Here is a 72,089-nt window from a genome sequence, read left to right as displayed (position 1 = left end):
CACAGCAAGGGAAACAGTCAACAAATCTAAGAGGCAACCCACAGAATGGGAGAAGATATTTGCACCCCAATGTTTATAGCAGCAATGTCCACAATAGCCAAACTGTGGAAGGAGCCAAGATGCCCATCAACAGATCAATGGATAAAGAAGACATGGTTCATATATGCAATGGAACATTACTCAGCCATCGGAAAGGATGAATACCTGCCATTTGCGTCGACATGGATGGAACTGGAGGGGTTATGCTAAGTGAAATAAGTTGAGCAGAGAAAGACAATTATTGTATGGTTTCACTCATATGTGGAATATAAAGAATAGCACAGAGGACTATAGGGGAAGGGAAGGAAAACTGAATGAGAAGAAATCATAGAGGGAGACAAACCATAAGAGGCTCTAGACTCAGGGAAACAAATTGAAGGTTACAGAAGGGAAGGGGGTGGGCGAATGTGGTATCTGAATGATGGGTATTAAGGACGGCACATGATGTGATGAGCACTGCATGTTATACACAGCTAGTGAATTGTTGAACACTACATCAGAAACTAATGATTTACTTTATGTTGGCTAATTGAAAATAATAATAATAATAATAATAATTAATAATAATAATAATAATAAAAAGATAAATAAGATAAACTGTGAGTGGAGGGATCGTCCATAAGCCATCTACCAGCAAGTAATCTATCACGGAGTGCAGAATCGGAACTTTTAGAAGTCTGCCCCTATGAGGGACATCTTTGCTTTAAAGAGGCTCAGGTGGCAAAGCAGGGTGGAATCCTAGGTTGGACAGTGTGGTCTCATAATCCCTGGGGTCACGGAAGGAACGGGGGTGCCTGAGTGCGGCAGATTTCTCAAGCTTTGGAGCAGGGAAGCAGGCCAAATGCAGCAAACCTTGGAATGGGCTCTCCGCTCAGTGTTGCCATAAACCATGAACTGCGGCAGGATCGGATGACCGATCCACGTAGGGGCCCTGCAAGCAGCAGAACCTCGGTGAGACCCCTTTCCTTTCCCTGGGTGGATTGGTGCAGGTGCGCCGTGCAGGAGTCTGCAGTTTGGCGCACACAAAGTGAATGAGTGCATTACCCTGAGGGTGCATTGAAGAGTAGGGGGGAGGCGATTGTTCAGCTCCAGGGCTGGAGATCAGGGCACCACATTTTTATTTGTTCTTCCTTCCTATAAAGTGGTGTGGGAAGCCTTCAAACAGAAGCCATATAGAGCAACCAGAAGCAGCTTACACTGATCTTGGGCCCCTGGCCAGGGAGATGCATCTCCTCCCAGGGAAAGAAAACCTGAGAATCTGTACAACAGGCCCCTCCCCCAGAAGACCGGCAGGAACACAGGCTAATACTAAGTTTACGGATAACACAGAAATGAAAAATTCCTGCACTAGAGGACAGTGTATATAAAATTCAAGTTTTTTTTCCCATGATTCTTTAGCCTTTCAGCTTAAAATTATCTTTTGTTTTCTTTTTAATTATTTAAATTCATTTAGCCAACTTAAGGTACATCATTAGTTTCAGATGCAGTGTTCAATAATTTCTAAGTTGTGTATAACACCGAGTGCTCATCATATCACATGCCCTCCATCCTCCACCCAACTCCCCTCCAGCAACCCTCAGTTTGTTTCCTTTATATAAGAGTATCTCATGGTTTTTCTCCCTCTCTGATTTTTTCCATTCTGTTTTCCCTCCCTTCCCTTATGATCCTCTACCCTGTTTCTTATAATCCATTTATGAGTGAAACTATATGATAATTGTCTTTCTCTGCTTGACTTATTTCATTCAGCGTAATACCCTACAGTTTCATCCATGTCGAAGTAAATGGTAAGTATTCATCCTTTCTGATGGTTGAGTATATTCCATTGTACATATATACCACATCTTCATCCAACCATCTGTTGATGGTCATCTTGTCTTCTTCCACAGTTTGGCTATTGTGGACATTGCCTAATAAACATTGGGGTGCATGTGGCCCTTGTTTTCACTACACCTGTATCTTTGTCATAAATACCTTGTAGTGCAATGTACTTGAGAAACAAATAATCAAATCAAAAACTGGGCAGAAGATATGAACAGACACTTTTCCATTGAAGACATACAAATGGCTAACAGACACATGAAAAAATGTTCAAAATCATTAGCCATCAGGGAAATTCAAATCAAAACCACATTGAGATACCACCTTATACCAGTTAGAATGGCAAAAATTGACAAGGCAGGAAACAACAAATGTTGGAGAGGATATGGAGAAAGGGGATCCCTCTTACACTGTTGGTGGGAATGCAAGTCGGTACAGCCATTCTGGAAAACAGTGTGGAGGTCCCTTAAAAAGTTAAAAATTGAGCTACCCTATGATCCAGCCATTGCACTACTGGGTTTTTACCCCAAAGATAAAGATGTAGTGAAGAGAAGGGCCATATGCACCCCAATGTTCATAGCAGCATTGTCCACAATAGCTAAATTGTGGAAGAAGCCGAGATGCCCTTCAACAGATGATTGGATTAAGAAAATGTGGTCCACATATTCAATGGAATATTACTCAGCCATTGGAAAGAATGATTACCCAACATTTGCAGCAACATGGACGGGACTGAAAGAGATGATGCTAAGTGAAATTAGTCAAGCAGAGAAAGACAATTATCATATGGCTTCACTCATTTATGGAACAAAAGAAATAGCAGGAAGATCAGTAGGAGAAGGAAGTTAAGAATGAAGGGGGGATAAACAGAAGGCGGAATGAACCATGAGAGAATATGGACTCTGGGAAACAAACTGAAGGCTTCAAAGGGGAGGGGGGAGGGGATTGGGATAGGCCAGTGATGGGTATTAAGGAGGGCACATATTGCATAGAGCACTGGGTATTATATGCAAATAATGAATCATGGAACACTACATCAAAAATTAAGGATATACTGTATGGTGACTAACATAACATAATAAAAAAATTATTAAAAATAAATAAATAAATAAATAAATAAATAAAGGATGCTCTTTAACCTCTATGTGTTTGAGTTTCTTTCAAATTTCCTGTTGTGATTGAGTTCAAGTTTCAAAGCATTGTGGTCTGAAAATATACAGAGCATAATTCCAATCTTTTGGTGTTGACTGAGACATGATTTGTGACCCAGTATGTTATCTACTCTGGAAAATACTCTAGAAGAATGTGTATTCTGTTGCTTTAGGATGAAATGCTCTTCATATATCTGTGATGTCCATCTGGTCCCTTTTGTCATTCAAAGATCTTGTTTCCTTGCTGTTTGTCTCCTTAGATGATCTGTCCATGGCTGTGAGACTGGTGTTGAAATCCCCTACTATTATTGTATTATTATCCATTTGTTTCTGTATTTTTGTTATTAATTGTGTTATATAATTGGCTGCTCCCAAATTCGGATCATAAATATTTATAATTTTTAGATCTTTTTTGGATAGACCCTTCAAGTATGATATAGAATTTCTCTTAATGCCTTACTACAGTTTTTGGTTTAAAATCTAATTTTAGGGACTGGACATTTCTAACAAGTTTCCAGGGGGTGTTAATGCTGCAGGTCATGCTCTGTGGGGCACAGTTTGAGAGCTACTCTGTGTTCCTGTGTTTGAGTCATAAGTAGGTGTTTTCAGTCTTCTCCATCAGGAATCTTCTGTGTTTGTAATTTTGAAAGAAACTTTTTCACATAATTCTATAGGTGTTGAAAATTTATCTGTTCAAGTCTTTCATATAAGCACTCTAGAGTGACATCAAATAATTTATATTTGAAAATGACTTTGTAATAAGCAGAATAAGGGCTTCCAATAGATGTCCACATCCTAATTCAAAAACTTTTGAAAATGTTTGTTTACAGAGCTAGGAGAAATCAGCCACTAGGTGGGAAAATCTGCTAATCACTGATCTTAATATAATAAGAAGAAAAGGTTAGCTTAGATTATCGAGATGGGACTAGTGTAATCACACTGGTCCCGTAAATGTGGAAGAGCGAGGACAAAGAATTGGAATCAGAGACATTTTCAGATTCTGTACTGTGAGCTTTGAAGATGGGTGAGGGCCATGAGACAAGAAAGGCAAGTATTTACTGAAAAGTGAAGTAGGAAAGGGAGTGAATTCTCCTCTGGAGTGTCCAGAAGGATTGCGGCCCTGCAGACCTCTTAATTATAGTCCAATGAGACCCTTTTCAGGCTTTTGCCCTTCTAGAAACATAGGATAAATCTTTGTTTTAAGATAAGCCACTCATATCAGGAGTGGCTTGTTATATCAGGAATCAAATATAGACATTTGTTCAGAAAAATATTGCTTGTAGGAATGGAGTTTGAGCCTTTCAACTCATTCAGTGAACTTCCCTTGGGTAAAGGCGTTTGGTATTGAAATCCCACCTTAAATGGAAAGAGAAAATCCGTTTCAGTTTGGAGATATTCTGCCCCATTAACTTGACACTGATTTCCACTGCATAAATGTAAATGTGGTTTTGACTCTGAGGCCTTTGAAGATTTGAGATAAAATTATAATTCCTTATTAAAATTAAGGTCACCCAGTCTATTTTAATGTTTGTGTCCAAATTTTACTTTCTTTCTATTTTATATTAATTCAAATGTTTATTCGTTTGATATGCATCCTCTTCAAATTTCACGTTTTCTTTCAACAAAATAGATGAGAACCAAATAAGTCTCTGTGTGTCTGCATAAAAGTGTGAGGAAGTGTTTATCTGAGAGAAAGATGTGTACAAATGTACACACATATACATTCTCACACTCCTATCCTTGAGTGTTTCCTTTGGTCACAAAAAAATGTGTCTACATTATTATTTCTTTTATTTTTTTTAAAGATTTTATTTATTTATTCGACAGAGATAGATACAGCCAGCGAGAGAGGGAACACAAGCAGGGGGAGTGGAAGAGGAAGAAGCAGGCTCATAGCAGAAGAGCCTGATGTGGGGCTCGATCCCATAACGCGGGGATCACACTCTGAGCTGAAGACAGACGCTTAACCGCTATGCCACCCAGGCACTCCTACATTATTATTTCTGATGATTATAATAAAGACAGACTTCACTAGGGTTACCTCCAGATAACAAAGAGAGGTTGGAAGGACATCTCTCTTTGCACAAAAGCCATGATCGGAATCACATGCCTGGATAGGAATTCAATCTCTGTAATGAGTTATCCTTTGACCTGGAGGATATATGTGGATGGTATATGATGGATGATATTGATATTGTTCAATCATTGCCCATTTCCTGGTTATGACAACACTTAGAAAAAGAGAAGATATTTCATTTAGAGCAGAGAAAAGAGTCCTATTTCTATGCAGCAGAAAGAGGAAGATGATTCAGTAAAACACCATAAACGTGCCAACCAATTCTTCACCCCAACAGGGAAAACCCAACATTTCTTTTTTTTTTTTTTGAAGATTTTATTTATTTATTCGACAGAGAGAGAGACAGCCAGCGAGCGAGAGAGAGAACACAAGCAGGGGGAGTGGGAGAGGAAGAAGCAGGCTCATAGCGGAGGAGCCTGATGTGGGGCTCAATCCCATAACGCCGGGATCACGCCCTGAGCCGAAGGCAGACGTTTAACTGCTGTGCCACCCAGGCGCCCCGAAAACCCAACATTTCTACATGGACATCAAACTCCACATTCAAAGAGTAAATGGACAGCATAAAATGAAATATTTTGTTCTGTAATACAAAGCATAATTTCAATTTATCTTTATCATGTTTAAGATCTTCCCTGGCTTGGGGCATATGAAGTAAATCTACTTATTCTAATATAAATTTCTTTATAGACTCCGCTTGGAAACATGTTCATGGTAATCATTGAGCCAATCACTGTGGTAGGCATGGTGGATACAGCCGCACAGGAGAACATGATCATAATCAGGAGAATGGAGTCAGTGACTAACAACAGGACCAACTTAAAGATAGTCTGCACTGTCAGGATGAGCAGTGGAGACAGTGATGTACAATGTACTGATATACATAAAAGGGAAAAACTGGGGTCTCATAGGTTCCCTTATTATAAAATTTAATAAATGGCATTGGTTAGCAACCTACTTTTTTTCTGTATGAATAATATTACTCATGACTATCCTTTTAGTTAAATAAGAGAAAATTACTTGGGATGATATATGTTGACTGTGTAGGAATTATTCTCAAGAAATCAATGGTATGCCATGACATAAATGGGAATTCCAAATGGTTTTTATCCAAGGCGGGAAAAACTTTTAAAAGGTAGGAAATGGACAAAGAGGAAAACTGTGTATCAGACAAAGCAGAAGATAAATAAAGTGTGTTACTTAAGTGTATAGAGAAGTTGAAGTCAAACAAATGAAAACACCAGAAAATAAATAGAAGGAGCAGATTCTACTTCCACAACCTGATCGAAGAATGGCAATTCTTGGTTCTGAGGCTCTGACCCTGCAATCATGTGCACTTCTTCAGCCCAGGACAATGGGCCCTTACATCACTGGAACCCCAGTGATTCTTTTCAGAGCCCTCTTTATGTCTCTGTTCCTCAGGCTGTAGATGAAGGGGTTCAGCATGGGGGTGACCACCGTGTACATCACCGAGGCCACTGCACTTGTGTGGGAGCTCTGGGGAGCAGCAGAGCTAAGGTACACTCCTAGGCTGGTACAATAAAATAAGGAGACAACCGAGAGGTGAGATGCACAGGTGGAAAATGCTTTGTACTTCCCTTCAGCTGATGAGATCCCACGTACAGAGGAAACTATCTTAAAGTAAGAGTAAAAGACCCCAGCCAGGGGAGCACCAGCCAGCAGCACAGTTGCAAAATACATCATCGTGTCATTAACAAAAGTGTCAGAACAGGCAAGTTGTATTATCTGATTGAGTTCACAGAAAAAATGGGGGATTTCCAAGACTGTACAGAAGGACAGCCGCAACACCATTAAGCTCTGTAACAAAGAATTGAGAGCACTAACGATCCAGGACATCAGAACCAGCAGTCCACAGAGTTGGGGGTTCATGATGACTGTGTAGTGCAGGGGGTGACAGATGGCCATGAAGCGGTCATAGGCCATTACAGATAGGATAAAATCATCCAACACAGCACAGAGTAGGAAAAAATACATCTGCGTGATGCAGCCTGCATAGGTTATGACTTTGCTCTGAGTCTGGATGTTCCACAGCATCTTGGGGATGGTGGTGGAGGTGAAACAGATGTCTACAAAGGACAGGTTGGCCAGGAAGAAGTACATGGGGGTGTGGAGGTGGGAGTCAGAGCTGACGGCCAGGATGAGGAGCAGGTTTCCAAACACAGTGATCAGGTACATGGAGAGGAAAACCCCAAATATAAGGGGCTGCAGTTCTGGGTCCTCTGAAAATCCCAGAAGAAGAAACCCTGAAATTCCTGAATCATTTCCTGGTTCCATGTGGTAGAGGAGACTACAAGGAAGGAAAAAATAACAAAATAATTTTCAGTCAAATGAGCTTTATTTATTTACTTATTACCCTTTATTTTTTTCATTTTTAAAGTTTTTATTGAATTCCAATTAACTACTCTACAGTTTAATATTAGTTTCAGGTCTATAATTTAGTAGTTCAACACTTCCATACATCACCTGGTGCTTATCCCAACAGCTGCCCTTCTTCCTCTCCATCACGTGTATCGCCATCTCCTCCACTGATTTACTCTCTGGTAACCAGTAGTATGTTCTCTAGAGTTAAACGTCTATGTCTTGGTTTGCCTCTCTCTCTCTCTTTTTTCCCCTATGATCATTTGTTTTGTTTCTTAAATTCCACATATGACTGAAATCATATGGTATTCATCTTTCTGTGACTGACTTATTTTGCTTAGCCTAGTACATTCTAGCTCCGTCCATGTTGTTGCAAATGGCAGGAGTTCATTCTTTTTTGTGACTGAGTAATACACTTTCTTTATGCATTCATCAGACAATGGACCCTTGGTATATTTCCATAGTTTGGTTATTGTAAATACTGCTGCTAAACATTGCAGTGCATATATCCCTTTGAATCAGCACTTTTGTATTCACTGGGAAGGTACCTAGCAGTGTAATTGCTTTATCATAGGGCAGTTCTATTTTTAACTTTTTTTTTAAAACCTGTTGTTTCCTGTTTTGTCTATTTTAGCCATTCTTACTGGTGTGAGGTGATATCTCATTGAGTTTTGGTGTGTATTTTCCTGATGATGAGTGATATTGAGGGTCTTTTCATGTGTGTGTTAGCCATCTGTATGTCTTCTTTGGAAAAGTGTCTATTATTTGTTCTGCACATTTCTTAACTGGATTATTTGTTTTTTGGGCATTGAGTTTAATTATACTTATAGAAACTAACCCTTTATCAGATATGTCATTTGCAAATATCATCTATTCTGTAGGTTGTCCTACTAAGCATTTATCCAAAGGATAAGAAAATACTAATTCAAAGTGGAAACATGCACCCGATGTGTATGGCAGCATTATCAACAATAGCCAAACTTTGGAGAGATCCCAAATGTCCATCCATCGATGAATGGATAAAGAAGCCTGCAGTATATATATATACACAATGGAATATTGCTCAGCCATCATAAGGAATAAAAGCATGCCATTTCCAATGACCTGGATGGAACTAGGGTGTGTTATGCTAAGTGAAATGTCAGTTAGAGAAAGACAATTAACATGATTACACTCATGTGTGATATTTAAGAAACAAAACAAATGAACAAATTCTGTGAGAAAAAGAGAGGCAAACCAGAAAACAGACTCTTAACTATAGAGAATAAACTAAGGGTTGCTGGAGAGCAGGTAGGTGGGGGGTGGGTGAAATGATGATGGGGCTTAAGGAGGGCAGTTGTGGTGATGAGCACCAGGTGATGTATGGAAGTGTTGAATCACTGAATTCTATACCTGAAACTAATATTGCACTGTATGTTAACTAACTGGAATTAAAATAAAAACTTGGAGAAAAAATTAGAAAAGTCTATACAATCCAATGATGGAAAAAGGATATATATGTATATATATTCAAAAAATATATATATATATATTCAAAAAACTATTTTGAATGATTTTAAATGCAAAACATATATATGCAAATATTTATACATGATGTATAAACATATATGTAAATATATATATATATATGTAATGTAAATATATTTATATCAAATACCATGTCATACAGTGACGGGTGCTTTGAAGGAAAAAAATGGTGGTATATAAAGGAGTGGATGGGAGCGTTCTAAGTTTTAATAGGAGTTCAGGAACACCTGCCAAGAAGGTGACATTTTAACAGAGGCTTCCAGAAAGACTGAGCAGGAGGCAGGAGGATATCTGGGGGAGGGGTGTGCCCTGCAGGGAAAGCAGAGCAAAGGCCCTGCAGAAGGCACTTACTGCAGATCTGCAGATCTCAACATGCAGTCAGTGCGGTGAGGGAATGAGCAAGAGCAAGAGAGATGAGAGGTGGTGGCAGAGAACGTTGAGGACCCAGGGGACTTTCCTGCCACTGATGGGACTTCAAGACACAGGGAGTCCCTCCTTCACATGGTGTTCTTTGCATCTTATTAATTGTGTTCCAAGGTGTTCTGTGAATAGAGATGGATCCCTTCCTTATCTCCATTTGTTGGTGAACATTCTGGCATTTAAGGGTCACATATTGGACAACATGAACTCAGGTGCCATTGCCCTGAGGACTGCTCATGCCCCACAACACACACACAGACACACACAGACACACACACACACACAGACACACACACACACAGTGCACTCTGGCCTCCTGGTACCGCATCACTACCATGCTTTTCTCCCCCCCCCAGCCACAATAATTTTGAAAAAATGATATAAGGCAGTCAACATCAAATTATTTTTATCCTGAAGAGTGTGTAAATAGTATTTAAATTCTAGCTAGTAAGCCTCCCAAGGACATGGAAACTTGGGGCTCCAATTTAATACAATCATCTTGTGTCCTGTATTTATAGAAACATAGAAAGCAGTGCCAAAACACAGAGGAAAGAATGGACACAGGGGGTAAAGTAGATCTAATAAGCTCAGGGGGTTCCTGAGAGACTGTGATGAGAAGAAAGCTTCCCTGGTTCTGGCAACATTCCAGCACCAGTCCACAAGCCCTGATGCCCAGAATAATTATCAAAACAGAAAAGTAACAATGTATCTAAATGAGAAAGGAGTGGTATTTTTATGATGTCAAGACATTTTTTTAATTGCATATCCCTCTAGAAAATTGTGCAAAGGGAATAAACCTACAATTTACAACAGAAAATACACAATGTAGAACATTAGAAGGGACTTTTTCTAAGACAAAATAATAAAAAAAATATTTTGAATGATTTTAAATGCAAAACTTTTGAAATCAGACAACCAGGTTTTGAATGTCAGATCTACCACATATACAATCTTTGAACTTGGGAGAGACAAGCAATCCCTTCCAAATGTGAATATCCTACTCAGATAGTGGGGATAGCAGCATCCACCCTTCTAGGGTGGCAGACAGCCTTCCTCAGTATATGTAAAAAGTTTACTATATAGTTCCTTCCTGTGCGTAAATAAGTGATTATCACCGGTGAAGAGATTTGGCTGAGTTTTTCCTTCTACCTCACAAATGTCTCCATCCTTTCCACATCTCTTGGTAATGAAGTATTACAAAGTAAAGGTAGTTAGCTTACCCCTTTTTGCATATGAAATACTATTTTTTAATGTAAATACTAGGAGTGAGAGAAAATGCTGAGAAATGTATGTCTCAAAAACTGCTCTTGCAAGGGACTGGCTGCCTGCATGGTTCTGGGGCTTTCTATAAATACAGAACACACGCAAAAACACCACATCTGAAAAAGTTCATAACTCACATCTCCAAGCCAAATACTCTGTTTTCCTGCTCCCCTTAGCTGCAAGCTCCTTGGATATGTTCTTATTTCACTGGAACCACTTTAGGTCCCCAACCCTTCCTCTGTCACATCCAACTGGACTTCCATTCCCACCACCTATTGTCAACAATGATATCTGTATGGCTGAGTCCAATGGACACTTTGCTTTTCAACATGTCATATAAATTAATTTTAAATGAGTCTACCTAGTCTCAGGTGACCTCAGGTAAAAGTTCTCAGATTCCATTCTCTCTGATCCTTTCCTGAAATACCTGCTGAGCTCTCAGACTCCCCTGGATGGGGTCTATAAGATAAGTGTCTCCACGTCAAGGTCCAAAATCTTCCCTGGATGGTTGATGATGGAGACCGAAGCTCTGTTCCCAGACAGGACAGCAGGAAGCAGTGAAGCATGGGTCCCTCTGCCAGACTTAGGAACACAAAATAACAACCATGTCCCGGCCAGTCCAAGGATCCATGTGCTGACGTTCTACAGCAGAGGAGATATTTACAGCTCCCTGTGTCTGCTCACTAGGTGCTGTTTCCATTGTTACTCCCACCTCAGAGCACTCCATTCCCAGTGGGCACTTGTCTGTTCAGAAAGTGAAAATTTCCTGCTGAGACTCTGTTCCTGGGAGACCAGATTAGAAGTCAGGTGAAGCCGGATATATATACACATTCTCCTGAACTTGCCTGCCTTCCAGAGGTCTGACCTCCTTGCATTTTACCTTCACCTTGAAATGATATTGAATCTTTTTAGTTGAGGGTTTACTTTACCATTTATGGCTTTGGGGTGATGTTTATAAATAAGCCATGTGATCCTCTTCATGTGTGATTTTTATTGGAAATTATAAGTACTTACCCTGGAGTCTGAAATAAATTCTGTGTTTGATTCATCAAAGTGAAGGCCCCTAAGTTGGTATCAAATATACCTCTGAAAAAGACTTTGTAGGCAGAATAATGTCCACAAAATATTTGCACATCTTAGTCAACAAGATCTTTGGATATGTCTTGTGTCATGGCAAGGGAGTATTAAGGTTACAAATCATACTAATATCGTTAGACAGTTGACCCTATGATAAAGTTATTCTGATTTTCCAGGTGGGCTCAATGGATCTCAAGGGTCCTCCAAATGTGGAAGAAGGAGGCAGAAGACTTAGAGTCAGAAAGAGATTTTGAGATGCCCTGTTGATGGCTTTGAAGATACAGGGAGGGCATATGGAGTCAGAGAGTACAGGTAGTTCTAAAGCTGGAATAGGCAAGAAAACCTATTCTCCCCCAGACCTCTAGAATGAACTCTTTTCTGGAGGTAGTCATTTTAGGTCAAGGAGACCTATTTCAGACTTCTGACTTCCAGAACTATCAGAAAATAAATTGATGTTGGGGATATCACGTTGCCTAATTTCAAGCTATATTACAAAGCTGTGATCACTAAGACAGCATGGTACCGGCATAAAAACAGACACATAGAAAATGGAACAGGACAGAGAGGCCAGATATAGACCCTCAACTCTATGGTCAACTCATCTTCCACAAAGCAGGAAAAAACATCCAATGGAGAAAAGCCAGTCTCTTCAATAAATGGTGCTGGGAAAATAGGACAGCTATATACAGAAGAATGAAACTTGACCAGTCTCTCACACCATACACAAAGGTAAACTCCCATTGGATGAAAGACCTCAATGTGAGACAGGAATCCATCAAAATCCTAGAAGAGAACATAGGCAAAAACCTCTTTGACATCGGCCACAGCAACTTCTTTCATGACACATCTCCAAGGCAAGGGAAACAAATGTTAAAATGAACTTTTGGGACTTCATCAAGATAAAAAGCTTCTGCACAGCAAAGGATACCACCAACAAAATTAAAAGGCAACCTACAGAATGGAAGAAGAGATCTGCAAATGATACTACAGATAAAGGGCTAGTATCCAAGATCTATAAAGAACTTCTCAAACTCAACACCCAAAAAACAAATAATCAAGTCAAAAAATGGGCAGAAGACATGAAAAGACACTTTTCCAATGAAAACATACAAATGGCTAACAGACACATGAAAAAATGCTCAACATCATTAGTCATCAGGGAAATTCAAATCAAAACTGCATTGAGATACCACCTTATACCAGTTAGAATGGCAAAAATTGACAAGGCAAAAAACAACAAATGTTGGAGAGGATGCGGAGAAAGGGGAACCCTCTTACACTGTTGGTGGCAATGAAAGGTGATACATCTACTCTGGTAAACAGTGTGGAGGTTCCTCAAAACTTTAAATATACAGCTACCTTCCCACCTGGCAATTATCCTACTAGGTATTTATCCCAAAGTTATAAATGCGGTGATCTGAAGTGACACCTGCACCCCAATGTTCATAGCAACAATGTCCATAATAGCCAAACTGTGGAAGGAGCTGAGATGTCCATCAATAGATGAATGGATAAAGATGTGGTATATATGTACAATGGAATATTATTCTGCCATCAGAAAGAATGAATACTTACCATTTATATCGACAGGATGGAACTGGAGTGTATTATGCTGAGCGATGTAATTCAATCAGAGAAAGATAATTATCATATGGTTTCACTCATATGTGGAATATAAAAAATAGCACAGAGGAAAAACTGAATAGGCAGCCGTCAGAGAGAGAGAGAAAAACCATGAGAGACTCCTAACTGTAGGGAAAAAAAGTGAGGGTTGATGGTGCAGAGGTGGGCAGAGGGATGGGTTAACTGGGTGATGGGCATTAAGGAAGGCACATGATGTGATGAGCACTGGCTGTTATATGCAACTGTAAATTATCAAACAATACATATGAAACTAATGATGTATTATATATTGATTAATTGAATTTAAATAAAAATTTTTAAAGGATAAAAATGAAGTATAATTGACATACAATGTTACATTTGTTTCAGGTATACATCATACTGAATCAACACACAACTCTTTATGTTATGCTGTGCTCACCACAAGTGTCAAACTATATACTTAAAATAGGGAGAGTCTATTATATATAATTATACTTCAGTGTTATAGTTGAATGGAAAAAGTCTAATGGAACATGGGTTAGGATAGAATCTGGAGCATTGGTATAGCCGATTCACAGTGAACATGGATAGAAGATAACTCTCTTATCTAGAAAGAAAGTAGGGTGTCTGTATGTATAGGACCAATGGAATTAAATTAAGGCAATTCACATTAGATATGCCTGCTGTAAATCACCATCAAGTACTGATTTTGTATTCAAAGTACTCTTTCCCAGAGAACACACAAAGCCCAACATGAGTAGAAGAAAGGAAATAATAAAGATCAGTCAGAATTAATGACACTGAAATTTAAAAATTCAACAGAAAAAAAAAATAGATGAAACCAAGAGCTGGTTCTTTGAAAGCATAAGCAAAATTGACAATCCTTAGACAACTCATGTAGAAAAAAAAATAGAAATGACAAAATAAATAAAATCAGAAATGAGAAAGGTGAAGTAACAGCTGACACCACAGAAATACAAAGAATTATAAGTGAATAATATTAAAAGTATAGGCAAAGTGAACAACCTAGAAGGAACAGAACAAGCCCTAGAAATGTACAATCTTTCATAACAGAACCAGGAAGAAATCGAAAATCTGAACAGATTAATTGTAAGCAAGGCAGTCGATGATATTGTAACAGTGATACATCGGGACTGAAGGCAGCTACACTTGTGATGAAGGTACAATAGTGTATAAATTTGTTAAATCACTATGTTGTATATCTGAAATTAATATACATTGTGTGTTTACTATACTCAAATAAACAAAACAACAACAAGAAAACATGCAAAATACTCTTCCCCATAGGAAATCAATGTTCTGAATACCCTACCTGGGCATACAGCCAGAATAAAATACCCATGTGTGTTTAAAGATGTGAATGCATTTACCCCAGAAGAAAACCTGAATAAGCAAATCTGGGGAAGATGTATGAAGAAAACTCTACCTCTGTAGCCAAAAATTTTACCATCCATCAAATGCATGGATTCATGCATTTTCTTCAGAATCTGTCTGAAATTTTCAAAATAAAGTCAGAATGCTGTTCCAGGGAGGATCCTAGTTGGGATGGATGTGGTCAGGTGATGGCTATATCTCTGAGTCAGACGCTGGAGACTGACACTCCCACTGTCATAGCAGCTCAGAGGCCCACAGGGTGGTCTTTCTGACGTGCCTGCATGAGTGGTTATAAACATTGGAGAGATGTCCATTTCAGGTGAAATGGACCCATTGGTAGAAAGGGAATATGCACCTGGCTCCCAAGATGGACACATGGGGACTGAAGTGGCAAAAAAAAAAAGAAAAAAGAAAAAAAATTCCTTTACTTAGGGTCCCTTGGCTTCAGGAGAGCTGAATTGCTTAGAGAATTGAGCAACATGGAGGGAATTTATTTGATAGGGAGCTCTGAGAATTCAGCCTCTGCATCCCCCTCTGCAGAGCTCACCTGCGGCTCATGAGCCACAGGCTAAGAGCATCCTCTCCAGGCTTTTCTGGGATGTCCACTCACTCCAAAGGACCAGCGCCTGACCCCCATTTCCTGTCCTTTCTACATCAATTGTCTTTGGAAGGAAGGACCAGTAGAGCCAAATCCATTGAGTGAAGCATCAGGGGAAGCCAGAGTAATCTGGGAAAATGGTGTGAAGGGAAGGAAAGTTTTATTAACAATGTCTTCTGGGGAAAAGGTCAGGTTGATGAGATAAAGTAATGGGATTGATTCTAGATCCTGCACATTTCATGTCTGCAGAGAATTCTTGCTCCTCATTCCTTTCCAACTCTTCTTGCTTCTCTTGTCAGAGCATCATTGCAGGGACCCTCTCCTCCTGCAGCAGAAGCCAACCCTCCCTTATGTCTGCTCACCTTTTGGGTTCTGCTTTATACCAGTGTTAGCCTTTCCCCTTATTTGTGAAGCACTGAATGCCTAAGGCAGCCCTGCAGAGTGAGAAGAGCCTTGACTTGGAGGCAGGCGGATGTGAGTCTGAATCGCCCCTTTCCAACTGGTGCCTGATTGACGTTGGCAATGTTTCTTGTATTCTGTGGATCTTTTTCCCATCAGCACAAGAGTGAGTAAAAGGAGATCTCAGAGATGTGATGGATCGAGTGTGCAGGACACAGTGCCCTCTGAAAAACATCATTTATTCACTCATTCACTCTTTCACATGACACATTCCAAAGTAATTTTAAGGGACCTACATAGTACTTGGGACAAAAGAAGACACCTTAAAAGTATATGACAAGATGGGTAATAAGGAGGGCACATATTGCATGGTGCACTGGGTGTTATACGCAACTAATGAATCATCGAACTTTACATCAAAAACCAGGGATGTATTGTATGGTGACTAACATAATATAATAAAAACTATTATTACAAAAAAAAAGTATATGACAAGAGAAATACTGTGGCCAAAGGAAAGAAGACTTAAAACCAGGTGAATAATTACACAAGTAAGCCAAATATCTACCACAAAATATTACATTGTTGACAAAATGGGGCCCCTGGTAGGACTCTGAGAATTCCAGTGAAGACAAAGGACTCAGTTTGTGCTGTTAGGATGGAATTTGGCTGAGTAAATGGAAAAACTAAGAAGAAAAAGTGTCCATACTCAATTAGGGGTTAATTTGTCTCCATCATCAAAGAAGGGGTATGATGTCTCTATGCCAACATGAGGGACAAGGGTTCATTCCACCTCTGCTTCCACATCCACACGGTGTGGTTTTCCAAGGTACATCAGCTGTGGGAGTCCCAGTGTCAGGTGTGAATTCTAGGCAAGGAGGAGATAGAAAAGGGAAAGTCCTCCAAAAAGCATTCAGTATTCCCATTCAATAACTTCACATACTCTTCACCACCTGTCCATGATTGAAAGAGAAATGGGAAATATAGTGTCTTAGCTGGTGTATGACCACCTCCAAATACATGCAGGGTCTGATAACAGGGAAGAGGAGAATGAATATGTCATATAGGCAATCTCTGGCACAATGATCAGTTACAAGAGTCACAGTATCCATAACATAAAAACAAATAATTGCTTGATAGAAGCATGATCCTTTTTGACACTAAGACAAAGACAGTGATCTCCCCAAGTCTCATGAAAGTCCTAGTGCGTGAGGGCAGGAAAAATGTGTTCAGACAATTCCCTTCAAGGAATCCAACACACATTTAAAGGTACTTGAAATGTTTCTTAATGTAGGCTAGAGGCATCACATATGGGGTAATAGCCACACGGTAGGAGAGGTGAGGCAGAACTGCTATTATCATGGTTGAGGTATTAAACTGTGCTGAAAAAAAAAATCAGCAGTAAACCTTGACCAAAGTTAAAGGTACCTATCCCATCTGAGCCACAAGAGTATTCAGATTCCCGAGTAGTAAAGACTAATGGAGCAATCTTGGTCAGCTGTATGAACAGTAATTTTGGTGGCTCCAAATAACAAGTCACCATCTGACCCTACTTTGATATTCAAATTAATATTTTCCAGAGGTCTTGTAATTTTTACACACTGCTCTTGTATAAATTTGAGAAGACAGATTTCTGTGCCCTGCAGTTTGCAACCTGAAAATATTATTATCAGACCTCAGGTGGGTGTCGTTTTCCTTTGTCTCTCTCACTTGAAGAGATTTATGTTGTTTGTGTCCTCTCTCAGCGGATCAACATTAGAGCCAGGGGAATGCCCTTGGGGTTGTTTTAGGTGAGGTTGGGTGCATTCAGGGGGCATCAGCATATCTCTGAATGAAGGTACCAGAATTTCAATGGGCCTTGAACCAATGTGTATCTCATTCCCTTTGAGTATGGAGACACCCCGGATCAGGGATTCTGAGATTGTTCCTTCAAAGTGGTGGCCAAAGCTGAAGAAGGAAGTGCTCCCTTAACGAAAGAATGCCTGTGCTTATGGATTCACGCATGTTGTAAGGGAATTTAATGAGGAACCAAAGGTTCACTTCTTGGTTCAAAATCATCACCTATTTTTTAGATTCCTTGATACTGGCAGTTGTCCCCATGCTTTTGTGAAGTATTGGGCCTTTGGATTTCCTACGCCATCATTTTCTCTGCCATTGACTATCTTGTGAGCACTTTTTATTTTTTTTTATTTTTTATTACGTTATATTAGTTACCTTTGAAAGCATTTGTGCATGCATATATGTATATTTACCAAAGCTCTGAATCTTAACCTTAAATACAAAACATGCCCAAATGTAACATCAGGGTAACATGTAGTGCTTATATTACTTTTAAAGTGATATTTAAAGAAATTCTACTGAAAGATAAAAGAAAGACAAAATAGGTTGCTGGCTTTCCAGTGACATAGAACAGAGTGTCACAAAATGAACATGGAAAATAATGTACTCTGGTTATGTAAACAATGCAAATCATTGTGAAAGTTACAAATATTTGCATTGGAAAATTAAATACAGGATTCTTACATGGTGTTTGGAACAGTTAAGGCCAATGGATGAAAATTGTTAACTCCACACAGATGGCAGAAAATTTTGCCTGCATATGAAGTAAGAAGGTTTGAGGGAAGGTGTAGAGGAAAATAAAAGTGAGGAGATAAAAGTTGAAAGACTGGAAGCCACAGACGTTCTAGAACAGCACAACTCAGTCATGAAAGAACAGTGGAATCCCCTGTGATCTTGTCACATGTGGATTGTGATTCAGCAAGTCTGAAAATGGCCTGGGGCTCTGCATTCAAAGCAGCTCTGGGCAGTGCTGCTGCTGCTGGTCCACGGACCACACTCTGAGTAGCCGGGCTATAAAGGGCACGACTGCTTTGGAACTAGGACTACATTTCCAAATGGCAGTGGCAACAGAGGGAAGGACGGAAGCATTTCAAATTCCCCAACCATGGCAATTATAAACGGGTAGTACATTATTAATCCATTTGCTGGAAATGAAAGGCAATCACATTTCTGTGCTGTCACTGGATGGTCATTGAATGCTGACTTTTTTCCTCTTTTCCGCTACCTATTTCCTCCACATGGAACCAGGAAATCAAACACATGCTGCAGAATTTCTCTTCCTGGGGTTTTCAGCAAAGTCAGAGACTCAGTTCATGCTCTTCGGGCTGTTCCTGTGCGTGTACTTGGTCACGTTCACTGGGAATGTGCTCATCATCCTGGCCATCTTCTCAGACTCCCGCCTCCACACCCCCATGTACTTCTTCCTGGCCAACCTGTCCTTTGTAGACATCTGCTTCACCTCCACCACCGTCCCCAAGATGCTCTGAACATCCAGACTCAGAGCAAAGTTATCACATATGCAGGCTGCCTCAGCCAGACATTTTCTGCATCTGTATTTGGATGTCTGGACAATGTACTCCTGACCGTGATGGCCTATGACCGCTTTGTGGCCATCTGTCACCCCCTGCACTACTCGGTCATCATGAACCCCCAGCTCTGAGGGCTGCTGGCCTTCAGGTCCTGGTGCATCAGTGTCATGGGCTCCCTGCTTGAGACCTTGACGATTTTGAGGTTGTCCTTCTGCACAAACATGGAAATCCCACACTTTTTTTGTGATCTTCCTGAAGTCCTGAAGCTCGCCTGTTCTGACACCGTCATCAATAACATAGTGGTGTATTCTGCACCTGGCCTTCTGGCCATGATTCCTCTCCATGTAATACTGTTGTTTTACTATCAAATTGTTTCCTCCACACTCAGTATTTCATCAGCTGCGGGGAAGTACAAAGCCTTTTCCACGTGTGGTTCTCACCTCTCAGTGGTCTCCTTGTTCTGTGGCACAGGCCTTGGGGAATACCTCAGTTCTGCAGCAACTTTATCCACTAGGACGAGTCTGGTGGCCTCGGTGATGTACACCATTGTCACCCCCATGCTGAACCCTTTCATCTACGGCTTGAGGAACGTGGTCAAGAAGGGGGCCCTGAGCAGGCTCCTCGGCAGGGGGGTGCCTCTCAGTGTCAGGACCATCACCGGACTCTCCTGAGTAGCTGGGCACACAATATGGAGGCCCAGAGATCCTGGCTTCCTCCATCCACTATTTTAATTTTTTCCTCAAGTGTACACATTTTAAAGATGTTCTCTCTTTGTGTCTTCCTTCTCTATTTTTCTTCAGGTTATATCTTGGTGTGAATACAACCTGGTATTTTCTCAGTAATCTTCAGTAATGGTTTGGATTTCTTAAAAAATTAAGAAGGGCATGTATTGCATGGAGCACTGGGTATTATAGGCAAATAATGAATCATGGAAGTTTACATCAAAAACGTGGGATGTACTGTATGATGACTAACATAACATAATAAAAAATTTTATAAAAAAAAGTCAAATGTCATGTATTTAATATCTATCCTCAGAGTGATGAGATATGTGCCTATTTTTGGAAATGTCCCAAAAACAAATTTACAGAGATGTTTCCTCTGGTCATGTAAATAAAATCAACTCAAATATTTGCCCCCCCCTTCTTTCCTGATCTAATTCACTTTCCTTCCAGTGACACCAACTTTACTAAATTTCTCTGCTCACCCAAAATATAGATTCCTTGAATTTCAGAAAGGTCTCTTACCTAACTTTGAAACTGTAATGCTTAATACAGTTCTCAGGATGGAGTTTATGCTTAGTGAATATTTGTTGAGTGAAAAGTAGATGGGTGGGTGGTTAAATACAGTCAGGATCAGGAAAAAAATATATTGATTTAATGAAAACTTTTGAGCTAGAAAAAAAATCTGGTCTTTGTTTGTTTGTTTTAGTAGGCTCATTGGCCAACATGGAACACAAAGCAGGTTTGAACTTACAACCCTGAGATCAAGACCGGAGCTGAGATCAAGAGGCAGGCAGTTAACAGAGTAAGGCACCCAGGCCTTCCAAGAAATTTGGTTATTGATATGGATATTGATAACAAAAAATAATAATAGTACTCTGCCATCACTGTTTAAGTGCTTATACACATTATCTCATGTAAATTTTCCGGTAACATTTATGTGATTAATATCATTTCCCATTTATTACAGAGGAGTAGGTGGAGCTTATGGTATCTAGCTGATTGGCTCTAGGTCACTCAAGGTGGTGAAAAGGCTCATCCCTTCTGAGGTCTGGGGAGGGCTGCCTGATTCAGATGTTCTGTTGGGCATCACAATATGCTGCCTCCAGCCATAGCTTAGTATCATAACAGTTTAATCCCTAACATGTAATTGCACATTTCTAGAAGTCAGCTCCCCAGCTAAGAAATGTTCTGTCTCTGGGGGCCAAAGCCTTAGAAATTAATCACAACCCGCACTGAGATTTATTATTACTAAGTTCTCAGACTGAAACCTTAGATGGAATTTCTCCTGTTTAGAGATAAGGGAATAAAGGCTTGGCAGGTTCATTTCCTGTTATAAGAGAAAAGAGACATGGGTAAATTTGTCTGACCACCTAAGGTCAAACCTGAGGTGTACAGGGGATTCTGGGAGAACACATCTGACTCTGACACTGGACCAGAGCCACACAAAAGTGACTACAGACCAAGACAGGGAATATCAATGGCTGGGAACTTCAGATTCAGACTCTCTGGGCCACCTTAGACATACCAAATTAGTAACAGCACTTCCCAAGTTATGACAGTCAAAAATTTCTCCAGATAATTTCAAGTGTCCCCTGGAGGCCAAATCATGTCTGGCTGAGAAACACTGTCCTATATTGTAACATTCCAATCAAAACACATCATTTCTTAATGATGCAGTTCGTAATTCTGGGTCAAGCACTCAACACTTACAAGTCACATTTCTACAAATATGCTCATCATTTTATGATCCTCATAGAATGGCTTTTGCACAAAATAAATCACTTTATTGCACTCAACACTTCCAAGTCACATTTCTACAAATAGGCTCATCATTTTATGATCCTCATAGAATGGCTTTTGCACAAAATAAATCAGGTTATCCATATAAGATTGTGAGCTCAGCCCATGGTGCATTAAAAGGTCTAAATTGATCCCTTATAACTACCAAATCTTTCGGTAGTGAATGACTAGATGTCAATTTTTAACTTCTATTAAAACACTGAACTTCTAATTGATTTGTCAAAAGAATTATGAATCCAAGGATTGTTGTACCCATGGTTTTACAGGAAAATAACACACGTTTGCTTTTTGGAGAAGGAAGAAAAATCTTCTGGAGCTATCAGGAGTTGTGCTCCCACCACAAGTCAATATTTTGCAGACATAGGGAACACAGTCAAGACAGGTTCATCAGTCTTAGATTTGGAAAAAAAAATTCACTCAGGGCTGTAGAAATTTCAATCTTAGAGCTCTGGATGCCAGGCAAGGTCAGGGAAGTGTAATAAACATTGGATGTGCCTGAATTCTAACCTGGTCCCTTGGGAACAGAGAATCTACAGGAAATAATTCCATTCAGTGCAGGTAAGTTCCCATGAGAAGACATGCTCAGGGATTGGAATAATAATGGGGAAAGTGTCTAATGAGCAGGTATAGGGAACAGATGCAGCAAACAGAGGAGCTGTAAATATCCCCTCGGCTGCAGCCCCTGGGCACGTTCAACCTTCAGGTGGAGGAGACATGGTTTTTGTGTTTGGATTCCTAAGTCTGCTGGGGGACCCATGCCTCACTCCTTCCGGCTGTCCTGTCTGGGAACAGAGCTTCAGTCTCCACCATCGACACTCCAGAGAAGAATTCGGACCTCCACATAGAGACCTTCCTCTCAAAGACCCCATCCGGGTGAGTCTCAGATATCATGAGGTATTTCAAGAAAGAGTCAGAGAGAATGGAAGCTGAAAGTTTTACCTGAGGTCACCTGAAAGCTTAAGCAGCCCAGCCCAGAGCCACGAGATCATTGTGTTTGTTGGAGTGGCGAACTCATTCATTTAGAGTCAATTTATTTAATTTTTTAAATAATTTTTATTTTGTTATAATAGTCACCATATAGTACACCCCCAGTTTTTGATGCAATGTTCCGTGATTCATTATTTGCATATAACACCCAGTGCACCATGCAATACGTGCCCTCCTTAATACCTATCACCAGCCTATCCCAATCCCCCACCCCCTCCCCTTTGAAGCCCTCAGTTTGTTTCCCAGAGTCCACAGTCTCTCATGGTTCATTCCCCCTTCTGATTACCCCCCTTCATTCTTCCCTTCCTTCTCCTACAGATCTTCCTATTTCTTACGTTCCATAAATGAGTGAAACCATATGGCATTTTAAACAAATAAATGTTTGTGCACTTAGCAATACAAGGATTACTGTTGACAATTAGGTGATGGGAATAAAAATCCTGTTGAATGAGACTAAAAAAGGAATGGGAGGTACTGTCTTCCAGGAAAACGTGAACACTTCCAAGGAGATTTGCAGTAAAGGGGACTATGAAAATAGACTATTAGGTATGGAGGCAGGTGAAGTGCAGTGAGGGATTTAAATATATTTTTTAAATGGGTATAATGTAGCACATTCCGTATTCGTTAGAAAGATCCAGACCAGGATTCTTAATTCTAGGAAGCATTGAGGGCTGCTGGATGGGAGGTGGGTGGGGGGATGGGTAACTGGGTGATGGTCAATAAGAAGGGCACGTGATGTAATGGGCACGGGGTGTTCTATGCAACTGATGAATCACTGAACTCTACCTCTGAAACTAATAATACACTGTATGTGAATTAATTGAATTTAAATTAAATTAAATTAATTTTTTTAAAAAAGTAAAGAAAGTCCAGACCGATGGAGGGAGCCACTACCTTGCAACCGCTGTTCTTGAGACATATATCTCACAGAATCCTCTCTCACATAGGTATTCACTTAAAAAGTTTATTTACAGCACATTCAGGCATATGCTAAAGGGCTTTAGTTTTCACTTATTTCATTACCTGGAGGTGGATTACATTTTGCGGTTTATTAGCCATTTACTCTCTCCATCCCAAATCATCTATTCAAGTTCTTTGCCTGTATACTGGGGTCTGAGCGTTCTTACTCTTGTTTTTGTTGTTCTTGCCAAATCATTTTTTTCTTCCGTTTGNNCTCTTTCCAACAAATAAGTACAAATGTTTAAGCTGAGTTTGCTATTTGCTGTTTAATTCTTGTATGTATGTACAAATGCATTTGCTGGGTAGTGTGAGAGTTTATAAAATTTGACCAGTCAGATCTATCCGTCAGGCATGTTTTGTCCCCACCCATTGCTTTTTATGTGGTTCTTAATAAACTGACTTTTGTATGTGTTGCTGTCTAACTTCACATCTGTGCCTGCTGCTTACTCCTGCCTTTTGCCTTTTGTGATTAGATCTACTTTCTAAACTAGCACTCATCTTCTGCCATTCTGTGGAACACATTCTTTTTTTGCATTCAACTTAACACATTTTTCACAAACGTGTTTGATTCTACTTCTGTTTATATAGGATGACATTATCATTTTAGATACTGGTCTCTGCAAACTTTTAGAATAAGTTATAATTTTAAATTATATTTTCTTATTCTTTTTATTAGTTTTTTTTTACCCATTTCATTTTGATTTAGAGATCTGTGTTAATGTGATGAAATTGTTGTTATTTTATATCTTTTCTTGCAGGAGTTAGTCTTTTTCTTTTTATTTCTTCAAAGTTGTTTTATTTATTTTAGTAATCACAGCACCCAATGTGGGACTTGAACCCATGACCCCGAGTTCAAAAGGTACATGTTCCTCAGACTGAGCTAACCAGCACCCAGAAGTCAGTCTTTTTAAATTCAATTCAGATTAATAAGGTTGTTTTGAATCCACTGTATTTCAGCTTTCTTTACCCTGCGTGTTTTTATTTTATAAATTTTTCTTCTAAAAACGTGTTTCTATCCAAATGCACACCTTTTCCAAACAACAAAAGTGCACAAAGGAGGTGAGGTCCTGCTCATTTGGATCCTGTGTCAAACAAAGCAAGGAGAGTGGGTGACATAAATGTGTGTGTGACCAAGGTCCTCAGGGATATTCATACGAAGGAAGTTAATCGGTTTCTGAGGCATGTCTCAGATTTTATAGAGTATATTGTAGGCACGCCTACACGTGTGGGACCAAAATCAGAAACAGGAGTGGAGCGTGCCCAGGGGTTTGTCAGAGACTGAAACTCAAAGCCCAGGAATTACAAAGCAAAGATGCTCCAGGGGTGCCTGGCGGGCTCAGCTGGAAGAGTATCCAAGTCTTGCTCTCAGTGTCTTGTGTTCGAGCCACACACTGGGTTTTAAATAAAGAAAACTTATTTTTTTAATTAAAAAAAAGAAAAGATGCCATAAAGAAATGTGAGAGAAAGGGTTGCCTCATCTGTTCCTTCCTGAGCCATTCGAGGACAAGGGTGGCCAAACACATAGGAATAAATATGGAATAAAAACTAGATTGAGGGCCTGATGTGGGTACTGTAATGAGGCGATTGGGGAAATAACGGTACAGTCAGTGTGTGGTCCCTGAATCTGGAGGAACCCCAGCACCCAAACTGACTGCCCACTCTCTCTGCAGCCTGGATGTTCTAATGGGCTCTTCATTCACAGTGCTTTTTCATCATTGCCCGGAAGTGCCATCCTTTTATTTTTTTAAATTATTTTATGTATTTATTCTGGGGGGGGGGCAGGAGCAGAGGGACAGGGACAAGCAGACTCCCACTGAGCAGGCAGCTGGACTCAGCGTTCCATCCCAGGACCGTGGGATCAAGACCTGAGATGAAGGCAGACACTTAACCAACTGAGCCACCCAGGAGCCTTGGAAATGCCCTTCTTTTAAAACTATTCTTTCATTTGCTGACATGGATAAGAATCTTTTGACTGTATCCCAGAACAAAACATGCCTTTTACATGTGATCCAACAGCTGTGCACAGGCAAACACAGAAATAAATACATTTGCACACCCACACACACGGGACTCAACAAGGAGAACCATGAAATGATTTGGTATGAACTCTGACCACGTACGATGCACTCTGATATTTTCCATTGTGCCTTCTTTATCCTATTCCATTTATTCTTACAAACCACAGTCTGACCCACAGATGGTCCTAATCTCAGAATATGGCAAACATTCCTCTCCCATATCCTCCATTCCTGTGCTAGTAGCTCCCTGCTTCTGTTCTCTCTCTCATCACTGGCAACTGCTCTGAGCAGAGATTGTCTCATTACTTCACGCAATATGTATTTATTCCTACTTTTCCAAACTATGCTAGGGGTAAAGCTCAAGAGTCTGTATAACGTGCCCCAGGGCACCCACAGTCTAGCAGGGAAACATACATGGAAGTAAATAAGAGTCACATAGTGATAACCCCTACATCTAAATTACTGCAAGATGAAGCATACTTTTTCTGTGGGAATGTTAAAAAAAAAAAACAAAAAAAAAACAGAACAAAAACAGGTGCCTGGGTGGCTCAGTTAGTTAAGTGCCTGCCTTTGACTCAGGTCATGATCCCAGGGTCCTGGTATCCAGTCCCACATCGGGCTCCCCCTGCTCTGTGGGAAGCCTGCTTCTCCCTCTCCCTCTGCCTGCTGCTCCCCCTTCTTGTCCTCTCTCTCTGTGTCAAATAAATTAATAAAATCTTAAAACAAAAAAGAACAAAAAGATTCATGAAGGAGATGACTCCTTGCAGTCTGAAAGAGGCGATGGGATTGTGAAGATAGAGAGGAGGTGAGTGATCCCAAAGAAACCAGTGGGTGACTCGGAGCAGAGGGCAGCAGGTGTTTGGAGGCTCCGAGCCTGGAGACTGGGGCTTCAGGTGAAGGAACAACTCAAGTTCGGTGTTTGTGACATTGATGTCGATGAGGCAGTGGGAGTGGGAAGTGGGTAGATGGGCCAAGGGAGGCAAGCGAAGTGTTGGAAGTTATGGAATTTGGGGTTCAGTCTCCAGTGGGGAGTCACCAAGAAGGGGTTAAGATGCAGAGTTGGGACAGTAACTTAAATGCAATATAGAAAGAGCTTCCTGGGTAAATGTGAATATTGGCTAGAGGGCACCAGCCCGTGGTAGGTGGAGAGATGACAAGGGACTGAAAGGAGGCTGTGGAACTGGGGATCCAGAGGTTGGGAAGCGATGGGGACAGTGAGAGAAACCTCAGCCAAATCTCATCACCAGTGATCAGCACTTGTTCTCAACAGGAGGGAACTAGGCTAAGGTCTTTCCATATATTCACTACATCTGTCAACCACCTGAGAAGGATGGACAGCTCGAGCCCTACTATTCGGGGGAGGATATTAACCTTTATTACAGTTTGGTTGTGCTCCAAATTCAAACAGCAAATATGCATAGATCCAAAATTCAAAACCCTAGTTTCTCATTATAAAGTTTTGCATTTTTTATTATTTAGGAAAGTTCTTTTAACAAATCATCTTTTAAAATCCCCCACTTCTGTTGTACTGTGTGTATTTCCTTTAGTGAGTTGTGGGTGTCTCCCCTTTGCTTGTTATTCTGGTGGGATGTTCAATGGGTCAGATGTCTTGATAAAGTAAAATCCTCCCTACTTTTTCTTTTGGATAAATGGCCTTTTGCTTCTTTATTATTCTGGGCATCAAGACACTGTAACTGGGGTTGGAGTGTTGCCATAACCAAGGACATTTGCTCCTTCTCACCATCTCTGGTGGCCCCCTGAGCTTATTCGATCTTTCTGCCTACTCTAATTCCTCAAAGGTTTTGGAATGGATTTTTTATGTTTCTTTAACTACTGGGCGTAAAATGATCACATTAAAATAGAGACCCATGATTACATGCTTATAGGAGACTTAACTCCTGGGTTAAGTCCTGGAATTTGGATGCAGTTTTACATATTTAGGGGAAGGACAATCTGATGTCAGCAGCTTCCTTGTATCCCTGTTTGCATAATTATTGTGGTGGAGGTGACAATAGCCTGGCAGTGATTTTTAGAACAAAAAAAAGAACAAAGGAAAAGCAGAATGGTGAAGGGGAGTGGGAGATATGGCTTCTGGTTAAGGAATGAATGAGTCATGGGAATAAAGGGCACAGCCCAGGGAATGTAGTCACTGATAAGGTCACAGTGTTGTGTGGTGGCAGATGGCAGCTCCACACGTGTGAGCACGGCGTGGTGTTTAAACTGATGAATCATTGTGTTGTACACCTGAAACTAATGTGACATTGCATGTCAACCATACTGAGATTTTAAATATTAATGTGAAAAAACCCAAGTCAAACTCAGAGTCTTTGCATTGGTTGTTCCCTCTGATGGTCACACACGGATAACCTTGTGTCTCCTGCTGTTTCCTCCTCGAGGTAACACCTCCGTCCACTGTTTCATTTCTACTGGCTTTTCTTCATAGCACCTCTCACAGTCTGATATTCTATCTAATCTTGTTTTTTTCTTTATCTTCTCCCTCACTGAACTGCGCAGACTTATGTTTCCTGACACCCATACTCTTTGCCTGGAGGTCAGTCAGTGCTCAATTTTATTCCTCAAAAGTGTGACAGAATGTCTCATTAACAGTATAGAATATATGAGTACTTGCGCAATAGGCCAAGTGTGGGATCAGCATTCCTACTCAGAGCTGGGATGTCCCAACAGGGGACAAGTTCCATATAAAAACTGTGGATATTGACTTTTTTTCAAAAAAGATTTTATTTATTTATTTGAGAAAGAGAGAGAGAGAGAGCAGGAGTGGGGGGGGAGGGGCAGAGAAGAAGCAAACTCCCTGCTGTGGGGAGAGCCCAAAGCAGGGCTCACTCATAAGACTCTGGGATCATAACCTGAACTGAATGCAGACACCTAACTGACTGAGCCACCCCAAGATATAGCCTTTCTGACTGCAAAGTAAAAATTGCAGAATTTCAATGTTACTTGTTATGTTCAGTATTGAAAAATTAGTCTTGTTATTTTTTGTTCTCTGGTAGTCTTCTCCACTATATGGAACCAGGAAATGATACAGAAATTTCAGAATTCCTTCTTCTGGGATTATCAGAGAAACCAGAACAGCAGCCCCTCCTATTTGGGCTTTTCCTCTCCATGTACCTGATCACTGTGTTTGGAAACCTGCTCCTCATCCTGGCCGTCAGCTCTGACTCCCACCTCCACACCCCCATGTACTTCTTCCTGGCCAACCTGTCCTTTGCAGACATCTGCTTCACCTCCACCACCATTCCCAATATGCTCCAGGACATCCACACTCAGAACAAAGTCATAACCTATGAAGGTTGTATCACTCAGATATACTTTTACCTACTCTTTGCAAGCTGGGATGCCTTTCTCCTGGCTGAGATGGCCTATGACCGCTTTGTGGCCATCTGTCACCCCCTGCACTACATGGTCATCATGAACCCCCGGCTCTGTGGACTGCTGGTTCTGGTGTCCTGGATCATGAGTGCCCTGAATTCCTTATTGCAAACCTTAATGGTGTTACGGCTGACCTTCTGCAGAGAGGTGGAAATCTCCCACTTTTTCTGTGAAATCAATCAGGTGGTCCGACTTGCCTGTTCTGACCCCTTTCTTAATGACATGATGATGTATTTTGCAACAGTGGTGCTGGCTGCTGCTCCCCTGGCTGGGATCTCTTACTCTTACTCTAAGATAGTTTCCTCCATACTTGGGATCTCATCAGCTCAGGGCAAGTATAAAGCATTTTCCACCTGTGCATCTCACCTCTTGGTTGTCTCCTTATTTTATTGTACGAGCCTAGGAGTGTACCTTAGCTCTGCTGTTACACAGAACTCCCACGCAAGTGCAGTGGCCTCAGTGATGTACACGGTGGTCACCCCCATGCTGAACCCCTTCATCTACAGCCTGAGGAACAGAGACATAAAGGGGGCTCTGAAAAGAATTGTAAGTGTTACAGTGATGTGAGGGCCAGTGGTCCTGGGGCTGAAGAAAAGCCCATGATTGCAGGGCTCACAGCCTCAGGCCAGGAACTGCTATTCTTTGATCAGGCTTTGGAAGTAGAGCCTTCTATTTATTTCCTGGAATTTCCCTTGGTTTGAATTCAACTTCCCATACATTTAAGTACTTACTTTATTAAGCTTCTGCTCTGTCTGATACACAGACAGTTTTCTCCTTTCTCTAATTTCATATATTCCCAGGGGTTTCACAAGCCTTGGATCACAACTGCCTGGAATTTTCTACATCATACATGGGGCAAGTTGAGTTTCTTTAAAAAAATTTCATTTTAACCCACTTATCTCATGCCAAGTAAATTTTCCCTAGATTTCCTAAAAGAATGCATGAGTTGTAGTCTTCATATGGAAGAAACTGTACTTGGCCACTAAGCCCTTCACATAACTTTATTGTAGAGTAGAATACAAAACCCCAATTTTCACCTAGAGTCTGTCAGTCTTTTTACATCACTACCTCACTCCTCCTCCTGATTATGTGGACTCTAACGCTGTTGCCTGTAAGTCTCAGGCTCCTGACAGGGACACTCAGGCTAGGAAAGCCCGGGCACCCCCTGCACCCCTGTGCTTGTGGACATTCCCACAGATGGTTCCCTGACCAGAGCCTCTGCTGTGGCTGCACCAGCCCTTGGGTTCTTACTGTGACTGCAAGACAGGCCTCAGCAGCACCCATCAGAGACTCTAACAAGACAAGGTTCATCATCACAGGTTCTTGTAGGGATCGGCAGAAAGGTCTAGGGGGCCTGTTATTGGGGTCCATGGGAAGAGCGACTAAGGGTTTGCAGATTCACTCTTTATTGACCAGCTTAAAACATCAGAGTGAAATTCTGGCACAGAAGGGAAGGCACAGCCACTCATGTGTCAGTATGGAGATGACCCAGGGCTTTCTGCGGAGATATGTCATCAGCCTGACTGCTTCTCTGGTAATAGTGTCCCACACCTGACAATGTGTCTGTTCAGCATGGCTTCAGAAGTCAAAACTTAATGTCAGGTACCTTCTCTACAAACATGCTCCTGTGCTTTAAAACTAGCTTCCTTGTTTTATTCTGTTATTCACCTGGGTGTCCTAACGCCTGCCATAGTCACTAGCAAATGCTGATGAGCAAACATATAGCTCCAGTGGAGTCTACATGGAAAGAGAATTTGATAAATAGTTTGACCTGATATGCTGTTAGTGTCAGAGATGACCACAAATATGAGGATGTATTTTCTTTGGGTATATCCCAGTAGCAGGATCCTTAGATTGTAGGGTAGTCTTATTTTCAATCTTTTTAGCCCCTCCACTCTGTTTTCCAAGTGGCTGCACCAGTTTGCATTCCCACCAGCAGTGAAAGAGGTTTCCCCTTTCTCCACATCCTTCCAACATCTGTTGTTTCCTGTGTCATTAATTTTATCCAGTCTGACAGGTGTCAGGTGATATCTCATTGTGATTTTCATTTGCGTTTCCCTGCTGATGAGTGACATTGACCATCTTTCCACGGGTCTGTTGATCACCTGGATGTCGTCTTTGGAGAAATGTCTGGTCATGTTTCTGGTCACTTTTAATTGAATTACAATTAACTTCTTTGGTGTAAGTTCTTTATATGTTTCGGATATTAATCCCTTATAGGATATATAATTTCCAAATATTTTTCACCACTCAGTAGTTGTGTTTTTGTTTTGTTGACCGTTTCCTTTGCTGTGCAGAAGCTTCTTATTTCAAAGCAGCCATTTACAACATGGATGGATTTAGAGGGTATCATGCTAAGGGAAATCAGTCAGTCAGAGAAAGACTGATATCATATAATTTCACTCATATGTGGAATTTAGGAAACCAAAACGAACAATGAAAAAAAGAGACAAACAAAAGTCTAGACTCTTCAATATGGGGAACAAAGTGGTGGTTGCCAGGGGGGAATTCAGGAGGGGTTGGGTGAAATAGGAGATGGAGATTAAGAGCACACTTATTGTTACGAGCACTGAGCAACATATAGAATTGCTCAATCACTATATTGTACACCTGAAACTAACATTACAATGTATGTTAATTATACTGGAATTAAAAAATAAAAAAAAAATATTTAAGAACTTCCAGGGTACAACATTTCAAACCACCATTTTATTAATAATAAAAATATTTCTTTTTTATGCTGTGCATCTATTTATTGAATATTATTTATTGATGATAGGTGTCCACAACTGAGGGGCTTTACTCACTGAGGTGACAGATTGCTTAGTGTATCTGTGTTTTATCCCAGATTTGTTTTCCTGTTTCCACTTGAAAACTTCTAATGTTACCTGCTAATATGACCCTCTTGTTCCATGAAATAACTCCTTTTTCGTAGCATTTGTCACAAATAGTAAAGGGTGGTGAAGGAACAATATTAGTATCATCAATTTCGTACCTCCTTCCTGCTCAGAAATCCCGTCCACTTGCATGATCAGGGGACGCTTCACACAAGAGCTGGATATCCTTCTGGTCCTGTGGTTCAGGGTCAACAGTTCTACACAACAAGCATGTCCTTCAAATACTCCCAGTGACCCGGAGGGGAGCCCACAGCTAGTCACTGCTCATAAAGTCCCTGGAAGGAAACTTGAATAATGACGAACTGCTCTCCTTAATGTCAGATCATACACCACAAATAAAAAACAGTGCTCGCTAACTGCCTCCTGTCTGTTCGCTTGGATTATTGTGTTAGTCAACTATTGCTGATAACAGGCTGTCCTTGTCCTAGGGGATATCATTAATACTGCTAACATCAGATGACATCTGCTGGGAAGGGTTTCTGGTCTCTGCTGAGCTCCTCGTGGATATGGAGTCAGGTGTAAATCTCTACATTACGTTTCTAAGGCTCATCCATGGTGTCGTGTGAGGCTGTAATGCTGTTCTGTCTCGGCCACTCTATGGGCTCTTATTACTGCATTTCCATATGTGGGTTAATCTAGTCACAGAAAAAATTGGTTTATCATGTGAGTTACTTAAATTTAATTCCACTGTTGGTACATCCATATTAACACTTGCTTTCTTCTCCATTAGAAGTGCTGTCTCCCACCCCTCTTATGTGAGAGTCAGCTGCCGATGTTCTAGATCCTACCAGTAGCCATGCACCATTAGATCTGTTCCACTGAATCAATCATTGGAGTACAATTATCCACATTAACCTGTATATGTAAAGGGTACGTTGGTGAATTAAAGGAGCTCCACAAAAATGAAGAGTTCGCAGTGCGAGTGGTATGTGTAAAATAAGAGCGTACATAAGTTTTAACAGCTTTGTTAGGTAATTACTAAAATTTTAAGCTTCCTGAGCATCATATTCCTCTTCCTGAAGAAAATGTGGGAATCTAAGAATAACTTCAGACTCCAGGAAACAAACTGAGATTTGTGGAAGGGAGAGAGAGGGGACGGGGTAACTGGGGGATGGGCATTAAGGAGGGCACGGGATGTGATGAGCACTGGGTGTTATCCGTAATGGATGAATCCTTGAACGCTACGTCAGAAACTAATGCTGTACTACATGCCGGCTAATGGAACTTAATTGTCGGGTTTGGCCAGCAAACCCTGAGGTGGCGGATGAAAACATTATTCCAGACAACTTAGTAGGAGAAAGGAGAGGTCTGGGGACCAGACGCTCTAGTGGCGCAAGGCCCTGAGCAAAGCCTTGTCTCCAGTTTCATTGAGGTCTTAGCAATACATCAGACACAAGTGCAAAGCAAGGAGGAAAGTGTAACTTTAATGGTCAGGATAATAATACATGGATCAGAAGGGGGAATGAAGCATGAGAGACTACGGACTCTGAGAAACAAACTGAGGGCTTCAGAGGGGAGGGGGGTGGGGGAATGGGATAGACTGGTGATGGGTAGTAAGGAGGGCACGTATTGCATGGTGCACTGGATGTTATATGCAACTAATGAATCATGGAACTTTACATCAAAAACCAGGGACGTACTGTATGGTGACTAACATAATATAATAAAAAATATTATTGTAAAAAAATAATAATAATAATATATGGGGCAGCGTGTGATAAGGTGGGGGCAAGGAGTCCACGAAGTACGTGACCACCACAGGTGCCTGTTTTTCTTCAAAATTTAAACATTTACTTCCTAGATGAGAACCTTGAGCCACAGTAAGAATCTGGCTGTTTTCAGCCAGGAAACTTGAAAGGAGGCCCAGTGTTCTGGACGCTCCTCCTTTGCTTTTCAATTAGTCCCATCCAGGGAGGCATATACAAGTCGGGTTTTGTCTATCCAGGCACCGTGAATTCCCACACTTAATAAAATAAACAAACAAACAAACATAACTTCGTAAGGACAGTGTTGGGAATGAATAAAATGTGTGGAACTTCCTTTTTTATCTCAGAGAAAACATTTGAGGGTAACGGTTGTGTCTTGTGTATGTGTGTGTTTCCACACATTTTCTTTCAAATAAGCTCATCACATGTGTTCACACACAGACGCATTTATGATCTTGTCTTTCATGTTGAAGCAATCTTGAGAAAGCTGGAGAGGATAGCACTGAGAAGAGGGAACTTTTCGATTTATGTGAAATAAAGGATGCAGAAATACAAACATGTAAACTACAATGAGTGACCTTAATTTTGATCATGAGTTTCTTCCCTATGTCACTGCCTCCAAGGCTTCAGACGCAGACCACATTCATATTTATGCCACAAGGAATTCACTGTACTAGCTAATGGGGCAGAATACAAAGGGAAGAAGAAAGGGGGGGATAAACCGAAGAGGGAATGAACCATGAGTGACTGTGGACTCTGAGAAACAAACTGAGGGCTTCAGAGGGGATGGTGGGGGAATGGGATAGGCCGGCGATGGGTATTAAGGAGGGCACGTATAGCATGGTGCACTGGGTGTTATACACAAGTAATGAATCATGGAACTTTACATCAAAAACTAGGGATGTACTGTATGCTGACTAACATAATATAATAAAAAAAATATTATAAAAAAAGAATACCTCCATACAATTTAATTTTCCTTTCTACCTACTGTGGGTTTTTAATACAAATTGCCCTTAACCAAGGGAAGCTGATGAGTAAATTGAGAGGCTTAAACTCAGTCCCCTCAAATAATTTGGTTGACTATGAGCATATGAGATTCTTCCTGCTGCTGTAAAATATCCCCATGCTACTTGCTTAAACAAACACACATGTGCTCTTACACTTCCGGAGTCAGAAGCTTGGAATGAGTTTCATCGGGCTAATAGCAAGTTGTCTGCAGGGCTGAGTTCCTTCTACAGGCTCAAGGATGAATCTGTCTTCTTTCCAGTTCCAGTCTTTATTGCTGGCCGCCTGCAGTCCTGGGCTCCTGGCTCTTCCTCCACCTTCAGAGACAGCAGGGCAGCATTTTCAACATCTCTTGGACACCAACTCTTTTGTCTCCCTCCTCAACAATTGGAGGACCATTGTGATTACCTTTGTCCCACCTGGATAATCATAGTTAATCTTTTTTTTAATATTTTACTTATTTATTTGACAGAGAGACAGCCAGCGAGAGAGGGAACACAAGCAGGGGGAGTGGGAAGAAGCAGGCTCCCAGCAGGGGAGCCCAATGTGGGGCTCGATCCCAGGACCCTGGGATCACGCCCTGAGCCAAAGGCAGACGCTTAACGATTGAGCCACCCACGCACCCCCATAGTTAATATTTTTATCCTTTGTCTTTTTAAAAATGTGTCTTTATTCTTAATTTTTAAATTGAACTGTATTTAACATACAGTGTTTTATTCATTTCAGGAGTATACTATACTGATTCTACAATTCTATACATTTCTCAGTACTGATTAAGATTGGTATACTCTTTTTTTTAAAGTTTTTATTTAAATTCTAGTTAGTAATATACAGCAAAATATTAGTATCAGATGTACTATTTAGTGATTCAACACTTCATCACCACAAGTGTTCTCCTCAATCCCAATGACCTCTTTCACCCACCTCTTAAGCATTCTTAAAATTATTTTATTTTTATTTCATTTTATTTTTAATTAGGCCCTATGCCCAGTGCAGAGCCTAACGCAGGGCTTGAACTCACCACCCTGCAATCAAGACCTTAGCTGAGATCAAGAGTCAGAGACTCGGCCAACTGAGCCTCCAAGGTGCCCCTTGGTCATTTTTAAGTGCACAGCTCAGCGGGACGACATGCATTCACGTTGTTGTGAGCTGGCAGCACCATCCATCTCCAGAACCCTTTTCATCTCGTGAACCTGAAGCTCTACACCTAAATACAATTTTTTTTAATTACAAAATATTTTATAAACTTAGAAGAAACAACAGCTCTCAATTTATCCTAAAGCACTGAACTCTTAACAGTTTTAGCAAAAGTGTCATGGAAGCCATGGACTATAGTCTTCCTGGTTTTATGTCAAAGGAATACAGTTCTTCACCTTGTTGAAGGGGGAAGAGCAATCTTCTGGAGATATCAGTGCTGTGTCCCACCGTGAGTCAATATTTGGGAAACCCAAGGAGCTTAGTAAGGAAAAATTCTTCACTCTTAGATGTGGAGAAATCTCTGACTCAGGGTTGGGATAAGGTGCTAGGAGGTTAGCTCTGTGGGAGGCAGGTGAGTTCAGGGAAGAGTAATGAGTGCATTCACTTGACATAAGGCTGGTCCCTCAGGAAGAGGCAACTACAGGAAAAAAGTCCATCTCTCCAGAGGGGGATAATGTGCCCAGGGGTTGGAGTACCAGGAGGGAAATATGCCTAGGGAGCATAGGGAGCTGTAAATATCTCTTCTGCTATTGATTTCAGCAGGTGCAACCTTGTGCTGAATGGGACACGGTTATTTCTTTTGGAGTTCCCAGGTCTGGGTAGGAGACTCCTGCTGTATTATTTGAGAACAGAGCTTCAGTGTCCATCATCCATCATCGAGGGAGAAACTTGGACTTTCGCAAAGAGACCCCCATGCAGGTGACTCTGAAAACCCAGCAGGTTCTGCTGGAAAGGGTCAGCGAGAATAGAAGGGTGAGAATATGTACCCAAAGCCACCAGAGAGCCAAGCCAGCCCTGCCCAGCACCAGGACATCACTGCGGTTTTTGGCTTTCTTGGATAACTAATGAATACATTTATTTATTATCCTAAAAACAAAAGTAAACATTGAAATCAGCCACGCAAGGGAGATTGTTGAGGATGAAGTCGTGGTGATGGAAGAGCGGTGATGGGTGGCAGAAAGTGGTCCTAATGAGAGTAGAACACAAGTCCAAGAACCTTTGCAAGTAAGGGGAACAGATATAAAGGGTCTTAGCCAGGAGGGTTATGCAGTCAAGTGAGGGCATTCCTTTCATGCTTTTTAAGACAGGGAGTATTTGAGCGTGTTCCCATATTGATGAGAAAGACCCAGACTAATGGATCAAGAGACATATATTTCACAGTGTCCGTTTTCATGCCGTATATTCCAAGCAATTTAAAAAATGTAAGAAGTGAAAAGGGGATATATTAAAAAAGCCTTACATTGCAATTATTTCCATACTGGCGAGGATGAGTATATCTCTGGGTTTCTTAGACATTTGCTTTTTCTATTGAAAATTGTCTCTGTCTGTTCTGTGCTTTTCGTTGGTAGGTTTGGAGTGTTTATATTCCTGTGTTTTTATTCCATTTTTCCAAACATAAGAATTAGAGTTTTTCTATCACCTTTGCTATTCGATCTTCAGTTCCTTTACACGTGTGGAGGTGTATTCGAGGGTAGTAGTAAAGTTCATCCATTTTGTGTGCTCAAACCTATCATTCGGTCGTATTTTCCTCCCTTCTTTTGCTAGCTTAAGTGTAGAAAGTGCTGCATCATTTGAATTAATAAATCACCTTATATACATATTTCCGACTTGTCTTCACATTTCTGTTATTCCTCATTCTCCGTTTCAGCGTTTTGTGATTAGATCTATTTCTCAAACTCATGTCACCTGCAGCCATCATTTGAAGGGTATTCTTCTTCATTGTTTGACTAGCATTCACTTTCCTAACAAATATGAATTAATATATCATGTATAAGATGAAATTATAACCTTAGATAATGCTTCCTACACAAATATTAATTAAAATACCTTGTATAAAATGAAATTGTAACCTTAAATAATGTTTCTTACCTACTCTTTAAGAGGCTTTTTTTTATATTCTTTTATTTCTAAGTTTTTATGTTTTTCTAAAGTAATCTCTACCCCAACATGGGACTCGAACTCACAAGCCCAAAATCTAGAGCCACAGGCTCCACCATTGAGCCAGTCAGGGGCCCCATTTCCAAGTCTTTAGCACTTTAATCCTTGAATTAGTGATCCACGCTGATGTCATTACATTAACACTATTTTATGCATGTCTGTAAATTAGTTATACGTTGTCATTGTGTTTCAGACTGTCAGTTGAGATAGCTCCCTGCCTAACCTATTCTCAGTTTCACTACTATCCTTTGTTCTAACCTCTTAGTTTCTTTTGAAACTGACGTTTCTATATTATGCACACATAATATTCATACCCTTTAATCAAATTCATGCAGAGAATCCTATGCACATTGTAAATAGTCTTTTATGCTCTGATGCAGTGTCTTGTTTTGTTTTGTTTTTATAGCTTGTCTCTCTCAATAGCACCTTACAGACTTGCCTCCATCAACCAGTATAATGCTAATTCATTATGTCAGTGATCCCATAATATTTCAGGCTATGGCTGTGTTATTTACACTTCTGAGGATTTTTCATGTACTTTCTCATTAAATTGCTGTAATGCCAATTATACAAAAAATATTTTGAGAATGAGTTAAAATGCTGGTTCTCCACTGGGGGCAATATTGTCATCCAGGGGCCATTTAGGGATATCCACAGTCATTTTAGGTTTTCAGATAGGGGAGGTGTCACTAGAGGCCAGAGATTATCTAAACATCCGACAATGCCCAGGACAAACCCCAGCACAGAGACTGGTCTGAGCCACAATATCAGTAGTGATGAAATTGAGAAACTCTGAGATAAATAATACATTTCTGTATTTTCAATACGTAGAGTTGTTTTCAGATTATTTCCCCTAAAGGTTATAGCATGTCATATTTCTGCAATGAAAATTAATGAGCACCACTTTCCTACCTGTTTAAAAGTTCCAAGCCCAGTTGATGTGACAGTCCTTTACATTTTTTGACAGGCTGATGGGTGTGGAAGGGATTTCTTGTTTTCCTTTTTTTAATTTTAATTTAATTTAATTTAATTTTTTATTATTATGTTATGTTAGTCACCATACAATACGTCTTCAGTTTTTGATGTTGTTTTCCATGATTCATGGTTTGCGTATAACACCCAGTGCTCATCACAACATGTGCCCTCCTTAATATTCATCATTGGGCTAACCCATCCCCCACCCCCCTCCCCTCTGAAGCCCTCAGTTTGTTTCCCAGAGTCCATAGTCTCTCATGGTTCCTGTGCCCCTCTGTTTCCCCCCTTCATTGTCCCTTCCTGTTCCTAATGTACTTGTTGTTTTCTTAAACTATTAGTGAGTGTGCAAAATTCACTATGTGATCACCATTTTGATTTGCTCATTATTATTATACCCATACATTATATGCCCATTTTCTACAGGTTTCAGCATTTCGAATGATGTTTACAGAGACAGAGAGAGAGAGAGAGAGAGAGAGAGAGAGAATAATCTGTAAACATCATTCGAAATGCTGAAACCTGTAGAAAATCTCGAGAGAGAGAGAGACAGAGAGAGAGAGAGCTCGCAAATGGGGAGGGACAATGTCAGAGGGAGAAGGAGAGAATGTTAAGCAGGTTCCACACCCAGCACAGAGCCTGACCTGGGGCTCAATCTCATGACTCCAAGATCAGACCTGAGCCGAAATAAAGATTTGCAGGCCTAACCAAGTGATCCACGCAGGTGCCCCCACAGATGATTCTTCCTCTATTGGATTCTATTGAGATATTTTAGCCATAAAAATGTCTTAAGTTCTATTAGTTAATGTATAACTGCTTCCTTCACAGTTTCTTGGCTTTATTAAGATTGTTTTGCCTGGGGGCGCCTGGGTGGCACAGGGGCGCCTGGGTGGCACAGCGGTTGAGCGTCTGCCTTCGGCTCAGGGCGTGATCCCGGCATTATGGGATCGAGCCCCACATCAGGCTCCTCCGCTATGAGCCTGCTTCTTCCTCTCCCACTCCCCCTGCTTGTGTTCCCTCTCTCGCTGGCTGTCTCTATCTCTGTCGAATAAATAAATAAAAAATCTTTAAAAAAAAAAAAAGATTGTTTTGCCTGTAGATTTTATGTGTTTTTTTTAATTATTATTTTGGGGATTTTTTTTGGGTAATTTTAAGGACTTGGGATTTTTTTAAATTTAAAATTTCATTTTTTAATTTCAGTATAATTGACATTCAGTATTATATTAGTTTCAGGTGTACAATATACTGATTCAACCATCTTATACATTACCCAGTGCTCATCATAAGTGTACTGTTAATCCCCATCACCTATGTCACCCATCTCCCACTGCCATCCCTCTGGTAACCAGCAGTTAGTTCTCTATAGTTGAAAGTTTATTTTTTTGTTTGTCTCTTTTCTCTTTCTTCATTTGTTTTGTTTCTTAAATTCCATATATGAGTAAAATCATATGTTATTTGTCTTTCTCTGACTGATTTCACTTAGCATTATACTCTCTAGATCCATCCATGTTGTTGCAAATGGCAAGATCTCATTTGTACCCCTTAATATCCTTTAAATACTCCCCCCACACCTGGTCCATCACAAGTACCACTTTGTTCTCTTAATTTGTCTGTTGTTTGTTCTGTTTCTCAGATTATACATATAAGTGAGATCATATAGTATTTGTCCTTGTCTGATTTATTTCACTTAATATAGCACCCTCTAGATCCATCCATGTTGTTGCAGGAGGAAGGATCTCATTCTTTCCTATGGCTGAGTAATATTCCAGTGTGTGTGTGTGTGTGTGTGTGTGTGTGTGTGTGTGTGTGTGTACACACATACCAATCTTCTTTATCCATTCATCTATCACTGGACACTTGGCTGCTTCCATATCTTGACTATTGTAAACAATGATACAATGAATATTGGGTGAATATATGTTTTCAAATTAGAGGTTTTGTCTTCTTTGAGAAGCAGCATTACTTGACCATGGGGTGGTTCTATTTTTAAATTTTTGAGGAATCTCCATACTGTTTTCCACAGTGGCTACACCAGTTCACATTCCCACCAGCAGTGTAAGGGGTTCCCTCTTCCCCACCTCTGCACCAGCACTTATTACTTCTTGTCTTTTATATCAGCCATTCTGACCAGCAGGAAGTGATAGTCTCATTCTTGCAGATGTCACAAAAATATAATGATTTTATTTCCTTTTCATATGTTCACTGATCATATGTAAAAATGCAACTGATTTTTTGAGGGTTGGCCTTGTAACCAGTTACATGGCTGAATTAATTTATTATTTCTAGTAATGTTTTTGTGGCATCACTAGGGCTTTCTACATGTAAGATCACACTGTCTGCACACATAAATGTATTTCTTCCTTTCCAGTTTGGATGCCTGTCATTTCTTTTTCTTTCATTAATTGCTCTTTAGAACTTCCAGTGGTATGTTGAGTACCAGTCAGGGAAACAGGCATACTTGCCTTGTTCTTGATCATACAGGAACAATGTTCACTATTTTGCCATCGAGTATCATGTTTCCTGTGGGTTTTTCATAAAAGGGTTACCTTGAGATAGTTTCCTTCTATTTCTAGTTTGTAGTGTTATTATCATATTCCATACACAAATATAAACATTAATTTCTTGAGTGTAGAATATAAACAATAATATATCTTCCAGGTTAGTAAGGCATAATTGTGTCCTGCTCTTTCTCTCTTATTTTGGTAGTCACGTCAATGACATGGAACTAGAGAATGATACACGAATTTCAGAATTTCTTCTTCTGGGATTTTCTGAGGAACCAGAATTGCAGCCCTTCCTGTTTGGGCTGTTCCTATCCATGTACCTGGTCACCATACTTGGGAACCTGCTCATCATCGTGGCCGTCAGCTCAGACTCCCAGCTCCACACGCCCATGTACTTCTTCCTGGCCAACCTGTCCTTTGTAGACATCTGTTTCACCTCCACCACCATCCCCAAGATGCTGGTGAATATACAAACACAGAGAAAAGTCATAACTTATGAAAGCTGCATCATGCAGATGTACTTTTTCATACTTTTCATAGTTTTGGACAACTTCCTCCTGACTGTGATGGCTTATGACCGCTTTGTGGCCATCTGTCACCCCCTGCATTACATGGTCACCATGAACCCTTGGTTCTGTGGACTGCTGGTTCTGGTGTCCTGGATCATGACTGTCTTGTATTCCTTGTTACAAACCTTAATGGTGTCGCAGCTGTCCTTCTGTACAGAGGTGGAAATCCCCCACTTCTTCTGTGAACTTTGTCAGATGATCCAACTTGCATGTTCTGATACCTTTCTTAATAACATGGTGATGTACTTTGCAGCTATCCTGCTTGGTGGTGGTCCTATTGCTGGGATTCTTTACTCTTACTTTAAGATAGTTTCCTCCATACATCGGATCTCATCAGCAGAAGGGAAGTACAAAGCATTTTCCACCTGTGTATCTCATCTCTTGGTTGTCTCTTTATTTTATTGTTCGAGCCTAGGAGTGTACCTTAGCTCTGCTGCTCCCCAGAGCTCCCATGCAAGTGCAGTGGCCTCGGTGATGTACACGGTGGTCACCCCCATGCTGAACCCCTTCATCTACAGCCTGAGGAACAGAGACATAAAGAGGGCTCTAAATGTATTTTTCAAGGGGAAGCCATTAAAGGACTTTTTTAAAGAAGTAACTCTGATTTCAGGATTAATGCTTAATAGCCAGAAATTGTGATTCTTTAATCATATCATGAAAGAAGAACTTAATCTGTCTCTTTGCCTCCTGGAGTTTCAATTTTTCTAAAATTCAACTGCTTTATTAAACTTTCTGCTCCTTCTGAGAGCCAACAATTTTTCCTGTTGTTTTCTGAATTTCCAAACTTAGTCCCAATCATTGGTCAAAAACAATTTAGGGATTTGTATTTGCCTCATGAAGAGATGAACTGTCTTAGTGTTATGAAATAAACTACATTTGACAATGGAGGCCATTTCTATTATTTTATTGTAGGAATTCTTAGAGGTAATGGTGAGATCACATTCTTCATTCGGTGTCTACCATTCCTTTCTATGTTACTACTTTAAATGCTCTCCCTGATAATAGAGACTTTAGCCTACTGGTTCGTTTTGTAGCTAGTCATGGGGCTTTCGGATCATCATTACGATCTTGTTCTCTTATCAGCTCAGCAGCCGCAGTATCCCTGGCACAGAAGAGTAAGGCAGAAATTGCTTATGCGAAACACCATTCATGTGTAATCTACAGAAAGACCAATTTGCATAAACAAAGTGACTTAATATGGGCTTGGTATCAGAGAAGACCTGAGACATGATCAATAAAAATTTTCTACCAAGCCATATATATTTTTTTTTTTTTGCGGAAAACGTGTCTTTGGTGATATTCGTCTACTCATCTACTGAAGTGTGGGTTCTTTGGTGTCCATGTTTAGAGGGTTTTATTAATTGTAGTGAGAATTTAGTGGCAGATTTTATATTATTTAATTGGAGGATTTTGCTGTTTCTCTTTGAAAATTTCCAGTGCTGTCTTCAAACATTTCTCCTTCCACTGCCCTAAACTTAGTATCTACTGTTTTAAAAATGTTTAAAAATGCTGTCATAAATGTTATAGTGTGAGTGAGTGAATGATAAGTGCATTCACTCTATCATTAATTTCTTTATCTTTTTTTATACTCTAAACTTTCTTCCATCCTATGATCAAAGGATGACTCAGACAACAGCTGCAATTGCCCAAAAATGCTCTGGGTATGGAAACTTGTGACTGAGGTCCCACAAGTTATTCTTGCAAAAACAAACATATTGGTCTTCCTAAACTCTACCTGTTATCGGATGGGAATCTCAATGGTGTCACTTTTTAGTACAGTTATCTGAAATAAATGAGAATAACCAGGCCATTATGAATACTTCTTTCAAATTTCAGAACAAATGTTGAAAATAAGAAGCAATAGATTATTTTTAATATTCTCAGTTCTGTTTACATTGATTATTGTATCAGTCAGCTATTGCTGTATAACAAGCCATGCCAAAAGGAAACAATATAAGATAATGTTTTTTTTTTAATCACATGGGAGTCTATGATGGGAAGTCCTCTGGTCTCTTCTGGTGTCTTCATGAGCTGCTTTCAGCTGTGGATCAGCTGGAAGTGCTCTGCTAATCCTGGATGTGTTCTCACATTTGGGGGCTTGCTGGTGGTAGGCTGGTCTAGGTTGGCCATCGTTAGAGCAACTGGGCTCTGCTCCACATGTTGTCTCCTCCTACAGCAGGCTAGACTGGACTTGTATGCATGGCAGAGGCAGGGCTCCAGAGAGCAGCAGAAACACACGAAGGCCCCTTGAGGCTCCCTATCACTTTCATACACTATTAGTCAAGGCAAATAAAATACTAAGTTCAGTCCATATTCAAAGCTCGAGAAATAGACTCCACCTCTCAATGGGAGTAGCTTCACATTCACATTGCCAAGTACATGGATACAGAGATAAGTGGTGAATGGGGGCCACCTCTGCAAAAGGTCTTCCAGAAATGTAATTTTCAATTTAGTTAAGTTTTATTGCTGCGGGACACAAAGTCAACATACAGAATAATATAGTAGAGTATAATATAGTGATTCAACAATTCTACACATGACTCTGTGCTCATTAAGGTGAATGTGTTCTTAAGGGTTGAGTCTGTAGAATTTCCATATTTAGTTCATATCATCTGTGAATAAAGACAATAATCTTTTTTCTCTCTCTCTCTTTCTTTCTTTCCTTCTTTCTATCTTTCTCTTTCTCTCTTTCTCATTCTCTTTCTTTCTCTTTCTCTTTCTTTTTCTCTTTCTCTTTCTCTTTCTCTTTCTTTCTTTCTGATTTGGATGCTTCTATTTAATCTTGCCTGATTGCTCTAGCTCAGACCTACAGTATTACCTTAGATAGGAGTGGTGAGAGTGGATTCCCTTTTCTTGTTATTGATCTCAGAGTAAAAGTTGTCTAACCATTAACCATTTAGGTACAATGTTATTGTGGGTTTGTCATATATGTTTATCTTTTATGTTGGGGTATGTTCCTCCTATACCCAGTTTGTTGAAGGTTTTTTTTTTTTTTAACTCATGAAAAGATGTTGTTTTTTTCAAAATGTTTTCTGCATGTTTTGAGATGATCATATGATTGTTATATTTCATTATATTAATCGGGTATAGCACAATTATTGACTTGCTTTATTTTATTTTATTTTATTTTATTTAGACTTCCAGCTTTTATTTTATTTTTTAAATATTTTTTATTATATGGTTAGTCACCATACTGTACATCCCTAGTTTTTGATGTAAAGTTCCATGATTCATTACTTGTGTATAACACCTAGTGCACCATGTAATACGTGCCCTCCTTAATACCCACCACCGGCCTATCCCATTCCCCCCGGCCCCCGAAGCCCTCAGTTTGTTTCCGAGTCCATAGTCTCTCGTGGTTCATTCCCACTTCTGTTTACCCCCTCTTTCTTCTTCCCTTTCTTCTCCTACTGATCTTCCTACTTCTTATGTTCCATAAATGAGTGAAACCATATGATAATTTGCTAATATTTTTTGAAAAATGTTGTGTCTATGTTCATCAGAGATATCGGTCTATGATTTTCTTTTTTATTAAGATTTTATTTATTCATTTGAGAGAGAGAGAGAGGCAGAGAGAGTACAAGCAGGGGGAGAGGCAGAAGGAGAGGTAGAAGCAGACTCCCCACTGAGCTGGGAGCCAAACATGGCGCTCCATTCCAGGATCTGGGATTGTGACCTGAGCTGAAGGCAGATGCTTAACCATCTAAGCCACCCAGGTGGTCCTATGGTTTTCTTTTTTTGTACTCAACTTTTCTGTCTTTGGTATCAGGGTAATGCTGGCTTTGTAAAATGAGGTTGAGAATATGCCCTCCTCTGCAGGTATCTGAAAGGGTTTGAGAAGGATTGCCATTAATTCTTCTTTAAATGATTAGCAGAATTCACCTGTGAAGCTCTCTGGTCCTGGGCTTTTCTTTGCTGGGAGATTTTTGATTACTGATTCAATCGCCTTACTCATTATTCATTTGTTCATAGTTCCTATTTCTACCTGCTTTTGTCTTGGTGGGTTATACATTTCTAGGTATTTATCCATGTTTTCAGGGTGTCAAATTTGTTGGAGTGGAATTTTTCACAATGGTCTCCTATGATTCTTTTTATTTCTAAGGTATCCATTGTATGGCATCATCTTTTGCTGCTGATATAAAAAATATTTAATAATTTTCAAAGATTATTTATTTATTTATTTAAGAAAGCAGGGGGAGGAGCATGCTGAGCATGGAGCTGGATGTGGGGCTCCATCTCAGGACCCTGAGTTCATGACCTGAGTGGAAACCAAGAGTCAGACCTAACTGACTTAACAGACTTACCTCAGAATTAACTGAGCCAGCCAGGCATCCCGCTGCTGCTTTTATATTTTTTCATATTCTCCCTCACCCCTTTTCTTTGGTCTAACTAAAGGTTTGTTAATTTTCTTAGCTTTTCAAAAACTTGGCTCCTAGATTTGTTAATATTTTCTGTTGGTTTTCTGGTCTATATATCATTTCTGTGTGCTCTGATATTTGTTATTTCTTTCCCTCTGCTGCTTTGGGCTTAGTTTGCTCTTCTTTTTCTAGCTCTTTGAATCATAAAGTGAGATTATTTACTTAAGGTAAATATCCCATTCAACATCTCATTAACTCTGATAGGCTGCGTTTCCATTTGCATTTGATTCCCTTTTTTTAAAATATTTTTTTATTAAGTTAGTCACCATACGGTATATCCTTAGTTTTTGATGTAGTGTTCCATGATTCATTATTTGCGTATAACACCCAGTGCACCATGCAATACGTGCCCTCCTTAATACCTCTCACCAATTTTTTTAATGTCTTTTTTGGTTTCTTCTTTCACCCATCATGATCAGTGTGATTTAATTCCCACCTATTTGTGAATATCTCAGATTTCTCTACCCTTACATTCGGGGCAGCATATTCACAATAGCCAAGACATGGAAACAGCCCAGTATCCATTGACAGATGAATTAATAATGAAGGCATATTCATACAATGGAATTCTACCAAGAAAAAAAAAATAGGAAGACCGCCTTTCTTCTGTTAAAACAAGGGTGGACCTTGAAGGCATTAGGGTCAATGAAATAATCAGACAGAGAAAGACAAATAGTATATGATCTCACTTACATGTGAAATACAAAATCCTGAACTCATAGAAAACACAGAGAGTAGTTTGATATTTGCTGGTGGCTGGGGTTTGGGGAAAAGAGAAGATGCTGGTGAAAGCCTACAAACCTTCTGTTATAATATGAATAAGTTCAGGGAACATAATATACAACATGGTCATAATGGTTAACTAAATTTATTGTAACTTGCATGCTGCTAGCAGAGTGCATAGTAAATGTTCTTACAACAAAAAGAAATGGTAACCCTGTGAAGTGATGGATGTATTCACTAACCTATTGTGATCATTTCACAGTGTGTATGTGTATGAAATCACCAATCACAATTTTATATGTCAATTACATCTCAATAAAACTGGATAAATTAAGAAAAAATATTCCATTGTCTCTGTCTTCTATTTGTATTTCAAATGTCACCTCCTTCCAGCACAACCCTCCCTATAAAAAATAAAACACAGTTACCAGGATGAAAACTATTTTCAATATGTCACTGGGAAGATCAATCAATAGGAAAACAGTACCTACATAAGGATTCCAGGAAGATATCATCAGTGATACAACAGTTCTTAGCTTCATCAATCAGTGAGTTAGATATCATGTCCCTAGTCTCTCTGAGGAATCTGGAAAGAAAAACTTTTATTTCTTTGATCTTTTCCTAGATTAGGAATGGTGATCTAGAGGCAAGGCGCAGAGAGGAAATATTTACATTTGGAGGAAAGCCTGGCCTTTTGAAGTAGAATTTCCATAACTGTCCAGTGGACAAATGATTCAGTCTCACTGTCTTCTCAGAGATCATTCCACTGCTGAAGGTAGAAGGGGAAATGAAATCCTTCAAATTGAAATTTACACCAATGAGAGACTGTTTGCTGCGATGGCCCCAGATCCCCATCTTTCTCTGTAGCCATGTCTTTGGCAATGTGTGCAACACTCCCCATCAGGTGGTAGAGACTATTCTTCCACCTTTCATTTGGGCTGGATTAGGATATTTATGTGCTATGGCCAGCAGGGTATGATGGGAGTGACAGTGGACCTTACAGCCTCAGTGCATTTCTCTGCTGTGCTTTAAAACTCTGCCTCCAAAAAGTGAATTAAGCCAGGTAGACTGCCAGAGGAAGTGAGCACATGTGGAGCAGAGGCCACTTGTCCAAGCCAAGGCCACCCTGGATCAGCCACAGCTAGCTAGCCAGCCCCCAAGTACATTAGAATGCCCTGGCAAGATCTCAGAGCCCTCTTGCCTGATACACAGCTGACTCAAGGCTTTGAAGAGACCAACAGAGATTAGAACAACTCATTACCATACAATTCCACTTGATAATAAAGACATTATAGCAGATCATTCACTTTCCAGTTGGCTTGCTATGCAGCAACATTCATGGTCATTCTGTTATTCAAGTTTATCATGAATAACTGTTAAAAAGTGACTCTAATGAGGATCATTTTGGGAGCCAAGTAGATAATGACCTGCATTTTTGTGGAGAAAAAATGGTCACCTAGAATCATGTAACTAGGTGGGAATTTATGTTCTGTGTGCCTGGTACAGACGTCTTTTTTTTTTTTTTAAGATTTTATTTATTTATTTGACAGAGCGAGACAGCCAGCAAGAAAGGGAACACAAGCAGGGGGAGTGGGAGAAGAAGAAGCAGGCTCCCAGCCGAGGAGCCTGATGTGGGGCTCAATCCCAGAACCCAGGAATCACACCCTGAGCCAAAGGCAGACGCCCAACGACTGCGCCACCCAGGCGCCCCTGGTACAGACATCTTGATTTTAGCCCAATAAGACTCATTTTTATCTTTGACCTCCAGAACTGGAAGAGTGCCAATTTGTTTCTTTTAAACCCTCAGTGTGGTAGTTGCTGATAGCAGCAAAAGAAAGTGACAAAGACGTTTCTCCAATAAAATTTATTTGAAGAAACTGAATTACACCCCTCAATTCATTCACTTAGCTTCCTTGGGTAATGGCATTTTGTGTTGAAACCCTACCTTACGTAGAAGAAAAATCTAAAGTCATTTTGGAGCTATTCAGCCCTATTAACTGGTACAGAGAAGTGCTCCTTGCATAAATGTGCTTGTGGTTCTGTAATGAGGACTCTGGGCATTCAGATAGGAAAATCGATTCATTGTGAGCATTAAGGCCAGCTGTTGTACTCTAAATTGTTTGTCTAAATATCTATATTCCTAAAATTTCATGTGAATGGGAACATTCAATCTTTTCACTTCTTTAAGAGTTTCTCTCAGCTTTCTTTCAATACAGTAGATAGTTTATAATGGGCTACAGAGAGGGTTATGATTCTTGTGCACATACAAATATGCATGTGAGTATATTTTCTTGAAATAAAATGTACATGAATATACATACATTTACACACACACACACAACCCTTAGTCTTGAACATTCTTGGACCCAACAAAGTATTTCCATGCATTTCATCTAGCCTTACAACATCCCTTGAAGTTATGTTTATGATTCCACATTGTCTTCAGAAGAAAACGAAGGCTGGGGGATTACACCCTAACAATCTCATGAGAAGCTGGTAGAGCTTACTGTGCACCTTCTGGAGTTCTATGGAAATGGAGCCATGCAGTATGTACCCATCCATGATTTTACAATAACTCTTTCATTTCCTGAAGTTGTACACTTCAAATATGTACAATTTATCCCATGTAATAGTGCTCCAATAAATTAATTACAATTTGAAATTCTAGTGGTGCATGGCTCAGGGTCAGGTCTGGAGCCCAGTTAGCTGAGTAATACCTTACGGGGTAGGAGAGCTCTCTTCCAACCATGAAAAAGCAAAGGTTCACAGGTGGATGTTAAAATAGTGGAATTAATTTAAGATAATTCACATCTGATAAACTCATTTTTTGGTAAACTAGAAGAATAGCTTACATATATAAAGGGAGTAAACTGTTGTAAATTGGTTCAAGACAGAAGAGCACTTCAGCCACACACCTCATGCATGAGCTTTAGAAACATATTCTGTAGGGGCACCCAGGTGGCTCAGTTGGTTAAGCGTCCATCTTCCACTCAGGTCATGATCCCAGGGTCCTGGGATAGAGTCCCGCATCGGGATCCCTGCTCAGTGGGGAGCCTGCTTCTCCCTCTGCCTTCTGGTCCCCCTGCTTGTGGTCTCTCTCTCTCTGTCTCTGTGTCTTTGGCAGATAAATAATATCTTTAAAAAACAGAAACAAAAAGAAGAATAGATTTGCACCTGAGTAAGGACTCATGAGGAGCCCTGCAGAGATCAGAACAACTTTTTATCCTGCAATTCCCTCCCGTAATAAAGATGTTATAATAACCCATTTTCTTTTGGGTTGATTTGTATGCAGCAATAGCTAACTGATAATAATCAAATCAGGCAGGACTCCTGGCATTTGTAATAATCTGATTTTTTTATTCTAAGCATTTGTTCTGGTATTTGAGGGTATGCTTCATGATTACTCTGTTACTCAAGTTTATCTCATGAAACTGTATTAAAAAATGACTCCATTGAGGCCCCTTTGAGGCAACATAGAAAGGTTGGAAGGACATGCATGTGTGCCCAAACCTCGTGCCTCTGAATCACACACCTGCACAGGAATTCAAGCCTGTGGGTGAGTCATCCTGTGGTTATGAGGATGATATGTATACAGTGGATGATACTGATGTTGTTCACTTGCTGCCCATTTAGAGGTTACGGAAAAATTTCAAATGAGTGGGAGATAATACATTTAGGGAAATGGAAGGAATCATATTTATATGGAGCACTGGATATTTTCAACCAGAATCCAGAAAATAATTTAATAAAACCCCCAACATGCCACCAGTCTTTCATGGTAAGGAATACACCTTCCAGATGGAATCTGATATTCCATAATTCAATAGGTAGATGAAGTGCCTGAGAAAGATATTTTGCATAACAATAAATGTGTGCTTTAGTATTTTGCTTCATCATCCTTGAAGTCAAGTGTGATTCTAAGGCCATGTTCTATCAATCTATTTTGTCCATAATTGTCTTTCTGTGCAGATTCCACTTGGAGATGTGGATTTTATTATCATTTATTTCGCCAATGACTATGGGAGACATGGTGGACATTAGCTGTTTAATAACAGGATCCTAATGTGTAGAAAAATCCCCATGTCCATCTATAATGTCCAGTACGTCAAAGTCCGCATTCCCAGGAAGAGCAGGGAAGGTAGTGAGATACACAGGAATGATGTTCACAAGAGTGAAGCACATGGTCTCAGATTGTTCTCTGTTATAAACTTACATAAACAGCTGTGGTGGCCAAGAGTAGATTCTCATAGGAGTAGTGTTCAGTCAAACTAAAGCCATAATATTCACTCTGATATACTTTATTGAAGAAGAAATTATTCTCAACAGATTCATGTTGTCCTTTGAGTAAGCGAGAATGTCCAATATTTCACATCTGAGGTTAGGAATGACACTAATAGAGTAGGAAAATGACAAAGGGAAGATCTCTTGGGTATCTGAGTTTTCACAAAGCTTAATAAAGTGACTTATGTAAATTATGCTGAGAGGTTGAAATAAAAAATAAAAATTCCAGGAAAAAAGTAGAAGAGGCATGTTCCAATTCCACAATCTGACCAAAGAACCTCAAAATTTGGCTCAGGCTTTTGGCCCTGCAATCATCAGCACCTCTTCAACACCAGAATAATTGTCCCTTTTAGAGATAGCATCCCAAAGATTCTCATCAGAACCCTCTTTATGTCTCTGTTCCTCAGGCTGTAGATGAAGGGGTTCAGCATGGGGGTGACCACTGTGTACATCACCGAGGCCACAGCACTTGTGTGGGAGCTCTGGGGAGCAGCAGAGCGAAGGTACACTCCTAGGCTCATACAATAGAATAAGGAGACAACTGAGAGGTGAGATGCACAGGTGGAAAATGCTTTATACTTGCCCTGAGCTGATGATATTCCAAGTATGGTAGAAACAATCTTAGAGTAAGAGTAAAGGATCCCAACTAAGGGACCACCAACCAGCAACATAGTTGCAAAATACAGCACCATGTTATTTAGAAAGTTGTCAGAACATGCATGTTGGTTCATCTGATTGAGTTCACAGAAAAAGTGAGGGATTTCAATCTTTGTGCAGAAGGACAGCCACAACACCATTGAGGTTTGTAACACGGAATCCAAGATGCTCAGGATCCAGGACACCAAAACCAGCAGTCCACAGAGCCAGGGGTTCATGATGACAATGTAATGCAGGGGGTGACAGATGGCCACAAAGCAGTCATAAGCCATCACTGTCAGGAGAAAGACATCTAATCCTGCAAACAGTATTAAAAAATACATCTGGCTGAGGCAGCCTTTGTAAGTGATCACTTTGCTCTGAGTCTGGATGTTCATCAGCATCTTGGGGATGGTGGTGGAGGTGAAACAGATGTCTACAAAGGACAGGTTGGCCAGGAAGAAGTACATGGGGGTGTGGAGGTGGGCGTCAGAGCTGATGGCCAGGATGAGAAGCAGGTTTCCAAACACAGTGATCAGGTACATGGAGAGGAAAAGCCCAAATATGAGGGGCTGCAGTTCTGGTTTTTCTGAAAATCCCAGAAGCTGGAACTCTGAAATTCTGGTATTGTTTCCTGGGTCCATGTGTGGAGGTGACTACCAGCACAGGGGAAAATAACATGACTAATTTTCACACAAATGCACACTTCCCAACTTCTGGAAATGCTGCAATTTATATTTTCCAGTCAAGACACTAATTTCAATATTTTTGAATGGATCTGGGCCCCTTGAGGGTTTTCCCACATCTACTGTTTAGGAATTTCCATCCCAATATCAGATTTCCCCAAAAGTCAGGTACTGTACAGTTTGATGAGACATTATTCATGCATTTGAGGAATATATAAAATGTCTACCACATTTCAGGAATTCCTAGTCATAAAATAGAGAATGCCAAATAGCAAAACTCCCTACAATTCACTGATGGTTATAAGATAGAAGGTTATATAAAGATTAAATAATCATGTGATGGGGACAGATGTTATGAAGAACAAAAGCAGGTTAAAGGAGAGAGTGGGTGGGGGTGTTAGGTTGATGTTCAATCAAGATTGCGTAAGAATGTGGCATATGAAAAGAGACCTCAAGGAATAGAGCGTGGAAGACATGAGGTCTAACTGACAGAGGGAATGGCCAGCAAAGGCACTGAGGACCTGCTTCCGTCAGAAACTCAAGGTTCAGAAGGAAGCCAGCATGTTGAAGGGAATGGACAAGAGGGAGAGTGAGGAGAGATGGTGGCAGTGAAATTCCTAGAACCATGTGGCATCATAGCTGCTTAAAGTTCAAGACACAGGGACTTCCTCGTCCACATTATGTACTTCTTCCACTCTATGATCTTGTTACAATAGTGTCCTGTTAACTGAACATCCCTAATTAGTACCATCTGTTGATTGATTTTTTAAAAAAATTTTTTTATTATGTTATGTTAGTCACCATACAGTACATCATTAGTTTTTGATGTAGTGTTCCATGATTCATTGCGTATAACACCCAGTGCTCCATGCAATACATTCCCTCCTTAATACACATCACTGGCCTATCCCGATCCCACACCCCCGCCCCTCTGAAGCCCTCAGTTTGTTTCCCAGAGTCCATAGTCTCTCATGGTTCATTCCCCCTTCTGTTTACCCCCTCTTCATTCTTCCTGATTTATTTTGGCCCACGTATCATAAAGGTCACCTTGTAATAGAGGAGCCAAGTATCCCTGCTCTGAGGACTGCTCACACTTATCAAGGTGCCCACTTGTATGTGCACAGACACACATACACACATACACACTGTCACATACACACAACACAGCATCCACATCCTCCTGGGTTGTGTTACTTCTATGTCTTTCTCACTTCCCGTCTACTTGCTTCAACACACTGTTTAAGAAATGAATGCATACAAAAAACAAAAATAAATAAAAAAGAATCAGAAAGAAAAAAAAGAAATGAATGAATACACATCATATTACCTTTCCCATAAGGAATGTAGAAATAGTGCCCAGAAATTCCTATTTGTAGCATCCCTGGGACAAATCATCTTGGGGCTCCATTTTGGAATGGCCACTTGCTGACCTGTCTGTAAAAAAACACAAATAATTGAGTTCAATAAACAGAGAGAGAAGGGGGGTAGAAATGAGATGGACTTAAGAGTAAAAGGAGCTAAGAAGCTCAGTCATTCTGAGAGACTGTGAGGAAGGAAAGCTGCTTTTGTGCTGGTGGCATCCCATCATGGTTTTATCCCATTTATACCCAGCAAAAATAATAAAAGAGCAAAAACAAATTTGTTCTTGGGGCACCTGGGTGTCTCAGTCAGTTAGGTTTCTGCGTTCGGCACGGGGTATGATCCCAGGGTCCTGGGATCAAGCCCCAAGTCGGGCTCTCTGCTCAGTGGGGAGCCTGCCTCTCCTCACTCTCCTGCCTTTCTGCCTACTTTGCTCACTCTGTGTCAAATAGATAAATAAATAAATAAATAAATAATCTTTAAGAATAAATAAATAAATAAATAAATTAAATAAATAAATAAATTTGTCCAAAACACAAAGTAGTAACATCTTTATGATATGAAACACCTTACAGATTGAATATCACAAGAAAAGAATGACTAAAGAGAATAAGCCAACACACTAAATATTTGGGCATTTTTATTATCAAGTAACAGATAACTTACACTTGTTTTTCTTGTGCTTTTTCCATATTTACATGAACAATTGGGTTTTTTTGGTCCAACAGATGATGTTTATGTGACATCTTTTTTTGTTTTATTTCTTAATCTTAGGCTTTGGGTTTCAGTCACTTTCTTCAGAAGTTCAGGAGCACAACTAATCATCATTCTGTTCCACACAAAGGCCTCCCCAGACTCTGTAAAGTCTTAGACATACCGTGACAATCTATCCTCTTACTCTGAATACTCTTCACGTGACTTGTCCGAAGACAGTATTTTGGACTCACGTTTATCTCACTGCGCTCTTGTCTGTCACTCTGATGTAAGGACCAAAGGAGCAGGGACTTCCCCTGCACTATTCATCTTTCCTTGTGGGTATGAATATATATGCACTTGTATGGAAACAAATTTAAGAAAATGAAACATTATGAAATACAAAGAATGACAGAGGAGCTAAAATGAGGTTAAAAGGAGCAGACTCAGTACCACCATATTGAACACCTTGAAGGGAGTTTAGAGAACGAAACAGGAAACAGGATCTACAGGAGCAGGAATTCCACAAAATCAACACGGACAAATGATAAAATGTCCCAAGACCTTGAAATAAAAAGGTATTTAGAAATTTCTGGACATAGCTGATGCTCTTTTAGTATGTGTTGACTGAATCAGGAGTTAGGTCTCATTATATATGGACATTTAAAATGTGACAAAGCTGCATTTCAATTTAGTTGGAAAACACTGGATTGTTGGTGGAAGTTGGCACAAAGCGCTGTCTACATGGAAGGAAGCGCAGTGGCTCCTGGTCTCACACATCTCACAAACATCAGAAGGAATAAGCCCTCAGCGTAAGAGGAATCATTTCACTTTAACTGCACATCTAGAAAACACATTTAAAATCCACACTTGGGCAAACCATCCTAATTAAGGAGAGAAAGTCAGAACCAGGATAGACATATTTAACTGAATAAAATATAAACTATTTTAGCTCCAAAAATACTTAACTAAAAGTCAATAGAGAAACTGATTTACAACCATTATTTGAAATGCTGGTAAGTACAGACAAATAGGCATATAATATGTGCACATACAACAATAACACACAAATGAATCAAATATAAGAATCTTTGCTTGAGCTCACCAATAGTTTAAAAAATAAACAAGAAAGCTCTTTCACACCCATCATCCCAAGAAAACACTCAAAGGGCTGTCACAGTGATTGGGGTTGTAATTTTTAAACAGGTGGCAATGGGGTATGTTCTATTTTGCTGTCAGAATTGTAAAGTGTTACAGCACCTTGGGCAGGCTCTGAAGACAGTTATAAATATTAAAAATACAAATGCCCTTTGGGGTGCCTGGCTGACTCATTCAGTATAGCACGGGGCTTTCAAGCTTGAGGTTACAAGTTCAAGACCCATCTTGGGTGTAGAGATTACTTAAAAAGTTAAATATTTTTAAAAAATACAAATATGCTTTAACTCAGGATTTCTCAGACTGTGCACTACGGACATAGTGGGCCAGATCCTTCTCTGTGGTGAGCTGTGTCCTGTGCGTTGTAGGGTGTTTACGGCATCCTTGCCCTCCATGCATCCCTCCCCAATGTGACAGCCCAAAATGTCTTGGAACATTGCTCAATGTTCCCTGGGGGACAAAATCTCCTTTGGTTGAGAAACATAGTTTCATCTATTTAAAAATATTTTGTAGCATTGATATAATCATAATTTTGTGGGGGGAAATATGAAAGACCACCAAAAATGTAAGTGGCAGAGCCACACCTTGAAATGTCATGGAGACTTTGAAATAATGCATCAGCATTACACTGGCTGATTAGACAGTCCTGTAGCAAGTACTTCTGAGTCAGAAGAACTGAGGGAGAAAAGCTAGAAAAAAGATTTTGCCAGAACATAACGAGTACTCAGGATACACATAGGTGTCTTTGTATGCATTCAAATTGAAAGTTTGTGAATGTGTATGTGTGCTTAGCACAATATAGTTTTAAGAGAAGTGAAGTCTTTTTGAAGAGAGAAGAACAGCGAAAATGCACTTAGGTGAAGCAGAGTGGCTCAAAATAGCTGTCTGAAATGAAATTGAAGGGAGACCCAAAACCAGCTTCTGAACAAAAAGATTTAAAAGAGGTGGGTGGAGGATGGGGTAACTGGGTGATGGGCATTAAGGAGGACACGTGATGTGATGAGCACTGGGTGTTGTACGCAACTGATGAATCACTGAACTCTACATCTGAAACTAATGATGCATTATTTGTTTACTGATTGAATTTACATGAAATAAGATAAGTAAAAAAATTAGAAGAGTAATAATTTTAGTGAATTCGACATGGGGCCAAATCTAAATTAGATCGCGAACAACTCAGGAATAAAAGAATATGAAAAAGTCTTTTCATGTGGAGAGAAAACAGTATCTAAAGTTTTAGTTTCATCTCACATAAAGAGATATGGGACAAGTGTGCTTATGGAAGGTAAAGGTGCTTCTTGGTCAAACATAAAGAAGAATCCCTTCCAAGTGATGGCATTTTATTTTACAAATAGATCCAATAATAAAGGCCACAAGGAACAATAAGGACTACAGAGACGTGAACACTAGTTGGAAATGTGTATAATTGGTGATTTGTGAGCACTAAGTAAGAAGAGGACATTCATTTTCATTTTTGGGAAAGCTGGTATTGACAAGTGAAGAATATTAATGTGACAGATCAATTTTTTCAGAAAAAAAAATCTAGAAAAACCAATGGAGTGAACATATGATTAACTCAGACTTTACCACACAAAGGTTATACACTCTCACACATTCAACACAAATACGTGTACACATACATAAAAAATCACAATGGCAAGTAGTTAAATTGGTGAAATGAACAGTTCTTTGCTTCAAATAATGTAATAAAAAACAGGAATAAAACTACTCTGACCCCACTATGCAAATACCAAGGACTCCCACAGATAATTATCTTTTTTATAATAATATTTTTTATTATATTATGTTAGTCACCATACAGTACATCCCTAGTTTTTGATGTAAAGTTCCATGATTCATTACTTGCGTATAACACCCAGTGCACCATGCAATATGTGCCCTCCTTAATACCCATCACAGGCCTATCCCATCCCACCCCCAAAGCCTTCAGCTTGTTTCCCAGAGTCCGTAGTCTCTCATGGTTCATTCCCCCTTCTGTTTACCAACCCTTTCTTCTTCCCTTTCTTCTCCTACCAATCTTCCTAGTTCTTATGTTCCATAAATGAGTGAAACCATATGATAATTGTCTTTCTCTGCTTGACTTATTTCACTTAGCAAGATCCCACAGGTAATTTTCAACCAAGAAAATGAGTGGCTAGCTAACCCAGACCATATTCAGGCTCACAGGTAATGAGGTAATTGTAAAGGAAACTCATTAGCAGACCATTTTTCACATAATACATGTAAAATATTACATTTGAATACTCGAGAGAGAGGAGGTACTGTGATATGTAGGTTTCATGTACTGCTCTTGTGAGGATGTACCTGCGAGAATTCTTGCCTCTGGATTTTTCTGCTCAGTATGGACACACAGTCTAATATGTCCCATCTTAAAAGAGAAAAGACTTATACTCACTTCACTGTATATCCCTCTACAGCTCATGCTTGACTTTTCTACTCTGGTTAACTGCAAAGATCTCTGGTCTCATGTCCTACTTTTATGCATCCTATCCACTGTCTGATTGGGTTTCCATTATTATCACTTAGTAGTTAAGTTTGAACCTTGCGTTTCTGAGTTCAATATTCACTTCTATTTTTAGCATCATAAATACATAAATGAATCAGTCAGTGAATTTCTTAATCAAGCCAACAAACAGCCACAGCAAACTCTCAGCCCTGGGCTAGTCTGGATTGGTCCTCAGGTGACTCAGGTAAATGCTCTTGACTTTCATTCTCTTGACCTTCTCCTGCAGTCCCTACTGGGCAGTAAAACTCATCTAGATGGGGTCTCAGAGAGGAAGGTCTCGACATGAAAATCAGAATACCTGTCTGGTTTGTAGATGATGGAGGACGAAGCTCTGTCCCCAGACAAGAGAGCAGGAATGAGTCAGACTTCAGTGCCCCATCCAGACTTAGGACTGCCCAAGAAACGACCAGGTCCTGTCCAGCCCGAGGTTGCCTGTGCTGTGGGACTGCAACAGGAGAAGTATTTACAGCTGCTCTGGTCTGCTCATTAGGATCATTTCCCTCCTGTTCCTCCAACCTTTAAGCACATGATTTCCCTGTGGGATGCTAGTGTGGACAGAAAGGAAAATTTTCCTGTTGAATTTCTGTTCACAGGATACCAGGTTATAGACAAGGTGAAGTCAGTTTTTCTTACTCTTTTTCTATGACTTCTGCCATACAGAGATCTAAACTCCCAAAACCTTATCTCATTCTTGAGTGAACATTTTCTCCTGTTTAAGGCTGAGGAATCAATCCTGACTAGGTCCCTTCGGTCCTTCAAAGAATTGACTTGGGCTGGAGAAACACCCTTGGTATCTCCAGCAAATTACTTTCCCCTTTCTCAACAAAGATGATAAGTTTGTTCTTTTTTTAATTTTTTTTTATTAAATAATGTTAGTCACCGTACAGTACATCCCTGGTTTTTGATGTAATGTTCTTTTAATATAAAACCCTGGCCTTACATTCCTTGGCTTCATGACCATTATGCCAAAACAATTGGGAATTTCACACTTCTATCACAAATTCAGAGCTAGGAATTAAAATGTCACTATAAAATTTTTGTTAATTGTAAGATATATATATATATATTATGTATCATAATCCAAGTTTAGCACTTTATAGCAATTTTCTGATGTAATTTTTATAAAAGTCCATTCTGTGAGGAAGCACTAGTGTGAACTCCATTCCCTATGGAGACAGGAGGCTTGAAGAATTTAGTGAAATCTTCAAAATTATCATTGCAGAAAGAGATGGGTGCTGATTGTAGTCTCTCCAAATGCTCCCAGTTTTCAATCTCTGTGCCACTGGTCCCAAGCAGAGGTGGTTCTTTTTCCCTGGGTACATCTGGCAATGTCTGAGGGACGCTGCTAAACACCTCCACTGAGCAGGACAGCTCCCAACACAGATAATGACCCTGCCTCAAATGTCAAATGAGAGTGTGAGAAAATGTACTCTACACCAGCACTTCTCCAACTTCAAAGTGCATGTGAATCACCTAGGATTCTGGCTCAAATGCAGATTCTGCTTTAGCAGGTGCTGGTGGGCCCAGGAGTTCAGCATTTCTAAGAAGCTCCTGAGTGACGTTGATGCTGGAGGTCATGGTCTGTGGACAACTCTCTGAGTAACAAGACTGTGGCCCTGTGATAGAGTGAGGTGCAGGTGGTTCTTCTCTCTCTCTCTCTCTCTCTCTCTCTCTCTCTCTCTCACACACACACACACACACACACACACACACACTAGTGTTTGCATAAAGTTTTGAGAGTACAAGTGTATCCAGTCATTCTCTGGGCTGTGATAAATTATGCGTCTGTTTCTTTTATATAAGGACACCTGAGTGGTACCAAATGCAATACTTTTGGAAAAGACTTTCTAGTAGGCAGAATAAGAGCTTCCTGAAGTCGTCCACATTCTAATACCTACAAACTTTGACTATGTTATTTTGTATAGGAAGAGGGAGTTTAAGGTAGTAAATGGAATAAGGCTGTTAATGAGCTGTCTTTTAACTAAGATTGGCCAAGATTACACAGAGGGAACTAATATTATCACCATGTTCCTCTAAATGTGGGAGAGGAAGGCAGAGTAGTTGGATCAGAGAGAGATGTGAAGATGCCACATCGCTGACTGTGAAGGTGGATAAGGGGCAATGAGCCAAAAACTCCTTGTTAGGAGAAACTGCAATAGGAAAGGATAGTCTCTCCTGGAACATCCAGAAGGAACCAGACACTGCAGACATCTTGATTTTACCCCACTGAGACTTACGTCAGGCTTCTGACTTCCAAAACAGTAAGAGCATAAATTTGTTTCTTTGAAGCATCTACTATGGTAATTTCTTACAGCAGAAATAGTAATATAATACAGACATTTATCCAATAAGATTGTTTTGGAGGAACGAGAATTCTCTTGAGTAAGGGCATTTTGTTATGAAATCCAACTCTAATTATTAGGAAAAAATAAATAAAGTTAGTGTGAAGCTTTGTTCCATTGCTTAAATGGAATGGAACAAGTGAATTTCCCATTTCTAAAATATAGATATGACTTTATGCATGTATGTATTTAAATTTATTTACTTACTTACTTAAGCTATGATGTTTTAAGAAATCTCAAAGCCCAATGTGCAGCTTGAACGCATGACCCATTTCAAGAGTTACCGCTCAGAGTGCATGGCTGGCTCAGTAGGGGGAAGGCATGACTCTTTTTTTTTCAATTAACCAATATGTAATTAATTTTTGATGTAGTGTTCGACAATTCATAAGTTGCGTATAACACCCAGTGCTCATCACAACATGTGCCCTCCTTAAACCCATCACCAGTTTCCCCATCTCCCCACCCTCTTCCCTTCTCTAACCCTCAGTTTGTTTTCTGGAGCCCAGAATCTCTCATATTTTGTCTCTCTCTCTAATGTATTCCCCTTCAGTTTTCCTTCCCTCCTCCCATGGTCCTCCAAATTATTCCTTATATTCCATGTATGTGTGAAACCATATGAGTATTGTTTTTCTCTGTTTGACTTATTTCACTTAGCATAATGCCCTCCAGTTCCAACAATGGTAATGAAAATGGCAGGTATTCATAATTTCTGGTGGCTGAGTAATATTCCATTGTGTATATGAACATATCTTCTTTATCCATTCATTTGTTGAAGGGCATCTTGGCTCTTTCCACAGTTTGGCTATGGTGGACATTGCTGCTATGAACATTGGGGTGCAGTTGTCACTTCAGATCACTGCATTTATAACTTTGGGGTAAATACTTCGTAGTGCAATTGTTACGTCATAGTGTAGCTCTGTTTTGAACTCCTTGAGGAACCTCCATACTGTTTTCCAGAGTGGCTCTACCAGCTTGCATTCCCACCAACAATGTTGGAGGTTCCCCTTTCTCCTTACCTTGCCAACATTTGTTGTTTCCTGTCTTGTTAATATTTGCCATTCTAACTGGTGTAAGGTGGTATCTCTTTGTGGTTTTGATTTCTATTACCCTGATGACAAGTGATGTTGTGCATTTTTCTATGTGTCTGTTGGCTATTTGGATGTCTTCTTTGAAGGAATGTCTGTTCATGTCTTCTGCTCATTTCTGGACTGGATTCTTTGGCTGTGTGTTGAGTTTGAGAAGTTTTTATGGATCTTGAATACTAGCCGTTTATCTGATATGTCATTTGCAAGTATCTTCTCCCATTCCATAGGTTGCCTTTTAGTTTTGTTGACTGTTTCCTTTGTTGTGCAGAAGCTTTTTATCTTGATGAAGTCCCAGTAGTTCATATTTGCTTTTGTTTCCCTTCCCTTTAGAAACATATCTAACAAGAAATTAATGCAGGCAAGGTCACAGAGTTTGCTGCCTGTGTTCTCCTCTAGGATACTGATGGATTCCTGTCTCACATTTAGGACTTTCCTCCATAAAAATTAGTTTATCTTTGTTTCTGGTGTACAGAATGGTCCAGTTTCAGTCTTCTGCTGTCAAATATTCCCAGCAGCATTTATTGAAGAGACTGTCTGTTTTCCATTGGATATTATTTCCTGCTTTGTTGAGGATTAGTTGACCATAGAGTTGATTGTCCATTTCTGGGTTCTCTAGTCTGTTCCATTGGTCTATGTGCCTACTCTTGTGCCAGCACCATACTGTCTCAATGATTACAGCTTTGTAATAGAGCTTGAGTCTGGCATTAAGATGCCACTAGCTTTGGTTTTCTTTTTCAACATTCCTGTGGCTGTTTAGGGTCTTTTCTGGTTCCATACAAATTTTAAGATTATTTGTTCCAGCTTTGTGAAAAATGTTGATGGTATTTTGATAAGGAATGCAACGAATGTGTAGATTGCTCTGGGCAGCACAGACATTTTGCAATGTTCATTCTTCCAATCCATGAGCATGGAATGCTTTTCCATCTGTTTTTGTCTTCCTCCATTTTTTCATAAGTGTTCTATAGTTTTGAGAGTACAGATCATTTACCTCTTTGTTGAGATTTATTTTTAGTTATCTTATTGGTTTTGGTGCAATTGTAAATGGGATGAATTCCTTAATTTCCCTTTCTTCTGTCTCATAGTTTGAGTATAGAAATCCAACTGATTTCTGTGCACTGATTTTGTATCTTGACACATTGCTGAATTGCTGTATGAGTTCTAGCAATTTGGGCATAGAGATTTGAGATTTTTCTAATTTTTTGAGAGAGGCTTGTATTGCAACATACTTCCTCTTAGGACCACTTTTGCTGTTTCCCCAAGGGTTTTGAACAGCTGTGTTTTCATTTCCATTACTTTCTATGAATTTTGCTAATTCCTTAATGTCCTGGTTGACCCATTCATTCTTTAGTAGGATGATCTTTAACTGCCAACGGTTTGAGTTCCTTGCAAATTTCCCCTTGTGATTGAATTCCAGTTTCAAAACATTGAAGTCTGAAAATATGCATGGAATAATCCCCAAATTTTGATATCTGATATGACCTGATTTGTGACCTAGTATGTGATCTATCCTGGAGAAAGTTCTATGTGCTCTCAAAAAGAATGTGTATTCTGCAGCTTTAGAATGGAATACTCTAAATGTATCATTGAAGTCCATCTTTTCCAGTGTTTCATTCAAAGCGCTTTTTGTCTTGTTCTTCTGCTTAGATGATCTGTTGTGAATGCCGTGTTGAAGTCCCCAACTCTTATTGTATTATCAATGTATTTCTTTACTTTGTTATTAATTGGTATATGTAATTGGCTGCTTCCAAATTAGAAGCATAAATATTTATAATTGTTAGATCATCTTGTTGGGTAGACCCTTTAAGTATGATATAGTGTCCCTCTTCATCTCTTACTACCGTCTTTTGTTTAAAATCATATTTGTCTGATATGAGGATTGCTACCCCAGCTTTCTTTTGAGTTCCATTAGCATGATAAATGGTTCTCCACCACCTCACTTTCCAACTGGAACATTTAGCCTATTTACATTCAGAGTAACTATAATATATGAATTTAGTACCATTGTATTACCTGTAAAGTCCCTGTTTCTGTAGATTGTCTCTGTTTCTTTCTGGTTTATGTTAATCTTGGGCTCTCTTTGCTTACGGAATCCCCCTTAATATTTCTTGCAGGGCTGCCTTGGTGGTCACATATTCTTTCAGTTTCTGATTGTCCCAGAAGCTCTTTATCTCTCCTGCCATTCTGAATGACAGCCTTGCTGGATAAAGTGTTCTTGGCTGCATGTTTTTCTCATTTGGTACCCTTACTATATCATGCCAGTCCTTTCTGATGTGCCAAGTCTCTGTGGATAGTTCTGAAGTCAGTCTAATATTCCTACCCCTGTAGGTTAGGAACCTCTTGTATCAAGCTGCTGACAGGATTTTCTCTTTATCTCTGAAATTTGCAAGCTTCACTATGATATGTTGGGGTGTTGATCTATTTTTATTGATTTTGAGAGGGGTCCTCTCTACCTCTTGGACATCCAGACCAGGATAGTTCTCAGCTCTGATTTGCTCAAATATAACTTCTGGCCCTCTCTCTCTTTTTTCTCCCTCAGGCACTCCAGAAATTCTGATATTATTTCATTTTGTGACAATGCAGTTTTCTCAAAGCCTCCCCTCATGGTCCATTAGTTGTTTTTTTTTTTTCTGTCTTTTCCTCAGCTACCTTCCTTTCCACCAACTTGTCTTCTATGTCACTTACTCTCTCTTCTGCCTCATGATGGATAATCTTTTAATGTACTGTTAGATCCTATTGACTAGGATCTCATTGAGAATTTTTGGCATCCATATTTATCAGGGATATTGGTCTGTAATTCTCCTTTTTGGTGGGGTCTTTGCCTGGCTTTGGGATGAAGGTAATGCTGGCCTCATAGAACAAGTTTGCAGAAAATAGTATGGATGATCCTCAAAAAGTTAAAAATAGAGCTACCCTATGACCCAGCACTTGCACTACTGGGTATTTACCCCAGAGATACAAATGTAGTGAAAAGAAGGGCCACATGAACCCCAATGTTCATAGCAGCAATGTCCACAATAGCCAAACTGTGGAAGGAGCCAAGATGCACTTCAACTGATGAATGGATAAAGAATACGTGGTCCATATATACAATGGAATATTACTCAGCCATCAGAAAGGATGATTACCCAACATTTGCATCAACATGGATGGGACTGGAGGAGATTATGTTGAGTGAAATAAGTCAAGCAGAGAAAGACAATTATCATATGGTTTCACTCATATGCAGAACATAAAGAATAGCATAGAGGACATTAGGAGAAGGAAGGGAAAAATGAAAAGGGAGAGATTGAAGGGAGAGACTAACCATGAGAGATTATGGACTCTGAGAAGCAGGCTGAGGGTTTCAGATAGGAGGAGGTTGGGGGGATGGGTTAGCCCAGTGATGGGTATTAAGGAGGGCACGTGTTGCATGGAATACTGGGTGTTGTATGCAAACAATGAATCATAGAGCACTACATCATAAACTAATGAAGTACTGTATCGTGACTAACATAACATAAAATAATAATAATAATAATAATAATAATAATAATAATAAATCAGAGGGTATCACTGGTATGAAGAGAACAAGAGTGGGTATCAAGAAGAGAGGGGATATAAGTGTCATTTTGTAACTGGAGTTCAGACAAGACCAGTACAAAAGATGACATTTGAACAGATATCCTAGGGAAGAGAGGGTAGGAGCCACGAGCATGTCTGGGGTGGTGTGTGCTGGCAGAGGGAATGGCCTATGCAGAGACCCTACGGATTATACTACTTTGAGCTATTGAGTCCAAAAAAGGAACCAAGTGTTCTAAGGGGAATAAGCAGGAGAGGGATGAAAGATGTCAGGCAATTTCAAAGATGTAGGTAACTTTGTTGCTGGTTAAACTTCAAGAAAAAGGAGTCACTCACCCGCACTATATACTTCTTGTATTTTTTAAATCTACTTGCAAAGGTGCCCTGTAAATTGAAATAGAGCCCCTCCTCAGTACCATCTGATGATTGAGTTCTTACGTTTGTATTATAAGAGTTACCTTGGAATATATTACACTGTGAACATGAGATCTTGGACTCTTCTCACTCCACAAGGCACACACACATGCACACACACACACACTTACACACACCCCAATTCATTGCTCCCTAGGCTGTGTTCTTACCATGACTCCTCATCCCCAGTCTCAAGGATGAACCTGGAGTGGCAGTAACTCAGGCCGTCCACATCACTGATCACTCCCCTAAACAACGTAAAATGCTACCTGACATTCCAATTTGCAAGCTTCCCATGGACAGACATATTTACCTATACAAAATTTAAAATTATTATGAACAATATATCCAACCAATAGTCAATAAACAATAGTCTGTCAACTTCATTTGGAACCCTGGTAACTGCAGAACAGATATAGAGTTTATAGATATATTATAATTGGGAATTTAATAATGAACAAGGTGATCAAGTATGTAAATATTTGCTCAAATTTAGTAATGGTTTAAGAAAACAACAAGAAATCTATTGCACACTCATCAGCTTGTGAGACAATGTAAAGATCTCTTGTGCTGGTTTAGTTAGAATTCTTAAACATGTAGCAATAGAATTTTCTCTAATTCTGTTGGCAGAAATGTGAACTGTTACAATGGGGAAAACAACTAAAGACAGCTATAAATACGAAAATACACATATTCTTCAGCTCAGAAATTCTCAATCTCTATTGAGAATCACTATTGTCATCAAACTTTACATCAGAAACTGGGGATGTATTGTATGGTGACTAACATAATATAATAAAAAAAACATTAAAAAATAAAAATAAATAAATAAATAAAATGTCAAAAAATAAAAAATTAAAAAAAATAAAAGAATAATTGTGTGCTATCAAGATGGGTCACTAATTCCAGATTTAATGTCCAAAGACTTGGAATAAAAAAATGTGACAGAATGACCTTTACAACTGGAGAGCAAGCACTCTGTAAGTGATAATTTTGTTCTTACATAAAGATATATGGATTAAAATATGCTTATGAAGTGAAAGACAATCTTTGGTCAAATGTAAAGAAGAGATGATGGTCAAAGATGACACAACTGTTAGAAATGGATGTCATCGCAAAGAGACAAAAGGACCCCTGGGGAATGACAGAGATGCAGAAACAAATGGGAAATATGTATCAAGGTGATTTATTAGCACTTAGAGTACAAGTTACCATTAATTTTCAATTTTTTTATTGCAAGGATTGGCAAGTGAAGAATATTAGTGACAGCTCAATGGTTCAGGATCGATAATAAATCAAAAAAGCAATAGAGAAAACACCATATAACCAAGTGATTGATTTGAACCCACACTACTAATACAGAATTCCCCTCATATACATCTATACATAGACACTAGAACTCAATGCAAACAGCAAAGTTGGTAAAATAAAAACAAAAACCAGCTCAGTTTCTTGTTAGAATGCAATCAACAACGGGAATAAAAAACCCCTAACCCCACTGTACAAATGCAAAGACCTGGTAAAGACAATGAACAATACAGAAAACCAATGAATAACTAATCCACAAATATGTTCAGCTTCTCAGGTAATGAAATCATTGCAAAGCAAAGCTCCTTCACATTGTTTTCCTCGTCAGATCATTGCTTTCATGTGAATACCCAGAGTAACAGGGGATGCTGTGAAAAGTATGTCTCATGAATTACTATTGCAAGGTCCTATCTGTAAGCAGTAAATCGGTATAGGTCTTTCTCATCAGTATGGAAACAGAATCCAATATGCCACATTTAAAGAAAAAATGAAATGCCCTGACTTCATCAGACATCCCGCCATCCCTAATATTCCTATTCCCTTTAATTGCAAAACTCACTGGTTGTGTTCTATTTTACTGGAAGTACTTTATGTCTCCCGCCCCCTGACTTCATTGCCAACAATCACCCATGTGCTCCTGAGCTCAATGTTCACTTCTTTCTTTAACATCATCAATGACTCCATTAATCAGCTCATCAGGCAAAAAAATGAGCATAAAGATCTCTAGGTTCTAGGTTAGGCTGGTCATTGTCCGCTGACCTCCGGTCAATGCACCAGATTTGGATTGTCTCTGACCCTTTCCTGCAGGACCTGCTGGAGTCTGGGAGTCACCTGAATGGGAACTCTGAGGAAGGGGTCTCCGTGTGGCAGTCTGAATTCCTCCTGGGTGGGGATATTGGTGACTAAACTCTGTCCCCACACAAGATGGCAGGAAGGAGGCTGCTGTCAGTCTCCTGGCCAAACATAGGACTCCAGAAGCAACAACCAGGTCCCATCGAGGCCAAGGTGGCACAGGCAGAGGGACTGCAGCACAGGAGATATTTAGAGCTTCCTCTGTCTGTTCATCAGGCACGTTTCCCTCCTGCTCCCCCAACCTCTAAGGACATGATTTCCCTATGGGACACTGGTGTGGACACAAAGGAAAGTATCATGGAGATTCTGTGTTCCCAACACACCAGCTTATAACCAAGTGAATCCAGAGTTAATTACTCCTTCCTTGGGAACTCCACTGCTCCCAGAGTTCAGACCTCCTGACACCTTACCCAACGCTGACTTCAACTTTTCCCCGAAGTCTAGGACTGAGCAATCTGTCTGGATTAGATCCCTCAGATCTCCAAAGTGTTGACTTGTGGTGCAGATACTGCCCTACCACCTAAAGAAAATTGCTGTTTTCCTTTCCAACAATGAGAAGAACTGTTTATTTGATATGAACCTTGAACCACTACACACCTCAGCTGTAGGACTCATTTGCCAAACAATTAGGAATTTCATGCTTGTAAATTAACAGCTGTCATTTAGTCCCTTGTTGTGAAGCATTTGTTAACTGTAAGAAATATTTTTAGATTTTTTTTGCACTATAATATGATCTTGTAATGGTAAAGTAGATTCTTCCTGGTAGCCTCCAGAATGAACCAAGTCTTGCAAATGCAAATGTTTTTAGCCCAATGAGAGCCATTTCAGGCTTCTGATCCCCTGAATGCTAAGAACATAAATGTGTATTAAAACACTAACATAATCCTTTTACATAGTAGTAGGAAATGAATGCAAACATTTATACAAAAAAAATTGTTCAGGAAACTGAGATTAGGCAATTGTAGGCAAATGTTCAGTCCTTTGACAATTGGTCATGAAGTATGCTTTCACAAAGACTGCTTTCAGAGCCCTTTTCATGTCTTTGTTCCTCAGGCTATAGATGAAGGGGTTCAGCATGGGTGTGACCACTGTGTACATCACCGAGGCCACTGCACTTGCGTGGGAGCTCTGGGGAACAGCAGAGCTAAGGTACACTCCCAGGACTGTGCAATAAAATAAGGAGACAACTGAGAGGTGAGATGCACAGGTGGAAAATGCTTTATACTTGCCCAGGGCTGATGATATTCCAAGTATGGTGGAAACAATCTTAGAATAAGAATAAAGGATCCCAGCAAAAGGCCCACCACCCAGCAGGACAGCTGCAAAATACATCACCACGTTATTAAGAAAGGTGTCAGAACAGGCAAGTTGGATCATCTGATTGAGTTCACAAAAAAAGTGGGGGATTTGGAAGTGTGTACAGAAGGACAACCGCAACATCATTAAACTTTGTAACAAGGAATTCAGGATACACATGATCCAGGACAACAGAACCAGCAGTCCACAGAGCCGGGGGTTCATGATGACCGTGTAGTGCAGGGGGTGACAGATGGCCACAAACCGGTCATAGGCCATCACGCTCAGCATAAAGAAGTCTAAGACACCAAAGACTATAAGGAAATAAATCTGTGTGATGCAGCCTGTATAGTTTATAACTTTGCTCTTTTTCTGTATATTCACCAGCATCTTGGGGATGGTGGTGGAGGTGAAACAGATTTCTACAATGGACAGGTTGGCCAAGAAGAAGTACATGGGAGTGTGGAGGTGAGAGTCTGAGCTGGCGGCCAGGATGATGAGCAGATTTCCAAACACAGTGATCAGGTACATGGAGAGGAAAAGCCCAAATAGGAGGGTCTGCAGTTCTGGTTCCTCTGATAAGCCAAGAAGAAGAAAATCTGAAATTTGTGTATTATTGCCTGGTCCCATGTGATGGAGGTGACTTGAAGGAAAGAAGCAAACGGCATGACTAATTCTTACACAACCATTTATTAGTCATAGATTCCAAATGTTACTCTTTATATTTTGTAGTCTAGAAATTCATTTCAATATGTTGTGCATGGATATGGTCCCCTTCAATGAATCTCTTGTATTCCAATCCCTTTGTTCCCCAAAAGGCCATGTATTCCACAGTTTTAATTAAAAAATTATCCCCAATTTCAGAAATATAAATTGAGTGTTGGCAATGTTTTAGGCATTCTATAGGCAAGGAGTATAGGGTTCTAGAAAAAAAGAAGTCCCTATCACGCAATGATGGAGAAAGAATAAATTAACAAATAAGAAAATTAATTACATTTCTGATGGTGGCAGGTGGTAATATGAAGAAAAGGAAAAGAGGGATAAAGCAGAGAGTGAATGGGGCATGTTATTTTCATGCGCATGGAGGCCAATTCTGCAAACAAGGTGACATTGGAACACAGACCTCAAGTAAGAGATGGTGGCAGATCAAGGATTATGGGAAGTGTGTTCCCAGCAGAGGGAATGGCCAGTGCAAAGGCCCCAAGGAAGGCACTTGTTTCCAATTTTCAAGTCAAAGAAGAAAAGTCCATACTGCAAGGGAAATGAACAGGAGAGGGACACTGAGGAGAGAAGCTTTCAGACTTGCTGAGGAGGGAAGTGGCCTCTCTGCTACCTCTGAATCTTCAAGGCACAGGGACTTTCCTGTCCACACTGCCTGTCCCACTGCATTCATCATATTGCAAAGGCATCCCATGAATTGAAGAAGATCCCCTTCTTAGTGGCCTCTCTTGATTGAGTTCTGGCCACTGTGTTGTGTCACCTTGGGATTTATGAGTCCTGGCATCCTGTTGTGGGGACTGCTCACACTCTAAAGTCACACACGCACAGGACACCATGGCCCCCTTTGTTGCTATTCCCTGTCTTTCTCAGCCCCCGCCATCTTGATTATACCAGGAATGGATCTAATCCAAGCAGCCAGATCACCAATCTTTCCCCTGTGAAGTGCAGAAATGCTGATTCTTAAGCCTCCCATGGATAAATTATATATATATGTTAAGAAATATATATTAATAGTGTACACCCCCCAAAATGAGAAAACAGATTAAGCAACACTTCACAAAAGGAAGTATACACAATACAACAAATGTTGGGCATTTTTATATCCAACATAGAAGACTTATTTTTCCTGTATCTCCTGCATCATTATTTGGCTGATTCATTTCTATGGGGTCTGATAGGAGATGAGGTTAGCCCCTTTTCCCTTTTCTTATGTGACATCTCTTATTGACATTCTTGGGCTTTGGGTATTGCTCTCCTTTGACAGACCCAACGGGCACACTCTAACCCTCATTCTGGATTTCATCCAATGTGCAAAGGCATTCCCAGACATTGGTCTATAAATCCTGCCCACACCATGACAATTCTATCTTTTTGTTCTCAATAATTTGCTTCATATCATTCTGTCTGTGGACAACATATCATACACACATTTATTTCATTGCGCTCTGTCCTCACGATTCATGATTCAAAAGTGCAGGGAATTTGTCTTCTTTGTTCACTTGGTTTTTTTCACTAAGTTATGTGGATATATGTGTTTAATTTAAAAAGACCTACAATATCAAAAGTTATAGAATGAAAAGTATGAAGGGATCACAAAACCTGGTTAAAATGTAAAATGAGTAGTTTTAAAACACCTGTCCTAGGTGAATTTGTATGAAAAACCAAAATGGACTGAAATAGGATATAAAATTGCAATCATTAATGATATCAACATGAATTAATAATTAAATTGCTAAAGTCATAAGCACAAAAGAATGTAACATATAATGTTCCTAGAATTCTCAGTTTTTACTTGTTAAATGAGTTGGAAATTAGGTCTCAATGTATAAGGACATTTACGACATGGCAAGGTTGTAATCCAATTTCACTGGAAAAGGTTGAATTATTAAATAAATAATGGCATAAGGGACATCTATCTGGAAGAATATGAAATCCATCAGATCTTACCAAAAAATTTAATAACTTAATCAGGGAAACCAAAAAACATAGGGATCCCTCACTCTGAGCTAAGTTGAATTGGCTCTCAGGTGATGACGGGTCAATGTTCTTGGATTCCATTCTTTCTGACCCTGTCATCCATGGTCCACTGGGGTGTTGGACTCACCTGGCTGGGGTGTCTGACAGGAAGGTGTCCTGTGGAAGTCTGAATTCCTCCGTGGACAGCAGATGATATGGCCTAAAGCTCTGTCCTCAGCCAAGACAGCAGGAAGGAGTGAAACATAGGCCCCCAGTCAGAATTAGGACTTGGAACA

At 39.9% G+C, this 72,089-nt stretch overlaps 4 protein-coding genes and 2 pseudogenes across 4 annotated transcripts; 3 read left to right on the top strand and 3 right to left on the bottom strand.

Moving 5' to 3' along the window:
- Nucleotides 1-6,444: 6,444 nt before the first annotated feature.
- On the bottom strand, nucleotides 6,445-7,377 carry LOC103682410 (olfactory receptor-like protein OLF4). Its single transcript, XM_008712017.1, has one exon. The coding sequence runs from the start codon at nucleotides 7,375-7,377 to the stop codon at nucleotides 6,445-6,447; it is 933 nt and encodes a 310-aa protein (XP_008710239.1).
- An 11,187-nt stretch (nucleotides 7,378-18,564) lies between these two features.
- LOC103682409 lies at nucleotides 18,565-19,784 on the top strand (annotated as a pseudogene).
- Nucleotides 19,785-28,483: 8,699 nt separating this feature from the next.
- LOC103682408 (olfactory receptor-like protein OLF4) lies at nucleotides 28,484-29,560 on the top strand. The gene has a single exon (XM_008712015.2). It carries the CDS (start codon nucleotides 28,628-28,630, stop codon nucleotides 29,558-29,560), a length of 933 nt encoding a protein of 310 aa, XP_008710237.2. The 5' UTR covers nucleotides 28,484-28,627.
- Nucleotides 29,561-41,378: 11,818 nt separating this feature from the next.
- Nucleotides 41,379-42,423, top strand: LOC103656812 (olfactory receptor-like protein OLF4). Its single transcript, XM_008684234.2, has one exon. The coding sequence runs from the start codon at nucleotides 41,431-41,433 to the stop codon at nucleotides 42,421-42,423; it is 993 nt and encodes a 330-aa protein (XP_008682456.1). The 5' UTR covers nucleotides 41,379-41,430.
- A 9,234-nt stretch (nucleotides 42,424-51,657) lies between these two features.
- LOC103656811 lies at nucleotides 51,658-52,486 on the bottom strand (annotated as a pseudogene).
- Nucleotides 52,487-68,847: 16,361 nt separating this feature from the next.
- On the bottom strand, nucleotides 68,848-70,533 carry LOC103656810 (olfactory receptor 7A10). The gene is given in 2 exon segments (XM_008684232.2): nucleotides 68,848-68,972; nucleotides 68,974-70,533. Coding segments are annotated over 2 exon segments (828 nt in total). The 5' UTR covers nucleotides 69,748-70,533; the 3' UTR covers nucleotides 68,848-68,918.
- Nucleotides 70,534-72,089: the final 1,556 nt, after the last annotated feature.

Source organism: Ursus maritimus, unplaced genomic scaffold (genome assembly GCF_017311325.1).
Source record: "Ursus maritimus isolate PB19 unplaced genomic scaffold, ASM1731132v1 scaffold_37, whole genome shotgun sequence".
In the NCBI taxonomy this organism is placed as follows: Eukaryota; Metazoa; Chordata; class Mammalia; order Carnivora; family Ursidae; genus Ursus; species Ursus maritimus.
The sequence above is the reverse complement of the archived record's forward strand: the minus strand, read 5'-3'. Positions and strand labels throughout refer to the sequence as shown.

Bases quoted from the DNA above. Each gene is read 5' to 3' on its own strand.
- LOC103682408 (XM_008712015.2), top strand. From the start codon at position 28,628: ATGGAACCAGGAAATGATACAGAAATTTCAGAATTCCTTCTTCTGGGA.
- LOC103656812 (XM_008684234.2), top strand. From the start codon at position 41,431: ATGGAACTAGAGAATGATACACGAATTTCAGAATTTCTTCTTCTGGGA.
- LOC103682410 (XM_008712017.1), bottom strand. From the start codon at position 7,377: ATGGAACCAGGAAATGATTCAGGAATTTCAGGGTTTCTTCTTCTGGGA.